Here is a 68,849-nt window from a genome sequence, read left to right as displayed (position 1 = left end):
TCTTGAAAGTTTTAATGTGCCGGTTCGTATTCAACCGTTCTCCGCAGGCGAGAGCGAAGCCACTCGGCAATTTTTTCCCCCGACTCGGTCTCTAAATAACATCGAGGGCGATATTTATTCCGAAAACCTGGAGCACGGTGTAACCTCGACGACATTTCTAGCAATATTCTCGACCCGGGAAATTTCACACATGTGAGCGAAACCATATTCAACCTCACGACCTGCCCTTTATTCCTTCAACCGGATTGCCGATCGTGGTGAAGTTCACTGAGGAGATGCGCGACGATACCCGTCCCCCCTCGAGAGGTTCTGTCACAGGCTCGTCGTTATGTATCTCGCATGCAACGAGTCGAAATCCGTTCCGTGCCATAGAGTGGAATATAAACACGAGAAATGTCCGAAGTCCATCCAGACCAATAAACATGTCAGCCGAGCTGGAGCTCCGGCCCCTATCTTGAGTCGAACAGTAGCTCGACTTACTCACTCTGCACTAGTGCATGCTATCTTATTTTCTGCACGGTTTGGCCCTTGCAGCCGTTAGTTGTCCGATATGCCTCTTCTAAGTGAGCGTACGCCCCAGTGCGCCAGAGATACTACTGCTGACTTGGAGCCACCAGATGCTCTCTACCGTGCAAATGACTCCGCTTCGGGGTGTCGAGATTTTTCAGGCGGTAGGTGGAGCCTGTTCGAGGTTTCGGGGCCTATTCCACAAAATGTTCCTTCAGTTCTTCGAGCCGAAAAGTAGCCCGCTCGTCGCAGTATTTCTTGCGTGGTTCTCGATTACCGGGGGGATTCCGAACTTTCCCGCATATTCCCACGAATGATTTGCGCTGGCGAACCAGTACAACAAGCGTGTATCGCTCTGTGGAACTCTCCCAGCGAACGATGGAGGCAGCAGCGGCAGCTCGGTCCCTCCGGATGGTTTTGATACGTTATGTGTTATTCTTATCGGAATGGTCGCCTCTCGACTGCCGGAAACGGCTCCGAAGCGGAATCTCCCTGCTCTGAGAGAAGCCTGATGGCCCAGCGCCAGGGAAACCGTGCCCGCGGGCGCTGAAGAATGCGTTTTATGGACTTCCGCCTCCACTGGCTTCGCTCGCCGCCACCACCACCACCGCCGCCGTCGCTTCGGTAGAAGAAACCACAACACGCACTTCAGACAAGCCCCTCGAAGCCTCCCGCGGAATCCCTCTCGAAGCCCCTCGAAGTCTGTCTGGCCACCTTTCGCCTTGACTTGAGCCGCTCGTCCAGCCAGTCAGCCCGAGCCCGCTGAGCGGCCAATCATCCGAGCGACCCAGTTGCCGAGCCCCACTTTCACACTTCCACGGCTGACAGTCGCCGCCGGCCTATCCAGGATTGCTCACTCAATCACTAACGCTCGTCGGGCTGCACCGTATGGAGAAAAAGCCCTCGGAAATTCCGAAACAAAATATGCCTGGCAAGGCTGGAGGGATCAGGGATTCAATACCAAACTACGACTGCGCAGATGGTTGAAAAATCACTTGACTTTGAGTATGAGGTAGGCGTCAGCACCCCCAGTAAGTCCAGGGCCCTAAGTCTATCTGGCGTCTAGAATTTGAAGCACTTCCTTGTTGGACTTCAGCATTCAAGTAATTTCCTCGATGCGACCCGACGGCGATGCGCAGGGAGCTGCTGAGAAACTGCGACCGAACAGCGTTCGAAGTCATTAATGCGGATGTCGACTCGCAGAGTATCCGCGATTGGGTCCGAGGTCCACTGTCGAGACTCGAAAGTCTGCCGTTTTCCTTTTGGGTAAATACAGGCTCAAGTACAACGAAGCGGAGTCGTTTCTGGAAACGTATTGCTCTCAATTCTGATTGTTGCGACGTGTGGCCTCGGCCGTCCAACGAGTCGAGAAGCCAATAGCCGTCAGGGAATCGGAAAACTTCAGCAGCGACCGCTGATCGATTTGGAATGTAGCTATCAAGCTCCGACCCCTGCCTGGTGTCGGTCACAAAGAGCCTCTCCCAAAATGATCCATAAGTCACCCACACCCGCATTATACACCTGCGACAGCAAGTAAACTACAAATTGCTTTCGGCTATCTCAAACTTCTTTAATGGGAGAATTCTCGGTCAGAGAATTTTAGTCGAGTGATTTCGCGGAAAGGCGACAAGAATGCTCGGCCTGCGATCGTTTCCGTCGCTCGACTCGCTCATCTGGGTGAGGACCCGGGGAGTTGCAACGCCCGGCCGAGGACACCGGAACGGGGGTCTTGCTTCGTTTCTTGTCCCGTTGCTAGAGCTGCAATCCCAGTAATCCTCCGAAACGAGTTGGTCGTCTCGGAAGCGTTGTTGTCTAGCCGTTCGTCTCGTAGTCCGGCTGAGCGAAGTCTTTACTTCCTCAAGAGTGGGATTCCGCTTCGATACTGATGGGCCCCAGATCCTCGTTCGTCTGCTCGAGCAATGACACAACTCGTTCCACTCAGCTTAGTATCAGCATTCCCAACATCATCACTTTCATCGTTCCGGCCCAACCAGCCTAGAAGCAAGGGAAGCTGACCCAGTACGCCTCCCAACGAGAGACTTTCGTTGTACTTCCGTCATTGACTGCCTAATCAATCGAATCCGGTAGCAATTCTAGAATTTTGTTCCAATTTATCATTTTGAATTTGTTGTTACCCTTCACAGAAGCGCTGGACTGGATTTATCCGTCATTCCGCGCTGCGATTCTTCGGGGTCCAGTGTCCGAGCCAGCTGACGCGAGGTTGAAACGAACGTCTCCAACTCATCTGAGGAAAGTGGCCCCCTCTCCTCCCATCCTTCAGGATGAGGGCTGAGGCGTCTGGGAGACGAGCGCTTTCCCAGGAACGCCAGGAGATGCCCGGGAAATTCCGGTTCAAACGAGCGAGCGGACAATGTCTGTTCGTTATTCAGCGCCGAGGAGCCCTTCACAAGTGAAGGCAGGCTGCTCGGTCGGCAGCTGGCACCGTGGTTGGCTGACGAGCGAGGTCATTCCATTAATGCGGTAGGCAAATGAGTGCTTATCGGTCGGTCAGACGCTTGGTCGGTCGCTCATGTCGGTCTCCTTTTGGTCTTCATACTTCTCGTGGCACTCTGTCGCGCAGCTCCCTCTCTCGTCGGCTTCGCTTACCGTGTTCTAAGGAAGCCATATAATACACTTATCCTTGGAAGCGACCTACCGATCGCGGGGGGAGTTCGTCCTCGTTCATTAGATCAGCGAGATAGGTCCGAATCGGGGACCAGAGGCGACCCAACAGTCGAGAACCACCATAGCTGGATCGATTTTAATCATCCAGATCACGGACGCAAGATGAAGTGCCGGCTCGGGGAATGAAAATCGGGATCGCGAATATTTACTGCGTTCGGGCCTTACGCGAGAACTCCGACTTTCAGAGTGAAGACGCTCCTCTGATGATGATCAGACGGGCCACATTATTTGAAGAACAAAGTTGCTTATGATATCCGCGAATTCAGCAATAACATCCACTCCAGTGATGCGAACACAGCAGAGGAGTATCGTGGCCGTTCTGCGGTCTACGCACATATTTTCGCTGCCATATCGGGATCGACTTTTTCGAACTTGAGCTCAGCTGCACGGTACTTACTCGGAGGGAAGTTGCCTATGAATTGAGCTCTCGGGAGATATGCATCGGCTTCACTCGGTATGGGGCGACTGCCTGTCTTCACGGAATTTTCCGGATCCTACGCGTGGGGATGCTTACGGAGCTCCGACGATTATGAGAATGATAACATTGTTGGCGGCAAAGGAATTCCCGGTCGGCGTCAAGTTGTTCGTAAACTCAGCTAATCTCCTTGCCCTACTCATTCAACTCATCAAATGTGTGAGAGCTGAAGAACCCGAGGGCAGCTTGCCTCCAATATAGATGCAAATTCGCTTAAAGACACCTGCACATTCCTCGCGAGGCCACATCGCGGAGTGACTTGGCTGGGCACCAGTGAGCCAGAGAGGTGGCTCCTCACTCCGTCGATCCAAGGGAGCTCGTATGGGAAATATCCTCTACGAGCTTCTCTAATGAGACTCGACAATTATTGTCTCGAATCGGGAGACCTCAAAGGAGACGGAACCTTAGACTCCCGACAAGCACTTCCGAGAAACATTTCATTAGTCTAGTTTGAGGATATATGCGACAGATTGCGCCGCTGTCAGAATGAGAACATACCCTCCAGGACTCTGAGAGTTCCGCGACATCATTTGGTCGAAACCGCTGTTTCTGTCACAGCATTGTCCAACCCATTCGAATCCCGGCATCCGGAGAGCTCCGGCATGAATCCGTATTTTCATTGCGTCGTAGATGCCAAGAACCGATGAGAGGAAAAATCTCGGAGCCGCGGAGAAAAAAAAGCCTCGGAGCATTCCGGGGCCGGACTATTTCGTGACGATATTCTATCATGGAAGATATATGCAAATTGGTCTCACTGCCGAGCAAGCTCGCGTAGAAGTCCCTTGTTGTTCGTGCTTGTACGCTACGAAAGTACGGGCACGCCCCGTCAAGTTCATATGTACATCGAGGCGGGACAGACATTTTACTGGTCCGTCGATTCTTAATAGTGGCTGAGCCGATCTCGGAAAAAAACAGAAAACACTCAGGCGGCGCTCCGGGAACCACTGAATCACACAGGCAGCATCGAAACTGGATGACCGGAAAGAGTGTCCGTCCGCTTACAGACTAGACATGTACCCGCGAATCGAAAGGAATTTCAGAACGGCTAGCCGTAGCCGGATAAACATCAGTTTCGAGGAATTCGATTCATCACCGTCGGCGCCGCTCGTGGATAAGTTTCTCGACTGAGCCAGAAATAGGATTCCGCAGCTGAACTTCCCTCACGGAGCTAGGTATTCTCCTTCCATTGAGCTGGTCCTCGGAGCTTGCGCATTTTCCAAGCACACGCCGCGGGAGATCAGTTGCGTAGCGGTCGTCTCTCGATTGTGATTCTAGCGGACGTCTCAAGAAGACATGGGTAAGTTCATGGGCCGCCTCGAATGTATAAATTCCACATTTTATGAACTTTTAAGCTGGAAAACTCGATCATGCGAGCAGCTCAACGAACCTCTATCCGATTCGCTCCGAGTTCTATTAGGCGGCTGTTTTACGCGAGTCCTCCCCGTGACGGGAGAGGAATACGATTCCCGCTCTTATTGATTTCCTCGAGGATCGAGAGCGATCTCTCCTCCCCGTCGCCCCCTCCCCGAGCCTTAGAGCGTAGCCTCGCGATGAAACGCACAAATCACCAAGGCCAGGGGATACTTAGTCTCTGATTGGAAACGCCCGAGCTCGCTAATACCGATGACGATAGGATTCCCTGCTAGAGGCGACAAAGAGCAGTTGACTGGAAACAAGAGAAAGATATTAAAATATTCATCTGAAGTCAAGAGTCGCGGTGACAGCTGGTCGAGCTTTTCGCTCAACCTCACCAGAATCGACTGGTCCTCGATCCCGGAACGCAGTCGGCGCTTTCAGTCAGTCAGATGAAGAGAAGGGAATAAGAATAAGCGAGGAAGTCCACGAGAAGAGTCGTTTCATCTCGATCTCGCAGCGAATCACATCGGGTCCTCTGCTAGCTGGCGCGTGAATCGACACGATTGTTTCCGAGATTAGTTCTTTGAAGAAATAGGGACATTCCAGTACCAGCGGCAGCACGAAAGGTACAACACACTTACAGCTAGTCTAATTAGACGATAAACTCTCATTTGGTTTCGGGAGAAAGTGGCTACAACGAGGCGGAGGAGGTGGACGAGGCTGAAGAAAAAGCACACACGAGAATAGCAGGAGAAGCGTGGAAACAGGAGATGGGACAATCAGAGGCGACGGCAGGGAAATGAGAGAGAGAGCAATTTAGGTAATTTAGGTAAGTGGTAAGGAAGGAAGCAACCAAGCCGTCGAGGAAGCCAGGCTCTGATGACACTGGACACTCACACATGGAGCCCTCGGTGGTCTCAGTGTTTCAACGCTTTCTCGGTGGCCGATCCATCGCTTAGTATCAAGTGAGACATTGCGCTGACCGCAAGAAGGGACTCGCCGACGTCTCCCTCCGCCCACGGAGTGGCTCAAATCCGTCAGGAGTCGCTCATCGACAGCTTCCGATCTTATTCCAGAGTTGCCAATTCCAGAAGCAAGCCTCTCGCAGTTCCACCGTGAGCGATTTGCTCGCATGGCCCCTTGACGCGGCTGCGGCTCCCCTCTCGCGAGTAGCTCGCTCCGAGTTTAGATCTCTTCGCGAGGGGGCTGTGGGCGAGAAATCAAGCTGGAGGGCGGGCACGAAGGCAGACAGGCAAGCAAGCAAGCAGTCACAATTAAAATGACCAGCTGTCACGGAGGAAAACGAAGGGCACTTTGGAATTGCGACGCCGCTCGAGCTCGCACAATAGGAAACGATGAGATTCGGCTGAGCTGTAGCTGGGGGGCAGCGGCAGGCGCCAGCTTGCGCCTCCAAACTTTCCACTGCCACTTGAACTGTCGGTAACTTTGCCTTCCTGTTCGCTCGCTCGAGTTCTCTGGTCGCTAGCCGTGATTCGAGGTTCTCGTCCAAAAGCGACATCGGGCAGACTACGCCGACGGAAATACGCCGAACTCGGCGAAGGAAGTTCGGAGCGAACCGCGGTCAGCTCATCAGGTGTTCCCTCGGCTGTGAGTTCAGTGCGTTATCCGGGGCGATTTCGACTACAGCTGTTCTGGACGATCCCCCCGGGATTCTGCTGTGGTCACAAGCAAATCTCGAGGGTGTGGGTTTGTTTGCAGGGTAGCTGGCTTGCGGGTCGATTGTTATGTAGCACGGTGGTCTTTGCATTTTCTCTCTTAGTGACTTCCATCCGAGTCTTTCCCCGAGCGGGAAGCTCATCGATCACGATTAAGCCTCACGACAGTGAGCGAACGATCGAATGAGTGAGCAGGCCGGCCAGTTGGCCAGCCAGCCCGCGAGCAAGCGAGTCTTGCCATAGAACGTACATTTCTGCCGGGGCTGTCAATGGTTGCCACAAGCGGAGGCCCCCACAGGGACAATTCGTTGATGAAGCTAACAAGCGGAGGAAGAGATGAATGCATTTTCTCCTCCTTTGGCTGGCTGGCCGACCGACCGACTGACGGCCTCGCCCCTCACTCGCAAGCCCGCTTGCTTGCCGAACCGTTTGGCTGCTCGGCTACCGTCTTCCTTCATCGGTTGACTATACGTGATGGGAATCCAATGCGAATAGATGACTGCGACCCCCTGCCCCGTTGGCGAGCAAAGCTGCACGAACGGCGCGGCATTTGCTGACTAAGGAACTTTCAATCGTTGTGCATCCGCCGACGTCTCCGTTCGGAAATAGCACGGCAATGGAGACGCGACTGCGGAGGATCAGCGAAGCCACTGATGGTCTCCTGATGAAAGTTGCAAGGCTCCAATCGGAAGGAAGGGGGGGGGGGGGAAGGCTCGCCTATTCTTGAGCCGGATCACTCCAGTTGGGAGTCTGAGTGAGGATCCCTCGGTCCGTATCAGCAGGCCCATACAGAGCGTGGTAGTGCGAGCTTCTGAGTAGATCGAGATAGGGAACATGAAGCTCGCGCGGTTGAAGAAGAACCCTGGCTCGAGTTGCACAATAGTTGCCCGGTTATTGCTGCGCAGCTAGTCTGGAAAGCGAGTGCGTTTGAGAACACTTCAAATCTAATTAAGTTCGCTCAATGCGGAGTTCAAACGTAGGTACTCTCGAGGCGCTCGTTCGTGGAGATGCTTGTTCCCTAACGAGGATTCCTCCGATACCAGACACCACCGACGCATGAGACTTGCGCAGTAAACAATAACGATGAGAAGCGACTTCGAAAGTTCGAGATCGACGACCAACTCTCAAGGAGGGTCCTCGTCAGATTTCCTTCTGAAAGTATCGGCTGCAGTCGGCTCATTCTGATCCAAAGGAGTAAATCCCGAACTCTCCGACTTTTCTCCAATAATGTCCCCGGACTGGACCACGACAACGACGGCGGCGTGGCGGCGACAGAGTTTTCAAGTTCACCTTTCCTCCGTCTGCGCTGTGTTCGATTGTTCGGCCCCCCACTCCAGCTCGTTCCATATTACACACAGCTGTTGTTTCTCCGAATCGCCGTCCCAGTCAGTCAAAGTTTCCTTTTTCCATGCGGCGAGGGGACATTAAAGTCGACTTTTCCGAGGCGGCGGCATATGGCGAACCACTTGAGCTGCCACCAAGCGAGCGCATTCCGCCGCTTCCGAGAGCGGGGGAGAGAAGGGAGCCAGGGTCGCGGCTCATTTGTACTTGGTTAGGCCACACATATGGGAGGTTTCTATCGACTACCCACGCGGAATTCCCCTGCTCCGGACTTATCGAGACAGATGAAGACGGAAAGATTGGAATGCAGCTCGTATTCTTCCGTCCGAAGTTTCTTGATTGGCATCGAGGGTTTCACTGAGGGGAATTTCCGCGACGTGCATCTGCTCCCGGCTCCTCGACTCCCCGAAAATTCGTGGGGAATCGGTGCCCTCTCGAGCCCGACATACGGGCAGCCATCGGAGTCGCGTTTGGAAAGTTTGCCGATCTGGATCTGCAGCGATCGCATGGATCAAAGTTGATTCCGAGTCCGGTTTTACTCGCTCGCTTGTTCCTGAAATTCCGCATGATTTGTTCGTGTCGCGAGTGGAACGAGTTTTTTACGCTCCGCTTTTGTCCTCGGCTCGAGTCAACTTCCCTACGGCCCGGCAAGTCGTGCGAGTCAAACGAAGAAGACATCTTCCGGGGTCTTAGAGGAGCCCGATTCACGCTTGATTCGCTCTGTCTGTATTTTTCAACTCGAGAGCTCGTGCTTTTTCAGCCGCTTCCTCCTCGAGTCCTCCTCTCTTGCTCCTTCGATCTCCAGATGCGACATCTGAATGATTCAATTGCCGGAAAAAGACAAAGCACTCTGCTCCGACTCCAGCGTCCAACGTGGCAGACTTTTGGGAGAATCAACGACATTTCGCCGTAGATTTATACGTGCGGAGAAGGGGAAGGGCCCGCTTTGTAGCATGTCAAGGCACCGTGTATTCTGTACAATAATTTGCTCTCCACTACGGGATCGGACTTCGATCGAGTTCGCCGAGATCCCAGAGTTTGTGCATCCGCTCGTCAAACTCCGCGGGGAGAGGTCGACGAGATGAATGACCAGGTCAGCTCCGTTCGTTAGCTTTGAGCGATGTCCTTCGTAGTTCTCCATCAAAATGTAAATTGGCCACTCGCTCCCATTGTCCCCTTGTGAGCTCCACGTCTTTCTCGTCCGCTCGTTCTTTCTTTCCACCTCTTCTTCATGACAACGGCCTGTCCAAGACATCCTACAAAGAGCGCTTGATTAAATTTAGTTTTCAAGCGACCCCCGCCCAGCTGCTGGAATTCCCTCCAGGCCGCCCCTGGTCGATTTAGTCGACCTTCCCTGTATTGGTTTGGCGAAATTCAACAACGAACTCGTCCACCGGCTTAGTCGTCACGCCGAGAAACTTGTGGCAGGACACGATGGGAGCCCGGAGCTTTTTAATCCCCGACACGGATTAGAATGAAATTCAATATGCACTGAAATTTCTTTGGCTCCGAACCTGGTGCCCGAATCGCGAGCTCGCCACCGCGCGCGCTCCGTGGCTCAGAGAAGTAGAGAACGGGTTTTATCGCAAGCTCCGGGACCGGAACCGTATGGGGGTCACTTCTGCTGACTCCGATCTGAAGCAAATCTTTTCTTCGCCTGAGTTGCGAAACACAACAACTGGAAGATTTTTTTACAGCCGGCGTGCCGAGAATGACCCAAGTTTCTTCGACAGTTATAAATCAGGTCTTTTTAGTATCTGAGCCCACTCTACAATGAATACCAATGGTGTGTCTCCGCAGCTCTCCCCACTTGGTCGCCGAATTCCGTGGCAGCACTCCGCGATATTTATTTTCCCCGCATCATTGCAATGTCAGATAAATCTTTCGAAACACACCAAACTTTTTCGTCGCGGCTCGTGGAGGAATCGCTTCTCTCTTGCATTTAGCCTCACTTTCGGAGAGCGGAAGCACTGCACTCGCCACTGTTGCCCTCACAATCAGGAGTCGGCTCTGGATTTCCCACGTTCGGAAAGCAAAGCTCTCACAATCGAATGAAAAACATCGCTTTGTCCGACGCTCGCGGCAGTTGTATTCTCAATAATGACACTCGACTCGTATATAACAAGCGTCCACTCACAATCCTATTGAAGAGCTTTGTTGGATTTTGCTCGTTACTTCGGATTACACCGGCTTCCACGCGTACATCATGTACGTGTGCGGGAGCTTGTCTTTGTTTGTGTTATCCGAACGACGAACCGGAATGAAATAGGAGTGGTCATGATCCCGGGCGTTCCCGTGGGCAGACCGTTGCCTCTCGGACGGTCGGGGCCTTTCAGCGAGTCGCTCTCCATCCTCCGGTCTCACAACAATCTCATGGAGCGAAGAGCCGAGCGAAGAGCCAAGCGAAGCGCTCGGAGAAAGGTCACGAATCGAGTTAATCGTTAGGGCATTGATGGCCCGCAAGCTTCCCGTCTGAGGCTGTGGAATTCCTGATTCGAGACTCATATCATTGTTCAGGGAATACTTTCGGACCGCCATCCCCCCAAGTTCCCGGCTCCGCGGCCGAGACAAAGTAGGAAAATTCTTCTATTATTGTGAAGCGATATCCCAGGTAGTGACAGAGTGAACATTCTCGGGAGCGAGTCCGCTGCGTCCAAGTCCCCGACGGCACGCCTCGGACACAATACTCGACCGATTCCGCTCCTCGTATGTGAAAGGCAGCGTCCAGTCGGAGAGTCAATACAATATGGGCACCTCTTCCCCCTCCACGGCTTTTCTTCCTACGCTGCGTTGCCCCGCTCCGAAGGGACTTCGTGGGAGGCAAGGATTGCAAAGTCCAGATTGCGGCGCCTATCGGCAACAGCACAAAATGCAAAGCGAGCCAATTGTCCTTCGGAACTATTCTCCTCCGGGATTAATCATCACGAACCTGTCGCCTACATTTCACCCTCGTAGAATTCCGCTAAACTTGGAAACAAAAGAACCGTCTCCTAACGAACGACCAGCCCAGCGGCTCAAATTAGACCCGAGTCGTGTCAAGAATACGCGGTGCTGTGGCAGCGGTGGCCGTCACTGGAAAGATATCTCGGCGAGGCAGCCGCCGCTTTCAATTGGCTGTCCAACAATTCTTGCGGACCAGGAATCATTCTTGATATCGTTCCACACGGAGCATTTCCGCGACCGAGGGGCCAACTGACCAAGCAAACACGTCCGCTATGCCTGGTACGCCTTGTTTTCCGTGCAGTTGGCTGCCAAATGGGTGACGTTTACTCCCGCGTAGCGAGGGCCGAGCGAATTGCGTCCATTGAGATGGGACATAGCTAAAGAATCGCCACCTCACTCGGGGCAGTGACTCAGGACGGGGGAAATAAAATCGAGTTAGGCGCACAGAACAACTTCATGAGCTCATGAGGCACCCCTCTCGTTGCAACTTGTGACACGGATGTATCCTTTCTCCGAGACGCGCGTTCCATTCCGGGTATTTCCCTCGGAGTTACAGTCCGGGACTCGTTCTTGTGATCGTTTCTGATCGTTCGAAAGGCGAGCCTCTGGTTCGACCCTCCGAAATTTCTCCGCAGTTGCGAACGCGGTGAGAGTATTGGGAACGGACTTCCGAAGAAGAGCCGAAGCGCGGATCAGGATGGCTGTTCGAGTTCGTCGTCCATCCTCTCTCACTCAGCCAGAGTTACTCTCTTGCTCGCATGCATGGTCGCTCTCTTATTCGCCCGCTCGTCCCCTGCTAATACCCTCCAAATTAAGGATTACGCTGTTTGCTCGCAGCCCTCAGCCAGCTACTCAGCGAGCTACGAGAGCCGGACTCTTCTATTTTGTTTATCATCGAAAACGGCAGCCCCCGTGAATCGGGTACAGAAGTGCAAGTGTTTCTCAAACTTCTGTCTGCTCCGGGGACAGGTTGACCCAGGGTTTGCGTACCTACTCTGGAGGCCAGCCACGAAATCGCGGCTTAACTTTTGTTCAATGTCTCGCACTCATCCATGAAGGACTCGATCAGATGTTGGTATCCGATGGTTGTAAGAGTCGGAGGAATTGCGTCGATGTTCCTGGAGCAAAGAACTTCCCGGGGAACTTCATTCGTGAAGGCACCGGCAACAGCGAACTCGAGTAGAGAAGCATCTCAAGTTCGAATCAGTGTTAGATGTGGGTCGCTGAATTTCTGCTCCCAGCGATGAAGTTTGTCCTCGAGTCATAATTCCGCGGAGGATTCAAGGAATTTCTCTCAATCTCTGTTCTTGTGTCTGTGTTCGTGCTCTCCAACAGTAGACCCTTCAAATATCTCAACAGTCCTCGACGCAAGGAGGCCGCCGACAGACGCACAGAGGACTGCGTGGGGGTCGGGCGAAGTCCGTGCTTGAGAGTAAAGCCCGACACTTGAATGTCGTCTTACGCGGAATTCCATGTCGGTGAGCTGTCTCCGATATGAAACACTCCCGGGATGAAATAGGGAGAGGAGCTTCATTTTTGAGAGTAGGATCCTGGTATGCTCCTGCAGCCCTCGAGCATCGGTCGCACCCGAGTCAGAGAGGAATTGATCTCTCGTAGTGGATCCTTGCTTCGATATCGATACTTTGTGGAGCTCCTCCGAGGAAGCTTTGTGGAAGTATCTACTGTAGTTTCGGAAGGATGCACGTTTGTATGAACGGTGACGATCGGATAGAGAAATATAAATCGTTTGAGATTCTGCTGTTATAATGGGAGTCAGTGCCGCGCAAACGCAACAAGCGGTGTACATGGATGCATGTCGATGGCTTGCCTCGGTTCGTGTAGACTCTGGAAACGACGGCTTGAATAATGGAACAAAGTCAAACGAGTTTTACGAAGCCTTGTGAGCAATCAAGATGCTAATGCCCTTAATTGCGTACACAGCCCTTGTCACCCGGCAGGCGAGGGGGCACGGGGACGTCGGAGAGCCTAGTGACAGGGAGTGCCTCCTCGGTTCGGCGGCATGTCGAACGGGGAACAAAACCGAACGTCACCGCCGAACCAACACATACTACGTGACGAAAGATTAACCCGCGTCCTCCACGTTCTGCTCCATTGCTTAGAATCAATTAAGGCAACATGAGAGGACCTTCTGTCAGGATTGTTGGCGGTGCAATAACCACGCGCTCCGACGGGGGAGCGCTGCTCTCGGCTCTCCTGGGCTCCCGGTGTCTGTCAAACTTGCAACCTTTCGGCTTCTACAATCCAGGATCATTACAACAGTATATACATAAGGGAGATCTATTAAACTCTAATATTTTCGGATAGAGTCGAAGCTCGGAATCCGTTCTCGGGCACCACGGAATGCTTCGCACCTGCTGATTTGGCGCCGGTGGAAACGCGACTGTCGGATGAGGGTGTCCAGATCGTCGTCTTTGATACTCGATCGTTGAAGTGATCCGCGTAGTAACAAGAATAATCCGCTGGGGAGACTGAACGTCGACAGCGATTTTTTCTTCGGCTTTCGGTGGCTTATTTGGGGAGAAGACACCCTGGGCGTTTCGAGTTCATGGGAGAGCCTCGCAGCGTCTTTCCGACTCTCGATTCCCCCTGGTGTATGAATGGCTCTGCCTCATGGTAACCCTCCTGCCTCCTCCGTCTTAGGAGCTTCTCGGACGCAAGGGAGGTCTCTCGGAAAGATTCGATGGAAACCAACGCTCGGGAACCAGTGCCTAAGTAGGCATTTCTCGAGAGCGGCGCTGCAAGAGTGCGAGGACAAGTGTGAAAAGTCACCGCATGCGTCTCTAGGGCGTCAGGGTGCTCGGATCGCACGTCGAGATCCTTTGAGGGCAACATCCGCATCGATTTGATGAACCGTGGGTTCGGATCTCCTCCCATTCATTTGCGCAGAACCCGGAAACTCGTCACGGATGAAGCGACGCGCTCTTAACGAAGCCCGTCAACTTTGAATCAATGATTGTCAGTTTATACGGACGACAATTGTTGAGCCGGGGCATGGATCTGAAAATTTTGCGGGGGCTCTTCATGAATATCCAGGATCGACCTCCTGTTGTCTTCCAGACTAGGTTATTCCCGAGCAAGCTTTTCGACGGAAGATTGTTCCGGGAAAACTTTTTTCTGCAATCGACTTCATTGCTGCTCAGTCACCTCGGGCAAGCTGTGGAGCTCTTCAAAAGTGCACCGGGGGTAATTCTTTCTCTGGACATTTCCGATTGACCCCCTATATGACAGAAAGTTTGCGAGTCGTGACTCGTCTCGGAAGTTTTCGAAGGTAAGTTGAACTCTGCACTCCTTGTGAGCGTCATGGCGTTACTCGAGGGAGGACACTCCTCTCGAAATTGGAGGGGTAGATGTGTTCGATTGGAAAAGTATAATATGGCCCTGTCATCGATAGCATCCGAGCGCACTCATTGTCATTGAGCGACATTGAGCTAGATACCCCATCGTAGTATCGATTCGGATCCTCGACTAAAGGCTTCGAAGATCGTTCCAGCGGATAGACATCACGTGATGGAGGGGCTGCAGGCAAAAAACTCATATTCCCCTGAACAGATATAAGCCGCTCGCGCACCAAGCGCTGCTCCAACCGTCATGCACTCCACAATGAACTACGAGTGTCACTAATGCATACGAATATTCCCCATCCACTTTCCCTCATGAACTCATGAAACATTGGGAGAAATCTATGGGGAGCACCAGAATTACACACGGTCGGAATGGGCGAGATTTCTGACACTGACTTTCTCCTTGTCGGTCCCTGAGGAGTCCAGTCATCTCTCAGTTGCGGCATCTCATGAAGTCTCCAGTAGCAGGAAGCTAGTTCGGAGTCTCGGTCAAGCTCGCATCGAGAGTCTCATCTCCCATCTCGGTTGATACTTGCACGGTCAACACGAACCCCTACAGCAGTCCCCGCAGAGCTCCCGACCTATTCCGGCTTTCAGAGTCGCGGCGTTGTTTGGGCTACGAGTGCCGTGGGGTCTTTCCAATGTCGAGATCCACGCTGGAAACCTTTGTGGTCAACCCCGGTGGATTTGTTTCTCAAGAATCGAGACAATACGACTCGATTTTCCGCTGCCACCCTGAGCAGTCTCCTTTCTGAGACGGACGGAGGGGGCAGGCGGAAAGACGCGAGCGAGTCCCGCGGGATCCAGCTTGAGTCTCGCTGCTCAGCCTTCCGAGCCCCTTGGCTCCCGAGTCTACGGTAGCGAACAAAAGAGCGTCGCACAGAACTCACAATAAGGCCCGGCCGCGTTTGGATTTTCAGCAGAGATCATCAGTGGCATTGTCTCCACTTTCCCATCAACAGAATCTGCTTCTGTGCAATTTCACCTCCCGGACGACTCGTCCGGGGTTTCCATAGGCCTGTCTAACAAATAATCGTGCGGCATTTCCATCGTACACGTAACCTCACCGGAGAGTACTGTCTGAAGCCTCGGAACCGCTCGCGTCAAACACACGCTTCAGTCGGTTAGTCGAAAGCGATAAATCGTCCGCGAGCAGCTGAGGGAGTGATTTGGAAGCACTGTGTGCAGTGTCGACTGGAGCCGCGCTCCTTTCTGTCGGTCGAGTTGGCATTCTACTGGAGAGAGGAACACCAGAATTCGCTTCCACATCCACCCGATAAGCTGGAGATCAGTGTTTGTCTTTGACGTTCGAATCCCTGAAGCAATCGTGCGGTGAGCGAGCACGGTTTCTATCCGCTGCGAACTGCCGCTATTGAGCTCACGACCATGGAGCCCGCACAAGAACTCAAGTGGAGTTCCTTTAGTCTCACTCACGTCCAGTATCCCTCTGGTAAGTTGCGCATAGCTTTCCTTCCCGAAGAAATCCGGGGAAAATCGCGGGGTGCGGTTTCTCTGTACGACGCCGACGTATTCAGCCGGCGGCACGACGCGTCGCCCCCCTCGTTAATCAGGGTGCTAATTGAGGCTTCTGTATGGGAATCAGCCGGATATAACGGCTCACGGAATATCCAACAGGCGCTGGGTGTCCGTAGATCGGGCTTGACAGTCCTTTCCTAAGTTCCGCATCTGAGGAGCGAAAATCAAAAATGGGCTTGCATAGCTTGTCTCGACCCTCTAACGTTGAATCTGGGAGGAATTCTGCGGGGGAAATGATGGAGTTCTACAGCCTCGCAGCTTCTCCAACCTCCTACGAATTCTCCTGGAGCTGTGGGAAATCGTCAGTGAATGATCGACCCATACATTTTCTAATGTCATCTCTTCTTTGTTCCATTCATGAGGAAACTCTTCCGAAAAGGTCACATTTGCCGGCTGCCCAAGCAGTCAATCGTTTATAAGAACTATTGACATTAACGAAATGGAGCCTGCGGTAGACTTTGAGCGAGGAGAAATAGCATCTCCGTAATCCTGAAAAGCATGCGGTGGAATCGAGAGATTTCTCAAATTGATTATCATATCTTTTCAGGCGATCTCCTTGGTAAACTCCTTGCGTTTATTTCTCTCACGCCATTGGCTATCGCAGTATGTTTGTTCACATTGATAGCTTTCCGGAGGGATATGCATACGGTGAGGCGAATGAAGGTCGAACTATGTCACTGATGTCTGATCGATGGAGTTTCGCGGTATCCAGGAACTAATGAGCGTTCCGTCTCTTCCCACAGATATTCTTCAGCATAGGCCTTATACTAAATGAAGCTGCGAACTACACGCTGAAGCACATTATACGCGAGCCGCGACCCCTGAAACGTAGCGAAGAGATGACGGTAGAGTTCGGGATGCCCTCAAGCCACTCGCAATTCATGTGGTTTGTGGCAACCTACCTCATGTTTTTCATCACGTTCAGGTAGATCGAGAGCGCTCGATAAAATTGATGAGGACATGGAATCGCGCTCCACTTTCGATACTGCAGTGCATACATACTTCGAGCCTCACTCAGATGTGAATCGATAATCACCATCAGCATCCCAGACATCTGCGAATATAGTTCGGGTTTCACCTTATGAATTCTACTTGACAGGCTTCATCACGGTTCGAACAACAACTCGATATTCGAGGGCGTGTGGCGCTACTTTCTCATCATTAACGGCTACTTGTGCGCCGCGGTCGTGTGTGTTTCTCGGGTTTATCTCGAGTATCACACGAGTTGGCAAGTGATCGTCGGAGGTTTATTGGGCTCCGTGTTCGCGTGTGGCTGGTTCGCCATGGTGCAACTAGTCTTCACGCCTTTGTTCCCTATAATCTGCTCTTGGTTAGTTCATCTCTCATTTGATCGCGCGCAGGATACTAATTGAGAGGAATCCTGGGACCTGCTCCGGGGAGGTTCCAATTCTGAGAATATCACTAACAATAACTTGATGATACATTTTCCAGGCCTATCTGTGAGCTGCTGATGCTTCGGGATACGACGTTGATCCCTAACGTTATGTGGTTCGAATATACCTGTTATCGATCAGAATCGAGGTACTTGAATGGGTCGAGGAAAAAAAAAGTCGAAAAGAAACGAGGGGCAGAAGTCGTTGCAATATGTGCGATGAAAAGTCTCCCAACCGGCGGGAAACCATCTTCGTTCCGAACTTCTTCCCCATTTATTCGTGGGTCGGAGCAGAAAACTCAATCCCATTCTTTCCGCAGAACACGCCAGAGGAAGCTGACATCAATGAAATCGCAATAGAATTCTCCCTTGGAAGCCGATCAATCAGGTTCAGCTCCACACTCTCACTTGGCGCGTCAAAGCGTCGAGTTTCAGCAATGCTCAAGAGCATGGACCTCGGACGATCCGGATATCCGTCCCTCGTGAGGAGCTCCGAACGGGGGTAACATTCCTGGCAGTGGTCGTCAGAGATACGCATCGACACGGAAACACTCTCCAGCCGATCAGAGATCATCATTTTCCACCTCTCACATAATAGGATTTTATCAATTCTTAGTCAATGAATGGAACTACTTAGGATTTAGGCACAATTTCTTCATTCTGTATGAGACCAGTATTCGTCAGAGATATCTCTCTCTGTCTATATGGTGATCCCCACTGACACTTATCGTCATTAAAAGGCAGCTCAGCTACTCGGCTTGGGACAACGGCTTTGTGTGTTTTGGCAAACGCGTTGTCAGGCGTCCATCCATGTCGTCCGCCTGAGTGCAATATTGGTATTTCCTCCTGAAGCGCCGCCTCTCGGAAGATACGATTGGTGCATTGATTGGTACTCCGGTGAAAATTCGTTGAAATCCTCCAGGAGACTAGTGACAGTTTCAACACGTCGAGTTTTTCTACTCAAATTAAATAAAAGAGTTTGACTGTTTATGATGTTCACCAGCGTTCCTCGATCTATTTTCAATGCGTCGAGACAGCTGACCGATGTTTTTCTGACGAGACTAGTGGGAGAAAGCTGTCACATTCGTTGAAAAATTCCGCTCGAAGAGAGATCTGATGTCTGATACTGTGTTGATGGCGGAATCACCCAATTATCGAAGGATCCTCGGGAGTTTGGGGCCGGAAGCGGGAATCTCCCTCAGTCAGGGTCGAAGCATTTTAGTTCGATTCTGTCTTCCGGCGGACGAAATTTCCTCGCCGTACTCCAATAAATTACGTTCAGCTTTATTTTCATGGCAACGGTGAAATACACATCCTGACAAGAAGCTCAATGAGTATTTACATAAATGTAACAAGATCTTCTCGACGATATAGGAGCATTCCACTTCAAGCGGGGCTAAGCGGTGCAACGCAGGCCGTCGATTTAACCGTGACGCAGCCTGCAATAACATTTATCCGTTACTCACAGGACCTTGACAGGGATCGATTCATCGAGCACATAATCCAAACTAAACTGAGTTAAGGAGTCTGGTTGGCGAGCAGATTCCGCGTGACCTCTTCGGCATCGCGCTCGGCGCGACTTATCATTCTGGTGAAATAATCAACTCACCGATGATATTATGAGCAGGGGAAAAGCTCGATGAGATCATGAAAAGTGAGGAGTTCTTCCAAGCGGATAGTATCCGGCTAACTTGATGGGAGAAATAGCTGCGACGAAAATAGGCAACAAAAAAATTAACGAGATCCATGCCGTAAATGAGCAGAAAACAAACCAAGGAACATTTCGTTCTGTGGGGGAACTCCCGAATTTGCGTCATCAACTCGGAAAATCTTCGTCTACGGCTGATAAACCCAGGCATTCCCGACATGCTAGACGGTCAATTTACTCACGCGTACAAGAGGCGCTCGGCTCTGTTGTAATATTTGGAATGGATGCCGTAGGCGAGCAAAATTATGAGTGCTTGACTGAAAGCCATGTAGCAGTCGAGATATTCTATCGCAATGAGGAGCGGCCGGTCCGAAGAATCTGAGATCCTCCAATAGGTGTGGATGAGACCCTGCAGGGAAATGACATGAGGTTTGATTCGGAGAGAGATGCAGATCAGCTAGTCCAGTGACTCCAGTTGCAGGAACTCACCACGAGCGCCGAGCCCGAGAGTCCAATGAGACACAGCAGGTGCTTCTGAAGATGACGGGATCTGCGGAACGAGGGGGATCGTAGTCAGGGACACTCTTTCTTGGATCCAAAAGGCTCTCACTCAGATCTTCACAGTGCGAAGAAGGAAATCGTGAGTCTGCTTACGGCTTGCTCGACTCGGTGTTGCCTCTGAGCGGGCTTGACAGCCCCGTCTCTCGGAAGAGCGCGTCCAGGAGCGCTCCAAATGAGGCGCACAGCGAGAAGGAGAGCACTATAGTGAAAATTATAGCCTGCAATGGTTTCCGGGAAGAACTCTTAGTCACGCAAGGGCTCGCAATCCGCGGTAAGACGAACTTCGGGGCTCCTCCATTTTATTGTTCGAAAACATGCGGAACTCACTTCGATCTGGCCATTGAGGAAGAGTGGAAGATTCGAGCTCGTCATCACATCGCGACCGCTAGTCCAATACATCAACAAGGTGGTGACCGCGGAAGCGCTGTGAATCGAAGTTTCGGTAACTCAGCTTGATGCCCATGAATAAACTCGCCGTTGAGATGAAGCGATGGACTTCAAAATCAGCGCTAGAATGCGGAGGTCGCTGCGTTTCCTTCGATCGATACTCACACAAATCCGAATAATGTGAGCCTTCGCTTATACTTTTCGAAGCGGTCGCCTTCGTTCAGCGAAGATAGGCTAATAGCGAAGAAAGCGAGGAAAAGTCGACAGCTCATTTGGGACGCCGTGATGAAACAGACGGCGTAAACGTTGAGTACCACTTGAGGGAAATGCCAGAAGATCATCCCCAACGATTGGAAAATTTGCGAGATGCAGATACACAGGACGAAATGGAAAGGAAGCCGTTCGAATCGGGACGAAATCAAAGTCAAGTAAATGATCACCAGAACGCAGCAGAGAAAATTCACGACCGCCAGAGCTATCACTCCAGGCGTCAAATCCCTCCCCAACTCCTGGTAATCAGACAGATCCGGCTGAAATAGAAGACGAGGAATTCGCGTCACATGTCTCAGAGGACAATTTAAATATTCCTGTGGAATACGTAAAGCAAATGTCGGCAACGGAGAATGGTTGTCGAATGATATTCTCGAATATTCGATGCATAAGGAAACTCGATAGTACCTGAACCATATTGAGAGCGGTGCTTTTCGAGGCGACAAACAACAGCGGCAGAGACATGATCGACGAAATGCATACCGCCGTCGAGATCTGTTGGGGGTTGACGTCGTATTGACTCGCGTATACCGTAACGAGCGGCGGTGTCGGTACGGCACCGTAGATGAAGGCGAAATTTGAAAGCGACACCGAATCGGATACCAACCGGACGCCGATCAGACAAAGTATCGGTAAAGCCAGGCTGCAAACGAGCATTCCAATTGAAGAACCGAATGCCTGAACTATCAACACCGTAAATCTGACCGTGAGGATCATTATGGGTGTCTCACGTTTTAACAACGCTGAGAGCGATCACGGACAGCTTGTAGGTTGGCTTAACACACTTAGGATTCAGTCGGAATCCGAGCAGGAACAATATCAGTGCCGCGAATGAGTTTCCGATAACCTGGAGAAAATTCAAATGACTCAAGTAATATAGCGGTAATCGTCGATGAACACATGCGCCTTATATTCATGAAGCTTCTATTTATAAGTATTCCATGCTGGGATTGTCAGGCGCATTGTGCATCCGCTCACTCACATCCAAACTGCTTCGAACAAACTCGGGAATGCTGTTCGTCCAGCCGCTCATGTTGAATGCGATTCCGAGGAGGCAAATAATGACGTGGGGATGGAAGAGCGTCCGTAGAACTACACCTAGCAGCAGTGTGCATCGACTTCCCGACTTCGCTCTTCCTTTGCCTGATGTGCTGGGTTCCAAGAGCAAGTTTTCTTCGCTTGTTGTCTGTGCATGAGTTTCCATCATGTAGAGACACACCGGATTCAGCAGGCATAGCGATAGCGGCGCGATCAAATATAATTCGTCGGCCAGCTTCGCACCATAGAGGGCTTGCACTTGGAAAAAATAGAACGAGGGGATCATCAGCTCAGTTGATACAATCCGGGTACCTATGATTTTCGACAAATGAAGTTCCGCTTGACAAACCCGTGGAACGCTCCCTGCCGTGAGATGTTGGGAGAAAATGATTTTTCGTAAGATGTACCTATGCAATCCGAACAAAGAAAGATCGCGTCCCCCAACATTCCGACACACGCGCCACGCAGCTCGAACGAGAAGACTTCGATTCGTTTTTAAAACTCACGGACTGGTAGAGCGATCCCGAAATCGTTGCACATTGTGGCAAAAATACCGTAGAGACCGATGATATTCCATGATTTATGTGAGAAACAATAGCCAATCAGGACCACTGAGCAGAGGACGACCAGTTTCGCCAAGAAGATTCCTGAGGGAAATTTCTCCAGTAAGCCACGACGATCCCTGAATTTCTGATGATCTTCCCATGCGTGAAACTCCCAAGCTCGAATCGTCGCCCTTGCAGACCGGTCGGGAGTGAATGGAATTGTTGAGTTGAACGAGAGTATTCCGTCACGGGATCCATGAGATTGAATACACTCCTAGACTGCTTTCGATTTCATTGACCAATCGAACACGATAGAGACAAGGTCGGACGAAGGCGAGACTCGGCGAATATTAGCAATTGTTGGCGTCAAGTGAATGACATATTGGAATCACTGAGCGGATGAACTCACCCAGTATCAGATCTCCGTGAGCGTTTCGAAGACTCAGTGAGGAGATTTTCTCGAACATCAATGCCGGCAAAGCGAGGTTAGATGTGAAAAGCTCGATCCCTCGGATATGATCCTCGGTGAATAGCCCGAAGCGACTGCTGACATACCTGTAAGAGAGGAAAAGTGCTTGATTTACGCACATAGATCGCACGGTCATGTCATTTCACCCCCCCCCCCCCGGCTGTTCCGAGCCCTCACTTTTGTTGTGCGATCTCGATTATACTATTTCCCCTCGGATATCGGAAAGACCAACATCATCATCGTTTGTCTTTCTGCATGAGTGAGTTGAGTTTGCGAGTACCTGCTAGACTACATCAGTTCCCGACCGGAAGGAGTGGCATCGAACCGAATCCGTCTCATGGAAAAACAAAAGCTATACCTTTACTTGACCCGGACGAAATCGTGATAAAATAAGAGCGCGTCCTTGAAAACGAAGAATCGACGCGTTCGAGAGCGCCGTCCACCGATGTGGGAGAAACGATGCCCTTTGATTGAGCTATACCGTAAAATGCGAAGCCGAAGGCTGAAGCGTATAATAATGATTCTGCGGCAACCATTTGGTGACTTTCCGTGCGTAAACAACCCGCATCGCGATCAGGTGCGCACACAGGCTCGTTTTCCTCCCGAGGGCAATGAGAGTTCTGCCGAGTACAGCCTCGTCATCGCTCCGGTTCACCGGTGCACTCAGATAAATCCGGATCCGAGCCAGAATCGCATAACGGACCCGTCTCTCCGGCGTGAAACGGTACTAAAAGTTTCGACATTCCACCGATGGCGAGCCCGCGATTATCTGTGGTCGATCTCGGTTTTCGGGAACATCTATAGAGGCTCTCAAGATCAGACCGATGGAAAAATCCCCGTTCCGCGTGAGGGAGTTCTCGGAGAGCAGGCGGAATCAGTTCCAAACGCTTGAGTATGTATTTTATTCGAAGAATGATTCCTCGGATTTGCGCACGCCTTCCCCTAGTTGTGGCAAATCCTCCAAAGACGCTCTCCTTCCTGGAAGAGTGTCGCTGCACGGGTCTATTCCCCTATCTCTCGGACTCGAACAATTCAGGCAGAGAAAGGATGACATCCAATTTTCCGAGAGCCTCCCAGGTACGAAAGATACCGAGAATATTCTCCTCGGTCGGTTTCGCCGAAACTCACTATGAGTGAGTCGAGAACGATCGGCAACGGCCAGGACAGGGTATTGACGGATATGAACCGAACAAGCTCCGTGGAGTTCGGGCCTTGGAAATGACAAATTGTTTTCTCTGGTGGGCGGTTGGGGGAGCGAATCGCTTAGCATTTTCTCAACGGGAGAACTCGGAACGGGTAGAAAACTGGAAGCCCTGGAATCGGAGACACTAGAGAAGTTCTGTGATTATTGAGTACAAGAAGTTGGAGCGAATTCAACGTGACGTTGCCCCGTAAAGCTCTTGAAAACAGCAATCGTCGCCTCATTCTGTTGTCCGTGCCAGATACCTTGTTCGATCGCGAAAAGTAGCATCAGAAAGAGAATCTGAGACGATGTAGCTCCACACCGATCCGTCTGGGGCCGTGATTTCAACAAGATGGTGCTTGCAGATGCGCCCCACCTCCGCGCTCACTTCCCGAATGATCCGCACCGACCGGAAGCTTCGTCGAATCTCGCCGGCGTGACGGGTCGAGGGAAGAGGCTTTCCGGAACCGGAGGGACGACATGCTCGACATGAATAGCTGATCGGGCAGCTGACAGATTTGACTTCGACCATGAAACTGGCGGAAACTCCCAGACTGATCTCGGGGATCGAACCGCTAAAGACGAAATTCCTCAAATCGGAGGCATCCTGTTTTTCTTCGTCTTTCTGCTCAGTCATCGAAATTACGACGACTCTCGATCTGAAGTTTCGAGTCGCTTTGATCTATGTTTTCATCGGAGCGTCCTCGGTACGCTGAACTTCGCAAGAACGCAATGTTACCGTAACCTCTTCGCAATGATCTCATTTCCTGTCAGTGGTGCACGCAGTAGCAACTGCTGATCGAAGCTGCGCAGAAAACTCTGGATTCAAGATCGACGGGTGAGCAAGAAGAATCGAGCAAAGATATATCCGCGAATCCGGAGCACCGCCCCGCGTGACTCGAGCCGGACTCCTCCACCGTCACTCCGGAGAGACTTCTCTATGATTTTGCAGAACGTGTCATCAAGGTAAGATTCGAGAACAGGCACTTAATCGATCCACAAAAGCGCTCGAATAACACGGTCCTCCAATTTGCACTCACCCTGCCACTGTGATGAGCACGCACTGCAGAAGCGTGACAGAGGTGTTGTGCACCACAGCCATCCTGTCGTCGCCTTCTTCCAAGTCTGTGTTCAGATCTGGAGCCCACATGATATCCGTTTTAACGGAGCGCGTCTCCGCTTGGGACGGTTTGCTCCACTGGAGAGGAGAAGTCGGCCTGTTCCTGGCTGGCTGTTTGGCTCGCTTGCGTGTTTGCTTGCTAGGTGACAGCTAGATGCTCACTGCTCGTAGAGCTAAAGCCAAGAGAGAGATCGATGCTTCGGTCGGTCAGTTAGTCAGTCAGTCACTCAGTGAGGTGTTCTATCTATTTGACCGTCTCTCAGTCAGTGGAATGGCTTGTTAGTTAGTCATTCATCCCATCGTTCACGGCTCCGCAAGCATCGTTAACAATTCATTCGTTTTCTGAAGGTGCGCGATTCATGCGGATTGTGCTATCGAGCTCGATATTGAAGGAGTGATGACACAAGGTACTCCGAGACTCTTCCTCGATCGGCCTCAAAGAAGAAGAGAGTAGATGTCTCTCCCGAATATTCATCGTGCATGGTGACTGGTATCTTCTCGCGGAGCCCGCAACATCAACAGATCTGAACTGGGGGCAACCGGGCAGAACTGCCACGGTCCTTGCGCGAAGCCGTATCGGCTCCATTCCCGAGATGATCATTTGAACCAATCGAGTAGAGCGGAGCCATCCATCTATACTCATGTTTTCAGGCTGTGTCTCACTTCCAGCCTCTCGGGGATGGATTGTCGTGCGCCGGTGTCGGAAGAATAAAGATTTAACAACTCACTGTCATGCAGCGGAAAACTTTCCTTTTTCAGCCAGTCTTCAAGGAGGCTTATCGGACCGTTCGGGAGTCGGCCAGTTCAGAAAAACTTTCACCAGAATACATATCTGACCAGGAGCGTCGAAAAGTTTAAATGTTCTTTCCTGACCTCTCACTATGATCGTGACATTGCGTAACGTGCAGCATTACCGCGAAGTTTGTTCAGCGGGAAAAGCGATTTTTTAAGTAGATCTTTCTGATCTGTTCAGCAGTGCACTTCGCTCCAATCGAACAAGAAAGTTCTCTTCCCCCTGGACTTTATGAACAGGCGCAAAAAATCTGAAATATTCTGGACATTCTCACCGCTGCTTGCTCTATTTGAAGGGAGTAGCGAGTAGCGACTACCTCGAGCGAGTCTGCCTTGACTTGACGTAATGATCGCAGTGTATGAGTTCGCATGGCCGTGATGTAATATTGGTGAGCGAAGTGATTCTGGAAAGATCCGGAATCCACGCGATCGGGAAAGCTATAATCTCAGACGAAGTGGCGCTACTAGGTACTCCGAGGCGATTCCCCGAGAGGGAACAGAGCTGCGGAGAATAATTCTGAATTATTCACCTCTATGGAAGTAATCTATGAACGGCTCGAAATGCTTTTGTAAGGCCACGGGGAGTCGTTCTGATCGCTTCCGCCCGCTTCACCCTAGTAATTGAGCCAGAGTTAAACGCCCATATAATCGGATGGATCGCCATGCCAAATGCTGGCGCTTCTCAAATCATATCGTCCGAGGTTCAAGCGTCTGACATCGCTGCCAAAACCTCTGGCCCAAAAGGTGAAAGAATGCTCATCCGCAAAAGATCAGCGGCTTCAACGGAGCGAGGAAGATTGTTCATCGCGGGCAAACAATCCGTGAGAGAAGAAAGAGGAGGGTTCTATTCCCAAACCACGGCTCAAGTGAGCGCTCGTTGTTTTCTGAAGAGTCGAACGTCAGAAAAGGCTCAAATCCAAAGTCTCGGGAACAGGCAGCATACGAGAACGGCCTCAGAATATCGCAGTCCGTGAGGATGAGCTCCCAATCTACATGCGACCTCAGGAGCCGGTGGCGAAATCCCTGTCAGAGCATGCGGTGGGAAAACTTGAGGGGTCGAACAACAAACGATATCAGGGGGATCACGATAGCTGCAAACGCTTAGAGTGAAGATACCAAATGAAATGCGCAAGGGGCGAGCAAGCAAAATGGCCTCTAGGATTCACCTGTTCTCCTTCCGGGTGGAAAAGCTAATGCAAGGGTTCTATTGGAAGGGAATAGGAGTCGACAGAGCCGAAGCACTTAGTGGTGGAAAGGGTTGCTCCCAACTCTCTCATATTAAAGCCGTCGGGTACGCCAAGGCTATCTCGGAGGCCCTTTATTGTATGATGGTGAGGTGATATTAGGAGGGAATTCAATGGAATAACAAAGAACCTTCCACGGACGCAACGCCTGGACCCCGCCACAATGGATATCTTGCATACAGACTAGCGATACGAAGCCAGCGAAATCTTCGTGGAAAAAGCCCGGAGGCTAACTCCGCGCTCCTCAAACTAGAGACTGGGAGCCATTCGGAATTGTTGCCAAGACTTTCCCTCGATAGCTTCTGAGCATGTGTATGAACGCCCAAAAGAGCCGCTTTCCCGCCGCGAGATCCTTGTGAGAAATCTTGGGAATCCTGTGAGGGTCCGAGGCTGTCTTCAACTTCAGTGCACAGCACGCCTCCAACATTCCTCAGTGATGACGTCACGATCGGCTCGGGTCCTCGAGAGCCGCGTCGAATGATGAGCTCTACTTGGCATTTGGGCCATTCGTACTCATTCAGAGGAGTCGTCTGGAATATGAGCCGAGCTGATCCAGACCACGATGATTCCCGTCTGAGTCCAGCTCCGAAAATTCACAGGAACTCTAGCGGGTATCCACCGCTATTTTCTTCCTCGGGAACCAGACTGTCCGTAATGATCTTGCTCGCGTCGACATACATACAAGCCGCTTAGTCGTCGAGGTTAGACAATGGCAAATAGATCATAAAGTTCATTAGGGGGATAAGGAGCCGGAGAATGTTGAGAGCTCCTTTGTGCTCATGCTTCGTGGGAGAATAATTCATCAGGTGACTCCGCCTGGTACGGCTCCAGGCGGATAGAATTAGCTGAATAAAATATCCGTTCAAGATCGAGTGATGCCGAACTTCGGAGACATCTCCCTGTCGGGAGAGAAACGTCATCAGTCATGACGCGAAAGGAATTGGCGCGGAGCTCTCTCTAAAGGAAAAGCTGCGAAGGTCCGATCAGCCTCGGAGCGGCGCATTCGAGCAAACATAGGAAGGCGGAAGAAAGTCCGGAAAGGGGCGAGCAAGTTTCGAGTCTCGAGCCTCTGTAGTATGGCCTTTCCAAGCCCCAGGAGGCAAGTTGTGGTACCCGGTGGTGCGGAATACGCTCATAGTCGGATGGAGGTGCTCCGCAGATGGTTCGCCTTATCGATGGATTAGCTGCGCGAACCGACGCAATCTCCGAGATGCTCAAGATCTCGCGAGCTTCGCAGGGAACGTAAAACTCCCCGACTGGGAGTCGGGCCATATCGATCAGTTTTATCTCGCATCCATTCGGTCAGCGCTCCGCCTTCATCGCGAAAAGAAAGGCACGCGCTCACGTTCATGGCAGAAAAGTTTGTACCTCCGGAAAAAGCGTCTCGGACTGTCTCTCTCGACCGGGTCCGGGTCTCCGGCGATACAATCTTGTCCCCTTGCCCTCGATTCCTTCTCATCTTCCGTCTCGGAGACCGAACTGTGAAGAAGCCGTCTAGCGGGGATCGTACTGGTCGCACTTCGACTGTCCGACTTCGGGTTCCGCTCCAAAGCTCAGAAGTCTCTTGAAGCTGGGCCCTGACCCTGCGGATCTTCTCGGCTTTGATGTAGAGTCTGATTCCTCCGCAGGAATCTTCCGATTGTTGTTTCACATTATTGGAGATCTACATAGTCAATCGTACTCGCTCTGAGCTCTTTCGAAAGTAGGATCACTTCGGGCGCACGCCTTTTCTGATCGTCGCGTCAAGGTGTACTTTCACGGCGCGGCGTCTCCAAGATTTCTACCCTCGAGGCAGCTCGAGCACCCAGAGGCCGAAACGATCACCGAACCTTCCCTCATTAATGCCGTTATATGAATAATGGTAATGTACTCCATGCGTAATGGCAGGCCCCTGATGTACGTGAGTCCCTCAGGAAGAGTTTCTGACGAAGCACGATGCCTTGATGAATTTCCGAGAATTCCCCACGTCCGGGTCCGTTAGGTCATTTCCGTTCGGCGAGCACCCTGCGGGAGAATCTGCGGAAGTACCATTGAGATTATAGGTCAACCTTTGTGGGCCCTACATCATGGTGTCCATTCCCTACAATCCAGATCAGAAACATGGTGCTCGGTGTCGTCGAGCAGATCCGCAATATTCTTGTGGCGCGGGTCTCACAAGGAGCACTTCCAGCTCATGAAAAAATATGGCTTCCGATCACGAGCAATTTCTGACCACAAGTCACGATCCCGCTCATTGGCTCGAAGTTTTCTCTACCGTTCCAAGTCTCTGATATCGCTAAGCATCCAGAGTCGCGTAGCCAAGTATCTTTGGATGAGTAAAGCAGTCTGTCTCCTCAGAATGAATTTCTCTGGAGCTCCTGATTGATTTTCGTGGGCTCAGACGACGAACAACTTGTTCCATCGCTAGAAAACTCCGGGAGGAACGCTGTAGGCATCCGGGGAATCTATCGATCGCTTCTTATGGAGCTCACGGATTGAGGGGTTTCAATCAATAGCTTTCGACGCCTTGCGTTAACCGCTCAGGAAGGCCCTCCTATAGCTGATTTCTCTGCGAGACGAACCATTCCGCCCAATATTCAAGCTCCACGAGCGAGGGCGGCCACATCACCTCGGCAGGAGCGCCCCTGAGCCCTTGACAAGCGCGGGTTCTCTCGCCCTTCCCGATCTACAAGGTCCAGCTTACGGGTCGGCTTGATTCCCTCGGACCTTTCCCCAGGAGACGGGACAAAGCGATTCACTTCATGAGCCAGAGGCCGAGTGACCGCAAGAAATGGTTATCTTCCATGCTGCGCCTAAGCTGCAGGTCTCACCCGACTCGATCCTCCGAGACCAATCTCGTCCAACACTCTATCGATCTCCTCCGAAGCCCCCAAGGAGCCTTCTGGAGGCAGGAGATCGGTACCGGGTGATTTGAGCGCGGATTGATCTGAGCGCATGATCGATTTGAGCGCAAAATCAATCTGAGCGCAGAATTGATCTGAGCTCATGATTGATCTAGGCGCAATTGATCTGAGCGCGATTGATTTGAGCGAAATTGATTTGAGCGCAAATGATTTGCGCGAAATTGATTCGAGCGAAATGGATTTGAGCGAAATGGATCTGAGCGAAATGGAATTGAGCGCATACTTGATTTGAGCGCATAGTTGATTTGAGCGCATAGTTGATTTGAGCGCATAGTCGATTTGAGCGCATAGTTGATTTCAGAGCATGAGAGATAATTCCTATTTGACATCCTTGTGTCATTGACTGTACATTCTGTCAATGGCTGCTCGTGGAAGTGACAGCTCATTAATAAGCGCATCGACACTCATTTGCTTGAATAAAAATGTTAATTCAGACTCCGACTGCGCGCTTTTGGGAATGCTCCTCCGATTCATATGAGGAGTCGGCTCCAGGTTTATCGAATATTCGCAACGAATGTCTTTTTAAGAATGGCCACATAGTGAGTCAGGTTAGGTTAGGTTCCCCAATGCAGAGCTCTGACATTGTGAGGCGGACTAAACCTTAGTTCGGGGCGGTGGGGAAGAACTTGAGGTTAGGCCACGCAGTGGCCTAACCTCAGGTTCGCCCCCACCGCCACGAACTCAGGTTTATAGCCGAGCCACACTCTCCAAGCAGCGCCTCGAGAGTCTGCGCTCAATTCGATAACGCGCTCAAATCAACTTTGCGCTGAAATCGACTATGCGCTCAAATCAACTATGCGCTCAAATCAACCATGCGCTCAAATCCATTCCGCTAAAATCCATTTCGCTCGAATCAATTCCGCGCAAATCAATTTCGCGCAAGTCACTTGCGCTCAAATCAATTCCGCTCAAATCAATCGCGCTCAGATCAATTGCGCCTAGATCAATCATGAGCTCAAATCGATTCTGCGCTCAGGTCAATTTTGCGCTCAAATCGATCATGCGCTCAGATCAATCCGCGCTTAAATAACCATGAACCCACCCGACTCGATCCTCCGAGACCAATCTCGTCCAACACTCTATCGATCTCCTCCGAAGCCCCCAAGGAGCCTTCTGGAGGCAGGAGATCATCTGAAACGACAGTCAATGAAGTACCGTCGTCCGACGACCGCCATTTACCGGAGCATACGCATCCTTCACCCTCATGATTGATCCATCGCACGGAAGTGTTAGCCCTCGATGAATTGTCCAAGCATGTTGTGTGAAAACGGGCAGACCATGGCAAGAGATGAGCTTTCAGCTTGCCGGAAAGAGAATATTCAATTTGGCTGTATCAAGTTGAGTACAGCCTGAATATTTTCGGTTTCTGGGCGTCATCTTCGCGACGGAGTCGATCGTTCTTAGGAAATCTATACAATATAATGCATCGATCGAAGGCGGCGGCTCTGCCGGCGGAAGCATGCTCCCATCAACCGCTGCCACGGGAAGCGGCCGCTACGTATGCTATGTGAGTAGCACGACGAAGAAGCTTTCCGTTGTGGATACTAGCCCCCTGTCGACACGGAGATCAACTCACACAATGCATTATAGGATATTGCCTGAGCATTGGCTATCGAAATCACTGAGTGAGGGAGCAGTTGGTCAGGTCCTCAAATCGTCCTCATTAGATCGATGCTCATATGGCTTCCTTCCACGGATTTGCGATGCTAGCTCACGCATGTTCTGCGGAGCGTCTCGCGAATCGCGCGAAATTTTTCTCCCGCATCCAGCCCGAGGGATCAACGCATCCAATGCTCCCACAGGAGCTGTTAGGGGAAGTGGTCCCGGAAATGAGTACTCGCGGGGAGACTGAGGATGGTGGGATTTTGTTTCCTGTCGCCGCAACGGCCAGAGCGAGCGTAAGGAGTGTTCCTCGACCTACCGACGTCACCACCTCAACTGGCTCAATCCTCCATGTGCTATTACCCTCTGTGGTTTCCGCACAATCGTTATGCGGAGGCAGAAAGCCAGTCGGAGCCGGCCATCCCGTTTGAGGTCCTGGGTGAAGAAGTTATCACTTTCGTAGACGTCGACGACCTTGCGCTAACTTTCTCCTATCTCAAGCAGTCGATTAGATATTGGACGCCCTCGAATCATGTATCGATCGTAATTGATTCGGCTGCTGAGGGGACTTCCGCCGACTGAGGCTCCCGACGTCTCATCAATGGTACAGCTGCATCAATGGCCTGCAATTCCCTATCGCTAACTCCCGGAGCCGATCAACACAGATTAGTGGTCTCTGAAGCAAAGTGTCAGGAGTCCGGAGTGGCTGTAAGCGGAGAAGCGCACGCCTCTCAAACGAACTTTGTTCTCGAAAACCCTTCCGTTCTGCAGTCCACTATTACCCGATCTCGAATTCGTTTCGTCGCACGTGACGATAATGTTGTAGAGCATAGTGTGCGATGGAGATTTCTGATTGTCATATTTCTATGCTATATCTTGTCCCTATCTACCCTTATGCTCGCAACAAATGAGAATGATTCACCGGAGCGGCCTAAATTAGACTCAGGAGCGCATCAGACCTCTGAGATGACGCCCGTGTGGATTCTCACTGGTTGCACCTAGTCTCGGTCGGGAAGAGTAGCCAGAAATCCAAAAATATCCACCAGAAGTATAATATCATCGACCACATTGTGATCTGAACCGAATTTCAGACGAAATTTACCAGTGCGGAGAGAAGGTTCCGATTTTTCATTCCATCGCGAGGGACCGTAAAATCTCGAACCAGACTGAAGGAAACTCATTATTTGGACCCATTCTCGCTTGCAAGCCATTTTGAGAGAACCGTCGACTTGGATGCCCTCTCTCTATGTGCTGAGGCGCGATTGGGCTCTGCCCCACTGCAGTCGAACCTGCTTATTAGAAAGAAAAGTTTTCGAATCGAACACAAAGGCTGAATTGCATGCTAGAGCCCCTGACTCGTCGATATAGTCATCGATCCGCTCACCGGGAACGTACAGCGCTGTGATGAGGCCCCCGTACGTCTACCCGCGCCGCGATGATTCGGAGACTGCGACCATCTGGAGACAGTGAATTAGCGTCTAACATGAGCCTAAAGGACCGGCAAACGCATTATATGCAAACATAGAGAAGTCCTCCGAAATCTGGAATTATGAGTTTCACGCACCACGGTACGACTCGGAGAGGCGTCGATTTCGTGCTCTCACACCTCGAAACCAATTCCATTCGCGTCCGTACCGCCCACGGGTCACTCGAGCGTAATCTCGGGGATAGCGGCCCACAAAGATGGAAAGCCTCTCATGAAATTATTTCTGCCTCAATATTCGTTCTCCGATGGAAGCTCCGGAATCCAGATGAGATCTTGGGTGTTTCAGGTATTAATTGTCTGAAGGTGACGCCTCGCCATCCTATGACGCTGTCGATCGTCACTGCGTGAGCTGCCTCTTTGAATAAATAGCAGTCATCGCTGACTCTTCTGAAATGTCTTCCGGCTCAAGCTGAGAAAAGCTCAGGATCGATTCGATGTGAGCAGACGTCGGGCCCGTTGGGATACATCTAAACAAATTCGTCCGAAGATTCATCGAAGCGGAATTCTGCCGCCTCTCCTCTCGCATCCCGTGGAATCAGAGAATACCGTGAATCCACAGATGAATAATTGGGAGTAAGAGCGCTACTCTCTCTTCGTCTGCATCACGCGATGCTTGATGGGGCGAAAACGAGGTGGTTCTCCGATTCGGAAGAGCCGGAATGGAATTTTCGTCTCTTCAGTCGTTCCTCCCTTTGAACAGCTGGAAATATTTTCCCCGCTCTGGCGCAGTTCACGGTGCAACTTGGAAGCCCCATTTGCGAAAAGCACCTGGATGACTACCTAATCCGGAAATGCTGTGTCTCCCTCCAACTCCTGCAGTTTCCGACCGCAAAAGCCTTATGGAACCTATCGACGAGCCCTGCCAACTCGCCGTCTGTCGCGAGTCGCGAATCGATACTGTTTTTCGAACTCTGTCAATCTGGTCGAGTCATTTCACGGATTTTGTTCTCAGTTCTAATGCTCAAAGGAGCCTCGGAGCTCATGAGCTCCCAGCAGCTCACATCGATCCTCCGCAACTCTGTCCCGAGCCCAGGCATCAGCTGCGCCGATTCTACGGAACACGATCAATCGACAAATCGTTACTTTGCCTTATTATCGGCAGGTCTCCCGGAGCAGATTGAGCGACCAAGATAGGAAACAGCGGTTGGTACTGTAGCAAGTTCGGCAAAGGAAAACTCCGTGGGCTCGACAGTGCGCTTTCTCAAGAAACAGGTGGATGGCCGCCACATATCGGGCTAAGTCAGCTCGACTAGGGAACGACAAATTTGAGCCTCAGGTAGTACGAAGGAACGGTCGGTCTGGGAGAGAAGTCGTCCATCCAAGCGGCGCTGGTTCTCGACTCAACGTCCTTATTGAAAACATTCCCGTTCTTCGCATGTCAAGCACTACTAGGGTCAAGGTTGAGGGAGAAGGCAGCTCGAGGGTGAGGACACTTTAGTGAGGAGGGAATATTTTGCTCTGTGTGTGTAGGGTTTGAGTGTGCGGAAGATCATTTCGAACGCGGAATTCGTTCAACGTCAATGCTCTCGCAGGTAAGATTCAAACCTGTGGCCCCTTGTTGATCAGCGGAGCGGCTCTCGATCAGCTCTTTTGGGGCTCGAGCGTGCCATCCGGAACGGCGTGAGGAATCGAGTTTCCCCTGACGGCTTCGGGATAGCTAAGCGAATGTTTCACGTGGAAGGCTGCATGCTCTCCGTTGATGAAATGTGGAGGGCGTCCGATTCCGATGGATCTCTGCCGAGAAGCTACGGAACAGTCAATCCTTCGGAGTGAGTGTGGACTTCGGTCTAGATATGTGTGACACTGCAACCGTGAGTGAGTGAGGGGACCGATCCTCTCTGGACTAGGACCGTGACGCGACCCTGAGAAATCTCACCGAAACAGCGGTTATCTCGTTCCTTCGAAGGTCGCAAGCGCTACTGTGTCTCTTCAGTTGCGCTGTGAGGTCTCAAGGGGTTATTCCGCCCAGCTCGATAATGCTGGTGTTCTGGTGTCGAATTATTGTAATCTACAAACACAGATTTTTACAACTGGTAAATATTGGTTTAGGAGTCAGCAGAGACCGAGCTTATCAGCGACTCCCAGAGAGAACATCCCATCTAGATACGCTGTGAAAGAGGACCTGGAGTATGAATCAGCTGAGGGCGAAAGTTCAACACTACCGTAGATGAGCAGATAGGTATTTCGCGTCCTTGGCAAATTTCCACTGGTTGCCAACATTCGATGACAGGGCGATTGAACGCAATCGGGGCTCGAATGGATACGTCTTCATGAGCGTGGCGAGATTGCCGCGTACTCTAGGCCGGTCAAGCGTCGAGATACAATGCTGGGAGGGCCGGTGGGCGCTCGATCGACTCTGATCGTCTGTCCCCTCTATAGAATAAAAGCGCGAGCGCTTCGTTATTGAGCCGTTTTTCGGCTCTTTCTCCTCACAAGTTCCGGCGCACATGCGATTCGGCGGTTGCGGAGTGTTCCCCCCGTGTCCGAGTTGATGTTTTGTTTTTTCATCTGCTACCCCTCCGCCTAGTGATTCTCGAAAAACCCTTCTCTTCACTCATTTGGTACTAAGCTACGCTGAACTTCGATTAAGGTTCGAAAGGCACGGAGTTAATTCTGTAGTTCGGATATCGTTCTCTGTGTTCGTGTCCGGTGATCGCGGCTTTTGGCCGCGCTCGGTCGTCTCTGATCGCCTTTAGTCCTATAGAATTCGGATCGATTTCATCGTATGTACCTATTCTATCTGCCGTATGTCGTAATCCCGACTGTATCGAAAAGTTTTCCGCAGCTACCTACAGAATCGCATGGGCCTCGCTGAGCGCGAGAATCCCCATACGCGCGCCTAAATTGAGGGAGCATACATCCGGGGAGACGCGATTCGCGAAAAAGGGAAATATCTCGAGCGCTGGCTCCGGCATCATGCATGGACGCTGCGTACGGCTTCCAATCAAACCACTTCGAGACAATCTACGACGACTACGGCGACTACGGGAGAGCTCCATGATATGCCTGCCCTAGGAACTAAATCGAGAATTGCGCTGAGCAAGAGCTGAATACTTAAGTATATGACGATTCGGGAACCAGCACGCTCTCTACACGGGTGGGAGCGGATCTCCCACAAACGGGAGCGTTCTTATCGGGGAATCAGGAGGCTGGCTGCTAGAAGCTCGGCGAGGAAGGAACTCGAGGACGTCATTCTTGATGAGAGGAAGCAGGGACGAGCGGGTTGTCAGTCCACAAGACGGATGATTGTTTCTGCGGTCGGCAAGTCTTTGGGTATGAATAAATCTTTCCCGATGAATCCCCCATCGATCGGATACTCGAAATCAAGTCATGATTCAGCGTCATTGAGTCAATTTCCAGCCATACAGCCGACGCCACTTGCCTCCTCCCCGAAAGTCCGCTTTCTCGAGTTAGTTGCCGATGCTTCATAAGTGACACCTCTATTCTCTCGCTGATGTGCTGAGCCAAATTCGGCATGGACCACAGAAGTCGCTCTCAGCTAGGGTGGGCGACCAATCAGCTCAAGCGGAGTACACGAGAGATGCTAAATCTGTCCGCACGATGTGAAGGGCGATAGAGAAGCTCAAGGGCTTCCGTCCTTATCTCGATAACGCTGGATTACAGTACAGTGTGACGGTCCGGCGCCCGGCCGACAATTTCGGGCGCATCTTGTCATCCCCCGTGAGCAATTCCACGGACTCGATCCGAGAGGGATTAGGCTGCGATAATCTTCGAGTACTAATTCGCGTCTTTGGACATATCGAATCATCTGCGAGTTTCTTTACCTTCCAAATATTTCCCATTCTCAAAATATGTTATGTGCTCCCTCCAGAATCGCACGCTCCCCTATTCGGCGAATGACCGGCGCATCAGGACCCTTCCTGAGAAGACTTGCGGACTAGACCCGCAGATCCCGCCGTCGAGATCGACTTGAACGGTCGGAGACTCGAGACAGCAAGATGTCGAAGCTCCAGGTGAAGACAGAACTTGCGAGGGAAGTTCTCTCGGAATTCACAGGAACGTTTCTCCTATGCGTGAGTGAATAATTTGACGCTATGCTATCGTCGAGCCTAAAGGTTTCCCTTCTGCATCGAGGGGTTGTCTCTACACCTGAATAGCTCATTCGGCTGTCCTCCGGAATGGAGTCCTGGAGATCTTCTCGAATAGGAGACTTAGGATCAAGTTATAATTATGACCTTATGACAGCTGAAGAATGCATAGCTTATCCTGGCGAATTCGTCGTCCGCAGCTCATCAATGTGGCGGCTCCGTTAAACTTGCTCCTATCAGGAGTGAATGACCCTTTCTTGTCGAACGCATGCAGCGCGTTTGGAGTCTTCCTGGGTATGGTTTCGGCCATGTCGAACTCAGCTGCACATCTTAACCCCGTTGTTTCAACATCGTTCGCCGCTCGGGGAACGTTCCCCTGGAAAAAAGTGCCATACTTCGTGATCGCGCAGTATCTAGGTAAGCCTTGAGACTTTGATCTGATTCACAAAATTGAGTGGAATCTCGTTCGCGTTGAACACAAGCCGTCCCCGTTCATTGGATGCTTGTAGCTCGCTGTGAGGATTCAGTAGCGATCAACAATATCGAAAGCGGCATCGCTCCATGTGGAAAATTCCAACGTTTAAGCGGAGAGCCCTCTTCCGTAGGTGCTTTCGTAGCAGCGGCAGTGACTTATTTGAATTTCCTGGAAGCTATAAACGAGTATGACGGAGGTGTCCGAGCCTTCGTCGGTGTCAATGGCACGGGGGGTGGATTCGCTGCCGTTCCAGCCGAAGGAATTTCCATTTCAACTTGCATAATGGACACGGTAAGCAGGCCCACCGAAGACCGTACCGATGAATCGGGACCGCATGCATTCCATTCCCTCGGGCTGGCTCACTTCATCGATAGAGTTTTCGATAGGACGCCGGTTCACCGCCACCTCAATTTATTCTTGCTCCTGTGTAGGTTCTGTGCAGCGCTCTCCTGATGTTCGCGATCTGCGCTATCACGGACAAGTTCAACACCGGAGTCCCTCTTCACCTGTTCGCTCCGTTCGTAGCGTTCTCAGTTTTCGGCATCGTTTCAACGTTCAGCCACAACTGCTCTGTGATGATGAACCCCGCCAGAGATCTCGGTCCGAGGTTTTTCACGCTGTTAGTGGGCTACGGCACACAGGGTTTCGAGTAAGTTGAAGTCTTCCGCATGTCGAATCTTCCGCTTCCAAGTGATCTCGCCCAGATCCTTCCGAACGCCGTCTTCGATGAATTCGGATTGGGAGTCGGAAGCCTAGGAAGGTTCTTGCAGACGCGCATGCTTAGAGATCTGCGTCGCTCCGGTCACGTGCCTCGAGATATCAACTGCCTCAAGCCTTTCTGGTCAAGGCAATCGTATCTGGCGAGATCTTAATATTTGTGTCGACGACCACCGTCGCATGGCTTATCCTATCTTCTGTAGTATCCCGCCTGTCGGCCCCTCCCAAGGCCGGGAGATTCGATGAAATGCAGCCGATCGAGAGCGAATATGATGGTATTCTTCTCAGAACGCGGAAGCCGGCGCTTCCGAGTATTGTCCTCAAGAGGAGTATCTATTCCCCCCAGATTCCATCACGGGCTGTTCTGGGTTGTCGCTGTGATAGTTCCACACTTCGGAGGTCTCCTGGGAACCCACCTCTACCATGTGACGATAGGCCTGCAGAAACCCGGCCAAGAAGAGCGCATGCAACAGGATCCGATTCTCATGAAGAACTTGTCCAGCTGATTCCGACCAATTCCACTCCTTTTATCATTCACATAGCAGCGGGTCATTCTTGGACGCGCGCTCTTAATGTTTACCGTAAGCTTTCTTTAAATCACTGGCCCATTGGCAAGGGCTACGACTGAGTCCCCAGAGACTCTCCAGAGATTCCATGTGATGACATATGTACATACATAGCTTCATACATTGCCATTGACGAGCACTGAGTTGCGAGAAAGAGACTGGATTGTTTTAGATTAAGAAAGATAATTCGTTTTTCTTCTCATCTTTCCCGTGGAGAGATTCACAGCGACGAGGTTTCTAAAATTAGAGTCCGCTGGAAGTCGGGAAATGGAAACCGGTCTTTCGAACTTGAGTCGACGAGGCACAGTCTCGTCTCTGCTTCGATATTCGAAAATGAAGGCCATCTACGAATAAGCTTCTGCGTCTCTCCGCGTTTGCCAGGAGCGGAAAGCGTGTCAGGTGGAGTCCTCCCAGAATCACGGGCTCTCTCGGACTACCGGAACGTCAAAGCTGATATCACGAGCATCCGACCGGCGACCATCACATCACCCCTCTCTTCTAATCACAGTTTCGTGCACGGCAGAAAACTTCGAAATAGTGTCATCAGGGCCAAGTTCATGATTGTTCTCACGCTTGCTCAATTATGGATCTCGGAGGGATTTCCTCTACCTCGGAAGTTATTCACCAAAAGCTTCCTCGTTCATCCTCTCCGGCGTGGACTTCAAGGATCGAGCGAGCGCGCGAAAAATAGTTCGAGGAGAGGTTCCTCGCCCTTCCCTGCGCTTCGGGGGGAACCGGGAGGATCAGAAGAGCTTCTGCGGGATATACAAACAGCTTAGTGGGTGTGATGGAGGAGGGGGGGTCTTCGGGATTCAGCGGCGACCATTCAGAAGGCTCCGAATCGATGATGAGAGGAGTCGCGCTCCTTTCGAGGTAGATGGCTCCCCGCCTGCGCTTCGGAGAGGAAGCTCGATTTCTAGGGTCGTCTCTTTCACGGCGGCTCTTGCAACCTTCCGAAGACTCGTTCCAACTTAGACTGCATGAGTCGAACGTGGACAGAATTGCGCCCGTCTAAATACGGCCTGCTCGAAACGCAGAATCTAGTCCGCGACGTCCCCCTCTGCTCACGACTCACGAGTAATCGCGTCGCCTGTTCTGAAATTCCCCAAAAGCCAATTCCCCGGCTCCAATTATTTTCGTCTCCTGTATGATGGCCGCAATTTTCCGCCTCCAATTGCTCTGGTCCATACACCGGACGCCGTTTTGAAACATCGTTCCCCTATCACCATATATATCCATGCGGGTATATGTTCCCCCTGACATATACCCCTAGCATGGATCGGAGCGATCCCCGTCAGTGCAGAACCCCCGCTTCTAGACACATAGCGGTGTGAGCGTGCCTCTCGCCATGACGTCATTCGATTTCGTCCGCCTTGAGCCGTCAACACAAACAGCACGTGTTGACGGAGCAGATGACGAGACGGCGGCTCGAATCGGCTGAGTGAGCTCGGGATGTTCCGCCGTCATTCGGCACTTCGACAGGCAACTCTACTTCGGAATGAACCCGATTGCGAGATTTCGTACCGCTGCGAGTAGTTCGGTCGCCGGAGGCTGTCAATGCGGTACCGTAGGCTGGATCCTGTAAGTCTGATTTTTCCGCTGGAGCGGATTCGAATATGACACTTGGCGCGCGCTGATTTTACCGTTTGAAAAGTGAATGCGTTTATGGTAGGAAGACCGTTACACTGAACTCATCGCGAGCTCGACGTCTTGGATCGCCCGCCGCGAAGGAATTCCCGATATACACGGCCCGACTGCAATAAGGTGAAAAAGCTCTCTTCTGCCGGTACTGAACAATGATCTGGGTGGATTCTCTCTGACATTGGGACGACGAAGTCACAAAAACCCTATGCACATCTGCATTTGCTCATCGCGGTAATAGGGATAGAAAGTTGTTGGCAAGCTATCACAGTGGATATCACGAATAATTCCAGATGTCGGCAGAAGAAGTCATCGAAGAGATCGAAAGCCTCGTCAACTCCTTGAAGCGCTCTCTGAGCTCAGGAAAGAAGATCCCCGACAAGATACTTGAGAAACTGAACGAGGCTCGAAACTCTCTGCAACATGCGCATCAGCTCAGCGAATTCCTCGATGTCGGATCACTCTTCGATTCCGATGTGAGTTTTGCGTACATTTCTCTATTATAATCTAATTAGGTAGTGACGTTCTTGGTCATGCGTCGCATCTTATCCTTAGGTTCCTTGGAAAGTTCTAAAATCGGGTCGAAGGTTGTTAAGGATTAGAGATTTTAGATACATAATGAATGGCTACTTCACAGGATGCAGACGAAACCGAAAAGGGAGAGGGCGAGACTGAAGAACCTTCACCGAAGAAACGAAGAGTGTCTTCCCTAACTGCCGAGGAATTCTTCGAGACCGAGAGCCCTCCCGATGGAGTGGATGGTACTGTTGCTCTCATGGACAGCGAGCCAATTTCGGAATCGGATTCATCGGAGTCCTTTTGCGACGAAGAAAATTATTCATACGACGAGTACTATCAGGTCAGCAGAGGACACCGGTGCATCTGATATTGTTAATTCCCCAACGATGTGATTCTTAGAAGTATACGGTATTATATACTAGTGGATGGATAGGTCCATGTTGACTTGGACAGGATTCTTGAGTAGGCGGCAACTTCTTAACAAATCGATTCTACAAGCACACACGATTCGGCCCCTCCGATACAGCTTTCTTACGAATCGTTGCTCTCCACCGAAGTTTGATCACGGTGTCCATTGGAATGATTATCAGGAAGATCTTTTCCTTTCAGTACGACGAAATCCCGCACGTGTTTGGGTACGGCGAAATCCCGCACGCGTTTGGGTACGACGAAATTCCGCATGCTTCGGGATCGGAATACGCCTTCGATGACGAAGCTCGTAAAGAAAATGAAATTCTTCACGTGAGCCCCCCATCCGCGAAGCACCTGGAAACCTTGAGAAATTTCTTCGGTCACGAAACTTTCAAAGAGTCCCAATGGAAAGTAAGAATAACGTCGTCGACGGGCTTGTTCCCACTGAAATCCATCGAGACGGTTCCAATCACGCAGAAGTTTCCAGGTCTCAGACGCGGAGCGTGTGCACCGTATGTTAATGTCTGAAAACTTGCAGGTGATCTCATCCGTGTTGACCGACCGGAAGGACAATATCGTCCTCATGGCGACAGGGAGCGGAAAATCCTTGTGCTATCAGTTCCCACCGGTCTATCTCGGCCAGCTCGCGATCGTGATCTCCCCTCTGATCTCGCTGATGCAAGACCAGGTCCGGAAGCTGGACGGATTCGGCGTTCCCGCTGCATTCCTCGGCTCGGCTCAGACGGATTCGTCAAGGATACGAGAAGAGCTCTTCAATCGGACCTACCGGGTGCTTTACCTCACTCCGGAATTCGCCGCAGAGAACTCGCTTTTCCTGACGAATCTGAACGAGTCCGTCGGCATTTGTCTGGTCGCGGTCGACGAGGCGCACTGCGTCTCGCAGTGGGGTCACGAGTTCCGAAAGACCTACCGGTCGCTCGGCGAGCTGAGGACGAGATTTCTGGAAATACCGTTCATGGCACTCACGGCGACAGCCAGCGCCAATGTTCAGAATGATATCGAGTCCTCGTTGAGACTGCTCCAGCCGTGGATCACAGTTACGCCTTTCGACAGGCCGAATCTGTACCTGACGGTGAAGCGGAAGACCAGCCCCGACCGAGACCTCCTCAGCGTCCTGGATCCGGGAGTTTCGACAATCATATACTGCCCAAAGAGGGTCACGACGGAAGAAGTGAGCATGCTGTTGCGCTCGAAAGGTATCCCGGCAAATGCCTACCATGCAGGAATGACACCCAGCGCCCGAAAAGAAACCCAAGACGCTTTCGTGAACGGGACAAACCCCATAATCGTGGCAACCATTGCTTTCGGCATGGGAATCGACAAGCCCGACGTGAGGAAAGTCGTCCACTACGGCGCCCCGCAGAGTCTCGAAGCTTACTACCAAGAAATAGGTAGAGCCGGGCGAGATGGCGAGCCCTCACTCTGCGCTACATTCTGGGACTCGAGCGATTTTGACACCTACTTACTGTTCGTGAGCAAAATCAGGGACATGGACGTGGTCCGACACAAAACTCGGATGCTGAAGAGAACTCGAGCTTACCTAGAAACCACTGGATGCAGAAGGAAATTCATGATCACCCACTTCAGTCCCGACGAGGCCGAGCGTATCCCGATGCGATCGAAGTGCTGCGACAATTGCGACTCAGAGCTCAGCAAGAGAGCATTCACGAATCTACCAGCGATTGAAGACAGCGGTCGGGTGGACGTCACCGAGGACTCGCGGCTCTTCCTCAACGCTGTCAAGGACCTGAATAATGGTTTCGGCATGAACATGATCGTTCTGTATCTGAAAGGGAGCACCAGCGTGAAAGTCAGAGAATACATGAAGTCGAGAGCGCTTTTCGGCTGCGGAAGACATCACTCTCAGGACTACTGGAAGGCACTCGGTGCCCTTTTAGTCGACGAGGGATTCTTGGTAGAAGTCACCAAGAGGGGCGAGGCCAGCGGTAGCTTCCGTGGTCGCAGCTCGGCCTATTTAGGCAGCTCAGCCTACAGGTTAATTTCGGTCACAGCTAAAGCCGAGGATTGGCTACGCCATGGCAAGATATTTATGCTCCAACCGTCGGAACCATTTCTCCTAGCTCAAGAGAAAAAACCGGAAAAGTCACCAGCGAATCCCTCGCGTCCACACCACTGATCTCTTCTGGCAGTGGAGTCGAAGATACGATCTCTATAAATGATCCGAGGCGAAAACTTCTGTTCGATCAGCTGGTCGAGGCAAGGAACTCGATCGCTAATCAAAACGAGCTTCCTGCGACCAGTGTTTTCGATAACAAGATGTTGTCTGTAATTGCGGACAAATGCCCGCGGAGTGTCGAGGAGCTCAAGGAACTCCCGGCGGTCTCGATGCGCAAAGCAGATGCTTACGGGATGCTTCTCGTCGAGAAAATTCGTGAATTCTGCGAACAGAACGATGTTACCGATTTCGAGAGCGCCAGAAGAACTTACAGTCGCGCGGATGTTCCCAGCGCGGTCCCCGAGGAAGCGATCGAATGCTATATCCTGTTCATGCGGGAACGGCGGGATCTGAGCGAAATCTCGGTTCAGTTGGGTTTGCAGGAAAGCATAATTTTGAGGAATCTTTTTCTTGCTTGAGTAGAGGAGTTGTTCTAGATTTTGAGCGACTCGGTTTCGACCGCGAAAAATGCGTGCAAATCAAAGGTATCCTGGAGAAGCTTGGCGCGAAAGTCACGTGCAGCAAGATAAAACAGAGCCTCGCGATAGATATCGATTGGGCGGAAATTTCCCTATATAGGGCCTACATCGAGGGTGGATTCCCAGTCTGAAGTCTCCCCTCGCCCGATATTGTGATACATTACGCTTGTCCAATCTGTCCAAATAACTTATTTGTAATATATCTACGGAGCCGATGAATCTTCGGATTTAACTGTTTGAGGGTGATCTTTCGAATTGTTCTGAAAGTTCGATGGATGGATGAATGAATAAAAATAAGTTCTGTTATTCCGATTCAGATCCCTAGGAATTGTTGACCTCGGTCAATCAGGGACTTTCTGTACCGGCGAAACTCTGATTGTCCGTCTCATTGAAAGGTTTTCCAAGAATCGAAGCTCCCAGGTGCCGATGGGCATCGGCCGGGCCTGGGTCTTGATTAACCCGCAGTCATACATGGCCGAAGCAGGGTATCCATTCGGAGCGTCCCCTATTGCCGAAAGGGTATCCAGCTGTCGTACCTGCTCATGCTGCGATGGAGCTGCTTCTGTGTCCTGAGTCGAAAAAGTGAAGCCGATATTCCTTGATGCGACTCAGGATCGGAGACTCGGGGAGGAAGCGAAACCTCTCCCTGCTCCCTCGGGTACGAACGATTCTAAGGTCGATCCGACCTACGGTCCAAACTCGATTATATCACCTAATTCGTCTTCAAAAATGGTGATATAAGCGAGAGTGTGATATAATCGAGTTTCCATAGACTTCCGTGGGAAATCGATTATATCACATCTCCGACTCGATTAGTATATCACTATTTTTTTACACTAACTAGGTGATATAATCGAGTTTCAAAATTTTTAGCGTCATGTAATCGAGTGTGATATAATCGAGTTTGTTTTGTATTTCATTAACTTAGCTCGGCCTCCGGACAACTCCGAAAGTTTCGATTGGGAGCTATCATTCTAAGGGCTCCGGGCTAGGATAAGAACAATGAGTCGATCCTTCATACCGACAAAAATGCGGAAACGTCAGTCAGTTGAACGAGCTGCGCGTCGCTCTATGGTGGTCATCACGGAGTTTGGTTTCGATCTGCAGGCGAATGGTGCTCGAACAGTTTGAAGATGATCTCCTTCGGTTTGCAGTCCAATGCGCTTCTACTTCATCTTGATGGAGTTCTAAGAGTTCGTAATTTCAAATGCGGTCAGAAAACGCCTCTCGTTACCGCTGCGTCGGCTCGATTTGCAAGGCATCAAAATCACTCACAATAAAATCACTCACTTGGTTTGTCAGACCCAGCGATTCGGAGCTCCCGATTGCCGTATTCCCCGCAATTGCTCCAGATTGCTCAGGAATGGACAGTGATCCATTCCTCAGGATTAGGTACTACCAATTCGATCGTCTGCCTCTGCGTCGGAGAATTAAGAATTCGTTTTCTGGGATTCCCCGGGTCACTGAAGGAAGAGGAACCTTCTTCCGATTCTCCCTGATCGATGACAGGTGTCTCCCAGAGTCCAGAGTAGAATCGTTTCAGGGGGCTGGATTTGATTGCCGAGGTTTGCTTGTAACAGAATCCCAGGTACTGTTTTTCACAATGCTGCCACCGGTTTTCCCCGGCGGAGACTGGAAACAATAGCTCTCCTCGATCCTATCTGGTGAAGCAAAATCAACAGAGAGTCGGCTAGTTACAAGAGCGGTCCAATCAGCTCAGATTTTAATATCACCTATTTCTGTCTGATCTATGGAACCTATATTTTCAGACTTGGCCGCGTTTCGAGCGGGATATTATTCATCTGAGCACTTCGTGTTGATCTAGGATCGACGATCGAGTGATTCGACGAGGGAAGAGCTGTAGTACAGAGCGAAATGTGTCGTTTTTTCGCTCGCTTGTGACGATTCTAAATTGAATTTGTTTAGACTTTCCATCGGATCATGAGTTGTATCTTCCATCACTTCAATACGTCCTCACAAGTGTGTCTTTTTGGCCGAACTACAGGAAAGACCCATTTTGCAGCTACTCAGAGAACCTTACCTCAACTTGAGTCGTTCCTCCACTCGAGTCGCTCCGTGTGGCACCGATTGCTGACTCCAGTTGAGGTCGCACTGTATTCCACTGCACTCCGGGACTAGATTACTGATTTATTGATTCACACCGCGGTGTAGATGAAGCATCCCCGGGGTAACCAGTCCGGTGAGATGTGATCTCGAAGCATGAATTCGTGTTCCATTCATAGCTCGACCATTGAACATGCATAGTTTCGAAGTGTCTGTCCACCTATAATGAAACAAGAATCGACCGCACAAAATCTTTGACGCTGCGCCTAAGGAGAATTTATGTTCCCATCTCGTAGATTGAGAGGAACGTCATTTGGACTTCGATTCTCCTCGCTTGTTCCCACATCAGGGGACCGGGCAAAGAGCACAAGGCGGCGAACAAGCTAGAAGGCAACGATCCCAATCCGAGCCACCGGAGAAGCAAGTGGATTTTTTCTTTTCTAACAAAGCAAGCCTGGACGGAACTGGTTCCGGAAACCACGCAGAGCAGGAAAAAAGTCGTCCAGTTTTTACAGTAACGAGCTTCTAGTACAGGTATTGCAAGCTCGAGATCATTCAGAAATTTGCCCGGGACGTAGAGCAGCGGAATCCCGAATGGGAACTACCAATAATGCTCCACGATTTTTCGATGGAGTCGGGTGGGAAACTGGAAGACTTCGGAGCGTCGCTGGCTGCGGTTTCTAGTCTGAGGGCGCTGTCGACATGTAGCTTCACTCACCCCGAGTTCCACCATCGAATCCTCTGCTGCAGGCCATGAATGATGATGGTATACGTATTTTCCAAGTGATTTTCTGTCTCCGAGAACCACGGCATCATGAATATCTGTATTCGTGTGTCGCCTCCGGGGTGGTTCATAGGCTCGACAGATGCCCTCCCTCCGAAAGGAGATCCGGGAGTACGAAGCTCCCGAGGGATTCCGAGATCTCCTCAATGGGAGTCACTGTGCGGAAAACGATTTCCCCTCAGGTGCAACTCCCTTCGTCGCAGCTCCTGATTGCTGACGGCCTTCAGTCATCATCCTTGCATGTGAGAGCGTCGGATGAGCTGGTCCGGCACGTCAATCTACGAGCCCATGCGTTTTCCAACGATTCGATTGTTGTTGCACATGGGAGCGGTCAGCTGGCAAACATCGGATTCGCTCTGCCGACGTCGATTCGCTCAGATACCGTCCGCGATTGTTCTCCCGAAACAGCTATTATAACAAGATGGTGGGGAGATGTTCAACTTTTTGGCCCCCTGCTCTCGGCTCGCCCGATCTCCAGCATACTGTATGGATGCGAGCCAAACTTATTCACTAATGTCGCTTCTCTTCCTGTTCCCGTATCGGCACCACCGCATTCTTGTGGTCGGAACTGATTGATGTTCCTCGAGGACAATCAGGCTTCTGGTTGGGCTTATCACAGCCTCAATCCGGAAATTCTTCGTGGAGCCGGTGAACATGCTCTCAATTTTTATTTCCCCCGAGGTTTTCCGACTTAGAGAGAGACTATGAGAGTTTGGTCGTATCGAGAGACATGGCAGATCAGTGGAGGATGGATCTTTACTCTTTCGGACAATCGATTCTGTTCCACTGGGAGCTCCTTTTGATCCATAAGCAGATCTGCAGTCGAGTTGATTCTTCTCGGAAGGATCTCCCTGAGACGATTCCGCCGTCCGAGCCAGTCACGCCTTTCTTGCTGGTTCCACAACAGCCCTGCATCGTCGAGTTTTGTTCCATAAGTGTTTTAAATTCTGAGTACCGGAGCAACAAGCCGATGATCTAGCTTCGAACGCAGTCACGGAGTCCTTGTATAAAAAGAAGTATAAGCAAATATCTCGCCTTCTAATATTCTGCTAGCTTCTGGACGGAAGTTAGTCGGAGCATGACAAAACCGTTCATTTCGGGTTAGAAAATTCCTCAGAGTCGACTCCGGAAACGACTGTACTTTGATCCGGGGGATTCTGTCGAAACGCTTCACGAATTCTCGCCTAAAATGATTGCAGCGGGCAATCGGTCCAGGCCCCCGTGGAGTACGTGGATAGCGAGGTATTTTAGATTTTCACCATCTTCCGGCAGCGTGAACTACGACAATCAGAAGTCGCCGGTGGAGAAGTGCACTATAATTTTGTTTTATTTTGACAGCGAAAGCTTCCAAACGACGTCTTAGTCATCGAGTATATTCAGATGACGATCGGTCGGCACCTACTCCGAGGAAACTAACCACCAAAGGCTCCGAGCCAAAAGCGAGCGCTCTGGAAAGCGTCGCTTTCGTTTATCAGAAGAAATAATTCTGGCCAAAATCGCAAAGTCAGTACGTTTCACGCTTGAGTCAGAGGAAATTACAAACTATCAGTAGTCGGTCTGTTGGTCGGTCGGTCCGCTCATCAGACATGAGAGAGACCACCGGTAACCCCCAAGGCCGTTCACAGTTTTGCTATATAACCGTTTCTTGGCATCTCAGCAGCAAGTATTCCACCATCTGATTCTTCTCGAGAACATGAAAACTGTACGTGCATCAACATCTAGTGAATTTTCCGATTTCGTTCAGAGGACAGTCCTCTGGTTGTCCACCGGGAGATCGCCGATCTTCTGCGAGTACGACTTGGAGTCCAGACAGCTGGGGAGCTCGAAGGACTAAGAACAGTTCCCGTCGACTCGTGTTCGGTGAACCGTTTTTCCGCATTAATCCGGACATTTCATCTCCATTTCAGATCATCGCTCTCTGCGCTCTTGTCGCTGCCGCCTCGGCCGGCTACCTCGGCGGATACGGAGGTTACGGAGGTTACGGCCTGGGAGGGTACGGCCTCAGTGGTTACGGCTTGGGCGGATACGGTCTAGGCTACGGAGTCGGCAGCTACGGTCTTGGTTACAAGTCCCTCGGCTACGGATTGGGCGGTTACGGTGGCTACGGACTCGGATACGGAGTCGGATATAAGGGTCTCGGGTACGGACTCGGAGGCTACGGGCTCGGATACGGTCTTGGCCATGGCTACGGACTCGGATACGGCTACGGCGGATACGGCTATGGTCTTCCCGTCGTCAAGTCCCTAGCGGTGGCACCGATCGCTAAGGTCGCTGTTCCCGTGGCTCCCGTGCTCAAATCTTCAGCTCTTATTACTGGCTACGGACTCGGAGCTTCTATGTACGGTTACGGTTACGCGCCGTTGGCATACGGGCACGGATACGGACTCCTCCACAAGAAGGCCAAGTAGATCCGTCAATTCATGTAAACTCATGTGAATCTTGCAAGCCGTGGATAAGAATAAACGATACTGTAAATTCGATCTGCTTCGTACGAAGTAGCGGGTCGTGTAAATCCCTCAATTTATTCAATTCATTCTCCTCCTATTGTGACTCGTTATCCGCGACGGGCTCCCGCCCTTACGAAGTATCGGCTGATCGGGAAAACCTTGAAACAGAAGACCCACGAAAAAACACGTGAGGTCCAGACCAGAAAATCCAGCCACAGGAAAGATCGAGTTCCGCTCAAAGAACTGTTACAACGGGAAGTATCACCGTTGAAGATCGCCAGAGAAACCACAGAAAATTCCGCTCGGAGAGTGCTGCTCGCGAGAAAGAGGGAGACCTCTGCTTCTCACCCGAGGTCCGTTCAACTCTTCTATTGGGCTGTCTTCTCGGCTGCGCAATCATCTGTCCCGGAAAGGGGAAGAACCATTCTGTTGTTTAATCGTGGCGATCGAGACGCACCGTCTTTCTGAGATGCTTCCAATTCAGGAATTCCATTTCTCGCTCAGACTCGACTGTGATTTCCGGTAATCAGTTAGGGCTCTCGTCACGGATGGGAAGATATTCTCATATTGACACACTTGGCGGACGCTCGGATCGACTCACGTCCGAACAGTCCGCAGTTCTGGTATTTACGCGAAATATCGGTATTAGTCAGAGCATCACATTAGAATTATACGTTACCGACATACGTTGAGGATAACACTGGAAGAAAGTGCGGACAGAAAAATGCCCCGAATCGCCGCTGATCCTCCGCCCTGATTTGAAGGAAGTGAAACAAATTGGGAAGCGCTGGAGCGGTCAGTCAGACCGAAATCAACAATTTGCCATCGAAAAATACTCGCACGCGATGCAAGTCAGTTTCCGAAAGGTACCTCCCTCGGATCGATGGGACGAATGATTAGAACATTCGCCCCGAACTCAAAACCAAGATTCAATCCAAGATGAAAATATGGAATCAATCAATGCCCATTCGAGCGGATTCTCTCCCGACGACATCTGTCTCAAGTCTCGAGCTCCCGCACACTCAATTAGGTGATCAATGCAGTCCATCCTGGGTCATGTTGGATCCATAGCGTTTGCCGACGTTTCCCGGGAGGCCTGGAGGTCTTACTCTCATCCGAGAGGGGTCTTGTCGGTCTCTACCCCGCGGAGACCTGACCCAGAGTCCCACCTCCGTTTCTGAATCCCAATCGTGAAAGCGTGGAGCTCACGACGTTCTTTAATTTTGGCCTCCATTCCTCCCCAAGAAATGATGAGTTGATCGGTGGGTGATTCTTGAATTACAGAGCTCCGGTGATCCACGGACGCAACTCATTGTCGCATCGGTCGATTTCCTGACACATATATGCCTGGGACGATGAGGCTCCATCGAGGACAGAAGCCTGAGGCTCCGGACTCGACTATATCGTCGTTTATGTATTTCGATTCTAAGTCTTCATTCGCGATTATGGCAAATATCATAGGACTCGAGGGCCGGTATCCCAGATCACTCGTCTTCCGACTCATCCTTCCGCGCTCCGTGACCGCTAGCACGGAATTTCCGTTCTTCGATTGAATCAGCAGCAATCAAGATCGCTTCCTTCACTCTCCCGTCCAGTACAACAGGGGGGAGCACGGCAGGAGCTGTCTTGGGCCGCCTGCTTCCTTTCTCGTCTACAGCCCAGAATCTCGATCCGGGTTTATCGTCAAGCACCGAGAGTAGCAACTTTTCCCTTAATTCATTTCTGGGGCTCCCTTCATGAGTGGTTGACTCTTATTGAGGAAATGTCTATGCGATTGATGAAAAGATGATGATTACGATCTTAACCATCAAGTATCGACGCTTGGAACAATGCATCGGGTTCCTCGGAAACGCGCTCGCTCGCCCCATAGTCGAGTGTCGCGCATACGCGACGGCACCTACATCGATTCGAGCATCAAAAATACCAGATGGCTCTGTGAGACATCAAAAACTTTAGAGCCGGAGCCGGAACTCCAGATGCTCGCATATCTTCTGCACAACAGATGACTTTCGAGGCTATACTATTAGAGCCGGATCAAGTGAAAATCTCGTTATTCCAAGCTTCGATGGATACCGAACAAGATTCTCCCTTGTCTGGCATTTTCTGTTTTCCCCATGACTGATGGTGTTTCGTCTCAGTCAGGGCTTCATTGACCCGCTTACTGGAGCAGGAGCTCAAGTTGAAAGTCGATCTTGTCGATCATGAGAAATGACTTCAGATTATTCCCTTGAGAGACTGCGTTGACTTCCCAGTGAAGCTGTGCCGCAGAAAAGAAGACGAGGAAACGGTTCCATTCCGGCAGTCAGTCGAAAGGTGACAGGTAAGGCTTCCTCGCTCTTCTGATTCTCAGCATGGAACACGTGCCGAGCAACAGACGCCGAGACCCTGTGAGAAGCGTGAACGACCTTGCCGAAAGTTAGCCCTTCCGTCTGAATCCAGCGTTTCCGATTCCCCTCCATCCATTCCAGAGGCACGGGGTGAATTCTCATTGCTTTTCAGTCTCCGGTGATTCGTTAAATCACGTAATAATTGTCCATCTCTGCCGAACTTGATGATCCAGGAAAATTGAGCGATTCTTGCAGCTTTCGAGCTTCTTTGTTCCGGTGTGTCGCGTGCGTAAGCTGAGACTGTTCGGGGACATGCTGGAGAAGCGATTACGAAGCGGGGTCTTCAGTGAAAGCGTCGGTTGCTCTCAATTTGGGGACAGACAAGAACCAAGTTTTTGTCGGCCAGACCGCGTTATCGCTTACATGGCTCAAATCGCAGTGCTATCTTCTTGTGTTCATATCTGCCGCGTTTCAGATGGGGTGGTTCGGCTAGCCCGGTTGACAGGCGTATTACCTTGTTTTCATGAGCTGTATGATGAAGATTTTTTCTCGACGCGTAACCAACAATTATGTCGCAACATCGTGACCGCCGCTGCTACTGCTCTCGTTCTACCGCTCATTGTTACGTGTCGTCGTCGTAGCAGCAGCAGCGGCACAGCTGTGAATTTGTCGCCTTCAGTCAACCGTGCATTGTTCATTTGTTCCCTTCAGACGTCCAGTGAGCAGCGGACTTCTCCAGATCATCCCTGTGATGTCTACGGGAAGTAAAAGTGGTCGTCGTTTGACCGCGCGTTTCTTCATTCATTCACACAGCGTTCACCGAGAGTTGCCGTTCGCCCGACAAGGCCTTTTTCCGGCCTGAACAAAACAATGACTCACCGTCCTTTCATCCGATGTCCGATTTTCATCGATACTTGCAACGAATCATTTCCCTATTGCAATCGCCGCCTCTGAGTCAGCGATGTGGCTCTCATCGCCAATGAGCGGGTAAACGCAAAATCTGATGCCTCCCTCGATTTCCGCTTGGGGTTTTCGCCCGTTTGCTTCAGAAACACATCAAATCGCGAGTGGCTGAAGCAAAGCGAGGCGTGATCGCCGCTTAAGGATCAACGAATATCAATCGGATCTCGATTGAAAAAAGTTCCGTGACATCAGAGTCGGAACGCACGCGGGACTCTTCCGTTTAGTATCCCCTTATCGTCGTCGGCCGAAAGAGACGGCAATCCGATGGTTAGGAGGCGCTGTTGCTCGAATATCTGGAATCGAGTTTGTCATTTCAATTGCCTAAACTTCGAAGAGACAACAAAGAAGAATACATACTTGTCATCTAGTCACCGAACGTGTTTGTCCGCTCCGGGGACTTCGCTGCTTCTAGTGCCCCTTGACGGATGGGGAGAAGTAATCTGGATCAGCACAACGAACACTATTGTTAGCTGCTCAAGTTTTTCCATTTTTCCTCGCTTCGACCAAGGGTTCCCCTCGCATCCGCGCGTTCTTTGTGACGCTTGTATGCCATTATATCTTCGAACATGGACAAAACAAAGAATAATTTTTGAAGAGGGAAAAAACGCATATCTTAGGTTCCTCAGCTCCGACATCTGAAAGAACTTCACCAGAGGAAGTTTTTTTTGTCGATGGGTGCTTTTCTGCGCGGGTTGAAAGTTGCTGTGGTGCACAATAATCCGCGGACCATTACAGAATTCTATGGATGATACCGGGATGGAAAAGGCCGGGGCTCTTATTGTTGGATTCCGAAGACGCTGTCGGATTGGTCCCTGTTTTTGCGGTGTGTCCTTCCTCCTCGATACCCCCCCTGCCGACCGTATCGTTGGAGGAAACGTCTCGTTCCCCGGGGGCTCCGGTCGTTGCTAGATATCAAACGATCGCTCTGAAGGCTCTCGGTGCGGAAGGATGCCGAGTTTACCGATTGATGATATAGAAATAATTCGATCACTGCTCCTCCCAAACCGGGTGCGTCGTCTCTCGTCGGTGAAGCTCTCGACCACTACCCCGAGAGCTAAGACATGGAAGGGAGATATTGAGGGCCAGCGAGATCCCCGCTCTGCTGTGCGCTAATCATGCGAAGCCCAATCGTCCGTCCGTCCGTCCCTCCCTCAATAGGAGCCGCCGGAGTAATGAAAATCCTCAGAGAAGGCGCTATCTGATCGTCGATGAGCCTGTCCGAAGCGTATCCCCGAATGGGTGTTGTCCGGTAGAGATAATTACGCTCCTTTTGTCGTGTCAAGCAAGACGGAGGCATCAGCTCAGTATCCGACTGGTTCGGAATCCCGCTCGGACATCGGCTGGGAGCTGAAAGAATCGTTCCGTTCGTCAACGCGGTATCGGCGATCGCGACTATGCCGTAACAAAGCGTCCGAGGAGCAAATGACACACTGTCAAAAAATGGCGAAACGGAAAGAAAATCGAGCTGTACGCAGCGGTCGGTCGGTCGGTCGATCAGCTCATTTACCTCCATTTGGGAAAACGAAGGGGAGGGATGGGAATCGTACTTCGGAGCGGAGAACGCCGGGCTCAACATTCCGCCGAAAAAGTCCTTTGTCTACACGAGGTACTCCGTGGTGCTAATGTTGTTGTCGTTGCTGCCGCCACTATAGCCGCAGGTGATGTCGAGCAGAGGAGCATTTCCGTGGAGAAGGGGCAAATGTTCCAAATGTTACCCAAGCGTGGCCTGGGAACTCTTGAAAAATGTCGTCGTTCGCTTTGCACACCGCGATATTTCGCTGGAAAACAACAGCGATAATTTCTCGTCTGACGACCGGGCTTTCCGCTGCTCGTCTTCTCATCATCCGCTAACTAAGGTAAGCGCTCACTAATACGATGATGCGGGGCCATGACGACCGGAGCATCTTCGGAATGCGTGGCGAACTCACCATGGAAAAACAATACTCAAAGTCTTGGCGTGTCATTCTTCACTTTGCGGTCTTGCGCCGGAACCGCACCGCGCGCTCGTTTGAATGCGAATAATTCCGAATTCAAATCTGAAGCGAGGAAATTGTTTTCTTATCTATGAGCGACCACGACTGCCTGGCTGTCCGTCCGTCGACCAACATTCACGCGAACGAGTTTGTGCGTTGAGGGTCTGCATTTTCAGTGTCTGGATAGCGTCACGGGATTCTTGACGGCGCCTTGCGTGTATGTCTATCGACTCCGTCTTGATATGGGCTCCGAGCGGGAAATCGATCATGGTTCCAGTCGGCGTTCGACCATTGATAACAGCCGGCATGAGAGTTTGATAGAATAGCCGCTAAGCTTTGCAAGTCCTGCGAGCCTTGGTTCCGACTCGACAGGTGACGTACTGGATAGAAGTCATAAGTCTTTCCAAGTCCGTCCGGTCGAAAGCCCTCAGTAGAAAAAATCAGAAATTACCCGAGTCGGAGCAGGGTTCGGTCGTCCACCCCATTCCCAGCTAGAGACTTTTTCGAAGTCAGCTTTGCACTTGGACGAAATGTTGTCTCGGCCCCCGTACTCGAGTCTGTCGAGCTTCATGGTTGCGCGATGGAGCTGCTTAATTGATTCATCGAGAGAGTCAATGTCTTCATCGGACAATGGATGCTCGATTGGTAAGAGACCCACCCGAGGAAATTGCTCTCTCTCGAGGGAAGTCGCGGAGCTGCACCGGAGCCCTTCTGACGGGGTCCCCGGAACAGGGAAGCGTGCGGACCACGGTATCAAGGGCGATGCGTGTTCGCGGACGAGCAGAGATGCACATATAGGAAATATCTTCTTCTATTACGATCGTTGTCAAGTTATTATAACCGTCGCCGGAATTCTGCGGAGTCCCAGTGGATGATGGAATTAATGACAAGTTTAGTCGCTGCGTAGTTGTGAATGATGATCCTTTCTTCTCGTCGAAGCCGCTTAAATAAGCTGTCGATAAGAGCGGAAGTGGAACAGAGTCGGGCATTGTGTTCGACGCTGGTTTCGTTTTGTTTTACAAGGTGCACTTGTGACAACAGGCTTGAACTCGATTGTCGTTTAGATTTTTGGGGCGTAAGGGCGTCGCTTCTCGGACTGCTCCCGTACTGCGTCAGTGGCGACTTCGTCATCGCATCGTGACCGAGGCGTCGTGGATACGGCGCGGTACGGAGCAGATCGTCTCCGGATGGTCAGGTTCCGACTTTTGAACCAGATATATCAAGCCGTATTTTCCGTCTTGCCGACGGAGACCTTATGATCACCAGGAAACGGGAGAAATAAACACAAATATTAGGTGACATTGTTCTTCTCGCAATGCGGTGACGAATCCCGTTACTCCGGTATATAGCATCCGATTCCCAGCTTCGCTTTTGAATAACACTGCCGAGGCTCGGCTGAGCTTAGCAGGTTCAAGCTTACCAGGAAAACGTTCCACTTGACCCTTGGGAAAATGTAACGCCAGCTCCGTGCTGTGGAATGCGCGATGCTTGGACGTGAGTCTTCAATCGCGCGCAGAATCCTCCGCTTGCAGCTTTCTCAGCCAAGAGTGATTGTCTTCGATTCTTTCCGAGCGACGATATTCCTTCCGTTGACGCCCATTCTGTTTCAAGCCTTTCTCTGTTCATTTCTATATTATCGATACCCCTGTCACATTGGCTCAGATGTTCCGAATCTACGGTTGGTTCCTCCGGGGGCCCGCCGACAGTCGGGGAACACTCGTTCCGCGATAGATCTTTGTTTCGGCGACCGATTGATTCGGAGGTTCCCACACGGAAAGCTTCCACCGAAGAAGGTCTCCCACAAAAAAGCTCCTACTTTCTTTCCCAGAAGTCTTGTAGCGACGCACTGTCTTGGGTGTTGAACTAGCAGCAATCAAGTCATTAGATGATTGATTGATTGATTGATTGATTCATCCAACATGGCGGAGTACCAGTGGAATAATTTTTTTCATCTTTGTCGCTTTGTGTTTTCCCTCACGACACTCTTCGATAGAGGTTCCTCCATCCCGTCGAGCTCTCCACAATAATTGTACTCACTCAGCGCACCCCGATCCCGAGTCACGAGGCGGAGTCGATGACTTATTCTGGATACTCACGATAAGGTCACGAGAAAACTCCATGATCTTTCCGGTTTTTCATTGGGGAGCTTTTTCTTCACTAGAGAGACACAGCTTGCTTTTTTCCGCTAGAGCCTGGAATACTCTGGATCGATTCGAGTCTATCGTAGTCGAATGTTCTCTCAGAGAGCACTTTTCCAATATCTGAACGTCACGAAATCAGGGAAATGGGAGATAGCGCGGAGCGGGGATGAGAAAGCTGGAATCATCGTGCCCCGGGGATGTAGAATGCTCGAGGAAAAGTCTAGATTCCTACAAACCATATCGACGATGTTCGAATAACAAAATCGCTTGTTTATGTAGTGGTGATGGAAAATTGATATGTTCTCTCGATCCATACCCCTAGTCGAGAAGCCTCGCAGCCGATAATAACGCGCGTGTCATCATGCCTCTCATCTTTCCCTCGCCATTGTGACGGAGCCACTGGAACGAAGAAGACCAACAAAACTGAAAGCTGATTCGGAACCGCTTGCAGAGCCAGCTAAGAGTGACGGACGGGCTGACTGAAGAGTCACGGGAACTTGTGAAGCGGTGGCATGTTCTGAACCAAGGATTAAGCACGTGTGCAGTTTCTGGAGCTGATTTCGGGACGCATTCCGCGAAGGGTAGAGAGGTCAGTATGAAGGAACGTGCACGACGGGGACTCGAGCGAGAGGTGGAATCACCGCAGGTTTCCGCGGACTTCATGCAAATCGTACCTCGGAAGGGGGCTCGACTGTAGGGATCCGGAAGTCGGCGGCTACCCTTCGGGGAGCCCACGGAGAGCGGCGGAGCTTTGGTTTCGGTGGGAAACTCCATGGTTTTCGTACAATTCAGGAAAATGTCTGGTCAGGTCCCTCGGACAAGATCCGGCGAGACCTGAGCTCTGAACCCTGGAACTCGAGGCCAAGGGCCCTGGTCAGGGAGGTCGTTGAGGGGGGGGGGCGAAGGACGGCGACCTACAGGACGGATGAGTATGACTCTACGCGCTTACGCATCGTGGGCTTTTCGTTCTGATTGTTCTCCGGTGGGACAAGATGAGAGATGAAGTAGCCAAAAAACATTGTAGAGAACAACTCAGCCCTCCTGCGGAGCCCAGAGTCTGACCTGGGATTCCCTGGTCGCGATTCGTCTATCACGACCGAGCTTATCATCATATTATGAGTAGATTCGCGTGAATTTCCAGGAGTCGGCCGCGGACCGTGAGACTCCATCAACAGTCGGGTGAATTTTCGTTTTATGACTCGGCATGGCACGTGCGACGGGACGCAGCGCAAATAAAGTATTGCGGATCAAGAGCAGATCGAGGCGAGGGGGAGAAAGTGTCACGCTTCGAACAAAGCACGCGAAAACTGTTGAAACACGGAACCGCGTTTCATGAGCTCTTCCGAAATGAAATCCCGTGGTTGTTCGATCAGATAACTTCATCGGCTCTCATACTTTCATTGTTGGGCATTGTGCGACGGACATAAAATGCTCTAGAACCATCCGGCTCTGCACGCCGTAATACGTAACGGAAACACCGTCATTCGTCGCGGAATGGCCATTCGTCCTCGGATATCTTGGTGAACCCTCAAATAGGAGCTCGGCTGGGGTGCTTCACTTCAGCTGTTTTTTTCTGTCGCGTCAGGCCACCCGAATTCATCGCGATCCGTACCCGAAGGGTATTCCTGTTGGAAACGCTGAGGTTTTTGCCTCAACCCGTTCTTGTCGGAAGATGTCGGCTCTTGGGTTTCGGGAATACTGAATTCCGCTGATGAATGATGAAGCAGGAAGTCCTAATTAGAGATGAGAAGGCGGTCTGATATTCGACAACGGATCGAAATAATTCTATTTTTTGGTACATATTCCTTAATGCCTCGATTACATAGTTACTCACGAACACATTTAGCTGAGATGTAGCAGATTTTCTGTTTTTGTGTAGGTGCTGTGAATCAGCCGGGCGTTGCAACGGCATAGGAATCGCAACTTTCGCCTCAGCTTAGTCCGCTGCACAATTGGGTCTCTGGGCTTTCTAATTTCTCACATATGAAACATCCTTCTGCTAAAAACCATGGCGTCAATTTGAATAAGTCATTCCGGCGGAAAACAATTATGTTTGAGAAACATAATTCGAACCGGAAGTCTATGAATTGAGAGGAGACCGGGAGACTCCGAGACAGCAGGTTTTCCTTGAGAGTGATCCGATACAGGCTTCGTTGTAAGTCTGGTGCGTGTCGTCCTCACTCCGTACGGGAGATTATTCGTTCCATCTGACTCATGACCCGTGATCGGCCGGTGAATCCGCCCCCAGAAGTTTCGGTTACTGCCCGAGAATTTCTGCCACGACGGACTGGTCGGGGAACAAATTTGTGTGTCTGATTGCTACCCCGGCACGGATTAGATGCCGCGGAGTGCCCGTCTGTGCCGCGAGTCGCCGTAGGGCGTCTAGATTACTATACATATGCGCTTGAAGAAGGATCAACAAACGAAAGTATTGCTTTCTGCAAGCAAGGATGAGTGAGCTGTCGATTGGTCGTGCTGCCGTTCCGCAGCTCGATCTCGAAGCGTTCAGTATGAGCAATCACTCGAAAATGTGTGTGTTTAGCATCTGAAGACACCGAATGACCAAGGGTGTGGTAGCTGAGTTTAGGCTGCACGCGACCGTTAGCATCCGTTTCGAACGAACAGGAACTCCCGGCAAAAGATCGTTGGTCAGTCCGATAATAATCTAAGGCAGACTACTAAACGAAGGTTTGGGCAGACTTGTCCGTAGGAAACCTCAGATCGATGGACGCGATTCCGCGATACATCCAAGGAAAAGCTCGTCAACCGAGATTCACCCCGCGAGCAAATCTCGTTAGCGGGGTCCGATCTTACGCAAGATTTTCTTTCGGTTCCGTCGTGGAGCCATCCAAACTATTCCGAGGCGGCGTTCCTCCATCTATCATGATCTTCTTACCCCTTGAATCATTTATTATTATGATTTTTTTTCATCGTGGCATGACCGCTCCATTCGCTAGTTCGGTCGTTTCCTTTTCCCGGGGTCTGCGATCCCTCAAAACCGTACGTTTCGATTTTGTCAGGAGAAGATGTTCTAGGGACTTTGCGAAGTCCTGGAAGCATTTTGTGCCTCCCCGGTAGAATATGCGCGCTTCTCTTATGACTGCACACCGAAGCATTGTTCCTGAAGCAGTTCAGTGTGAAGCATGTCGCGCTCACAAAGAGCCGGCGGACATTCTGAATCCTCCCGCCGGTCTTCCAGTCGTTGGGCAGCGAAACGCGTTTTGGGCTTCTTTTATAAGGAAACACTTGAGCGAGACATATGGGTGCAGAAATTGCCAAGGAAGTTTCTACGAGAAATTCCGTTCGCTCTGTAATAAAGCGAACCCTTTAAAAGATTCTGACGGAAGTTCTAATGCACAGAAGCACCGGGGAGGAGTGAGAGCCACATTTTCAGCAGCACCGGTATTTTTTTATCACGGGCATTGCGCTCCGATGCAGACCGGAGCCACTTTGTTTGACTCCGTTGAACATCTGACCGATCGGGCAGGGTTGTCATTCCGATAAATTTCTCTGGTTCGGTGATCGATACTTCCTTATCGCTTAGCCAGTGGATACACCTCAATGAAGCTTCTCGCTCGATCGGGAACGTGTACCAGTGCTGGATACCGTAGTATGTCAACGAAATCTTCCTCCTCGATGAGCGAGGAAGATGTTTTCGACTTAATCCTCAAAGGAACCACGACAGCTAGTAGTGCGGGGATCTTGGCCCAGGGTCGACTACACAACGGAGTTGGCTCCTCTGTCAAGGTGCGGGTGCCTTTCGCTGACCCACCTCGGAGAGCTGCAGCTCGAATTCCACCTCGATATCGCGAAGAGCCTCGGTGCATATAGATCTGGCGTTTCCGGTCGAAAGTTTCCAAGTTGACCGGGAGTCTCGGGAAACGGTATCCATGATGATATGAAGCTGCGGGGGCGTGGTTCTGGGCAGAGATCCAAACGGTAATCTCTCCGTCAAGAGGATATGATCAGATTCCCTTGTTGGTCCGTCACGAGTACGACATTAGGGGGGGACATTTCCCCCGGAACCACCAGATGTGCTCCTATAACTCGCTCTCAGAGCGGAGAGGCTAGCTAGCGCAACTTCCAAATGCCTCGGTTCTTCTTATTTCTGATCCAAAGTCGCTCAAGCGGTAGTTTTTCACGCCGAAGTGACGTCGACAGCGATTCCGAGCAACAAGACCGACAGCGGTGCGCCATTGGTGGCACCAATCATTCTGAATAAGCTCTTGGCTCGTCTAATGCTCGGGCTCTACAAGCATCGCTAAGGAGCCAGAAACGAATCTCAGAAGAAGACAGTCACATTGGGTCCCAGCGGCGCTCCAGTCACAAGTTCTCGGAATCTGTTGTGAGTTCTGATCGACTTACTGAGGTGATGCATCTCGTGGAATCCTAAGATAATATGACCGATAAGAGGTGGTAAGAGAGGTGTTCCAACGCCCCCGCATCAGGCCCTCTTGAGTCGGTGCGACTCTGATCATTGAGCCTTGTAGAAATCGAAAGAGTGTGGTCCCAGAGGAAGCTGTTGAGATCTTCGATCCGGATAGACTGAATCGAGGACGACGAATCGGGTACCTCCTTGAAGATCATCCCTACGTTACCCATGGAACCCCTCGTACTCGGGTCTATCCGCCGTGGATTTCCGCTCGATTCGATCTGAGAGGCCTCGATAATGATGGCCGGCACAGCATAAATACAAAGGAAATCCCGAGAGTCGATTACTCCCAGCGTTGCTTCCGACACTTCTCCTTCGGCTAACGTAGACTCAATTTTTCCTCTGTTCTTCCAAATCAAACCGGAGCTCCAGAGCTTGCGACGATATCGTGTCATCGGAGCTCCTTATTGATCTCTCCCGCTAATGCTTGCCGGTGATCCAATCTCGCACGAATGACTTCCGGGTGTCGAAGAATTCTGACAACGCGCTCGTTGGAGACATTCGTTCGCTGTAGGTGAAGGATCGATTGTTTCAGACGGTCCGCCGCTCACCCTGTCGGAAGCTCGAATTTTGCGGACTATTCCGCATTAGGTCGGATAGTGTTTACAAGTCCATCAAAGGAGCAAGCCTCGAACGAGCTCCGACAAGGGGAATATCACCGGAGCTCCATCCGGGACCCAGAGTGTCATTCCAGCGATGATTCCGCAACGGGGCGATGGATCCCCTTGGCTGGAGATGGCGCACAGAATTCCTTTCGATCGAGTAGCGGACGACGAACAGTTCGCAGGTTGTTCGCTGGAAGTTACCATGATTCAGACCGAAACGGCCGCACCGAGCGCCGAAGAAGGGTCATCAGCAGCGTGCGATATTTTAAAGACTTTCATTCTTCTTTCCGATGATCCTGATGACGGAAACAGCGACGCCGATGACAGCGACTGCGGTGACGATGTTGCGCTGACTCGTGACGCGAGAGCGGCGAAAATTCCAGAAGGATGCCGTGCAGAGAAATATTCGATGAAATCAAAACAGGAACGGACAACAAGCGACGAGTGGTACCGAAGGAAGCAGTCGTCAGGAAAAGCTCGCAAGCAAACATTGGCAAACGATTGAACGCTGTCGTCGCGGTCGCGGTTGTCGTCGACATCGATATTCAAAATCTTCAGAACTTTTGACGTTTCCCGTCTCCGCGTGACCTGCTCAGATGGAAGTCCCCTGATAATTCCGCAGATGCTTGAGGAAAATGGGAACGCTTTTTTTCGTGCACGAATTTCTATCGCGAGTCACCTCACATTACTTTTCAACAGGAGACAACCGTGTGACAGTGCTCATTTGGTAGTCGCCCGCGAACTTCCGCAGCCGGCACTCTGAGCTTCGTATCTGCTTGACTTTCGATCTCATCCGGGTTTCTGTAGTGACTCGAATCGGTCCGAACACCCTAGTGACCGGGGACGGCACGAGCGGAAGATCAAGTGCCTGAGATGCCGTTTGCGAATCGATCACTCGATCACTCTACGCTTTCCTGAACCATAAGGCACATTCACATAAATCTATTTCAGAGCCCCTATAATTGTGTCCGGTGTGTTCCGGGGCAATTTTCGAGCCTAGCTAAGGTATGATCCACCAGAGGTGTCCACCGACGCGAGAAAAGAAATAAACAAAAGCTAAAATTATGAACGCAGAGAAAGCATCGCCACAAAGTCAGGGGTCGATTCTTTCGTGGGTGCTCATCTTCACCAGGACTTCATTCGGGTTGCTGAGGCGTACGGACGCGTGAAAGAATTAGAAAAACTAAATAGATGTTGCTTCCCCAAGCCATTACGCTTCGGTCTCTTGAAAGCCCCTCAACCCTCTCGGTAATGGGGTGATTCGTTGCATGAGTATACAATGAGCGAACGGACAGAGGTGCTCGTTGGGAACAAGCGCGGAGAGAGCATTTATTGGCAGTGCGGATGGTTGTGCAGCAGACTCCCGTCATCGAAGGGATCGATGTCTCTATCTGCTATTCGATGCACGATCGCAGCGACGCTGACTTTGGTGAAGGTAACATGCAGCTGATGGCTCGGAATCGAATCCCGCCAAGAGAATGGGAAGAGGGGGTTTGCATTTTGCCGCGGATGCAAGTCACTCACTGCTCTCGGGATTGCCGAACTTGAGGGCCGGAAATTCTCTATCAGTGCCGAGCTTCAGTTCGCGAATTCGAAGCGAACGATTGGCTGGAGGGGTCGTTCGGGGAGTGTGCAGAGCCGTACTCGAACTTCAGGTGACGCGCCGTGCGGGAAAATATTTTAATCCGATTGGCTTCTTCTTCCAGGGTATCAATCAGGATGAAATTCAGCACGGCACTGCTGAGCAGTATCGCGATTCTACACTTACGGATGCCATCAATAAACAGCGCGGTGCTCTTCGACTCAAAGAATGTTACCGAATACACGATACGGATACCCACCCTGAAAACACCTAATATTTTCAAGAGGCTAACGGGGTGAGTGCATGTTGTCTGATATTGTCTTGGTCCAATCAGGTATGCTATTAGGTAGATCATCGAGCTTGTTCGAGTGATCCGTCGGAGCGAAAAACTTCCCTGGTCGCACATCGTCCGAGGTGTACTTTCCCGCTCGGATGGCTCGATCTCGCTTCCGTTCCCAAGCCCTTGTGCCTAGTTTTGTTGGGAGAGGATCTCGGAGATCGGGGAGAATTCACGATGAGTTTCTCCCGAACAGATCGAAACGGAAGCCTCCCGAAAACGCTGTCGGGAACACGATGTCCTCGTCGAGTTTGGCGCCTGCTTTTGGTCTGCCGGGAAATTTTGATGGATCGACCACTCTGAAATTCACCAAAAACAGTGGTTTCCCGTCAAATATGCCTTATTCTTTCTCCCCAATGTCTTTCGCTCCTGTTAAGGGCAGGGGCTCGATGCCAGTTTTCAAGGTAAGGAAGATCCTAGCTCCAAGAAAGCGCTAAGGCAAAGCGAAGCGATTAGGCTGAAGCCCTATGGGATCGCTCCGAAGTATCGTGCAGCTGTTCAACCGAGAATCATAAGTGTCTGGATGAGCCGAACGGAAAAATTATAGAACGAGACAAGTTTGCTTATCCGAGATCCGCATGGTTCTGCTGGTCTTCACCTGAATCCGAATTCTCAATGCAGTACACCGGACCCACGATCTGGGCGTCTGACCCTCGGATAATTGCCAAAGGAAACTATCCTGACGGAAACAAAAACATCCAGTTCTCCTCGGGTACGTACAGCCAAGTCTTCCTGCCCAGTCCGAGCTCAATGATGGAGCCGGGGACACTTGAGGCATACGAAGAAATGAACGTCGGGAGAAGTCGCATTGAGCCAAGTAACAAGGGAGTGAATTAGAAGAAGAGAAGAAAAGCGGCTCGTGATCTGCGGCTGCGTATTAGGTCCGTTCCCCTTTTCTAATGGAACGAATACGCTTTTTTCTCCTAAGGCAAGAACGGCTGGTTCAGTCCAGCGAACAATAAACATCCTGAAGAGTCTCAGAACAATATGAGAGTTGTGGTACTCCGCGCTCCGTTCGATGGGATTCATGGAGACGATGATCCATCTTTCGGAGAGAGTCGTAACTTCCGGAAGCTCCACAAGAACAAGATGGAACCAGAAGTGAGTATCACCCTCGGAAGATTTCACGGGATGAGAGGCCTCCCAGCTTGACTGTAGTGACACCAGACTCCCGATAGAACCCGTTCCACTCAATCGCGAGTCAGATGGCTCATGCTATTTTGGTTCGAAACAAAAAAATTCTGAAAGAACTTATCACGAAACTTTGATGCTGAGTTTTCTCGACAGATCCAGATTATCAACATCCCGTCTCGTCGAAATCCCGACAAAAGAAGATTTTTTGGTTCGCAACGACCCATGGCTGGGGGCGGGCCAACGATAATCCGACTTCCTATGTCGCACGGGAACCGTGGATTCGTACCTCAGTTTGCGCCTGCTCCGGTAAGGCCATACGACATAGATCCAACGACTTCTGAAAGCAGTCCCGGTCCGGATAACTCACTCATAGCAATGACGGAAAGATAGTAATATGCGTATTTTCAAGCCCTTGTCATTCTAACAGTAATCATCATTCATTCCTTCATTGATCAATTCATCTTACTTCATCTGTTTTCAATATTTATTTCTGCATCAAAAGGACAGAATTTGGAGAAAATTCGTTCAATGCGGTATTACATTTTGAGTTCGCTCGAGACACTCTACCACTCAGCCGGTTTTTCGACTTTGAATGCATTGGCCTGCCCGGCAGGCTTCTCAGCCGCGGCAAGGACAACCTGACAAAAAATGAGGGAGAAGGTCACATTATGAGCATATCATACATGCATTCACAGCCGATGCATCTCGATGTTCCCAAGCAATTCTTTTCCGAAGAGAAGGCCTTCGGCAACGGTCGAAACACCTACATCATCTCAGAGGTCGACCCGAATAAAGTCTCCTCTCTGAACTCACTGAGCAACATGGACTTCGGGAAAAACGAGAACGTGAGCGAAAGTTCCCAAAGACAGTTCCTGATCGTACCAACCCTCATTCTCAGCAGAGTCAGTCCCACACCCCCGCTAGGATTCCAAGATTATGCGTCTCTAACGCTTCGCAAATTAACCGCAGTTCAACCCGGAGCCCACAGACGACTGGAACCTAGCGATCCCGATGAAGAAAAGCTCTCAGAATGTCGGTCCGAATTTCGGTTCTGACTACGGAAGCCTATTGGAGCTCCAGAACGCGAAACAGCGTCGCGAGCAGCCCGGCTCGAAAAATCCGATGGTGATCGCCTTGAGCGCAAAGGACCAGAAGGCGGCTCCCGCTAATCAGGGTCGGCCGAATATCCAAGTTCTGCGGACGGACTCCGACTCCAAGGTCCTAGTTCCACCGGGGATGATCGCCATTTTAGTTCCTCAGAATTTCGGTTTAGGTTCCCCGGTCCACTCGATGATGCAAGGTTCGGATTTCGACGAAGACGCGGCGCAATCATTCTTCGAATCGAGCTCAACAAACAAAAAGACGGTTGTCCCACTACGCTCTTCGAAAATCGAGCCGTCGAAATCGCCTGGACCTCCATACAAGGTGGACTTCACACAAGGGCTCCCGGCAAACTCGATAGCCAAGCCAGACTTCTACCCTAACTTCCAGAACCGCATGGGAGACGAATCAGGCAGCAACGAAATCGGATCGAAGAGTTCCGTTGTTCCAGTCAGCTCCGTGAGTGGTACGCCGCGTCACCGACTGGCTCCTAATTCGCGAAGTGCACAAGAACAGCTTCAGTCTTCATTGAGTCAAGATCATTTGGGACCCGATCCCAATGTTCTGCATAAGCGGTCTCCGATCCACCATTCGACTCCTCAGGACCAGAGCGACTCCCAGTATCGATCCAATCACAAGATCAGCCGTACGATATCAACAGCGGCGCCAAAGCCGATCCCCACGCAGTACCGAGGCCCGCCCAGGTCAACTTCTGAGGCCCACAAGAATCACCAAACTGCTCCGACACCCGCTCCCTATCCTCCAGCAGCTTTCGACACCGAGACCGCAGGTATCTATTTGCCTCGAGCGGCTGCGCTCACGTCAGCGAGTAAAGCTCCGAATCAAGAGAACGCTCAAATCTCGTCGTTCAACGGACCCTATCCACAAATGGAGCGGAGAGTTGGCAGGAGAGTGACCACGTAGCGAAAAATCGCAGTACGCTTGCTAGGTTGTTGTGTAAATAAATCCGCGAAGGACATCCGATTCAAGCAAGGAAGAATGACGACGAATGCGACGTATGACAATACTCGACGGAGTTGACCTCCATTCGTGTCCGAGACTATTTAAGCGTGACGACCGAAAAGAAGACAGACTCGTAGTCGAGCCAGAGGACCGTGCTGGCCGCGTTCCCTGCCCATTTCTATCGAGTGTTACATCGATAGAAGACTCAATATTTATGCGCCATTCATTTAGTTTAAGCCAACATTGAATTCCCAATAAATTTGCGTCATCATTAGCACGTCCAATACAAGAGACTCCGTTCTAAGTCGGAGACCGAATTCGAATGGGGAGAGCTTCCTAAGGGGAATCCTTCCCGTCAAGCCGAATCTGCCGGAGCTCCAAAAAAACTGATTGCAGCGTTCGATGCGGGGATTACTCTCCAAGGGAAGCCTAAAACCCAGGAACCATGCTGACAGTTATGTCTGATTGACTGAGATAAGGTTCGGACGATGGCACGTAGGCGCTGAGGGAACATAATAGGGCGAGAGTTGAAAACACGTCATAGGGAGACCACGACCGACGAGATTCTCGAGCCATAGGCACTTATGAATCCCATAGCTCACCAATGTTTCGGGAGCTGATATGCACTCCAGCGACACATCTGCTTCACACCGACTACCTCATTCGAATCGGTGCCAATTGATTACCGTTCCCTAGAGTTAGGGCGGGACTTGCTTCATCGCCTCAGCACTGAGTCGAGAGTCATGACCTCGCAAAGTAGATCTCCAGGGCAGACGAGCCTCGCGGCAAACACTCAGTCAGATCAGGCTCATCAGACCCGTGATTTCAGGAGTCATACCCTTGTGTCACTGTGGCAGAGCTTCCCGAAACGATGACGCCCGATCTCCTCCCGCAAACCGTCCGCATCATACTCGAATGTTGCTCACAAATAATGATCATATACCGCTAGCCGAGGTTCCGGAATTGGTACTCCCAGTCTTCCGGAAAATCTTCACCGGATGAGTGAGCGCTGTCCTTCCGCGATATGATCTGTGTGTACACCTCCGAATCCCATCGGCTACAGCTGGTAGCTCTGAGACTAGTCTCCGGAGGAAGAGCGGAACTTTGTTTTTGGTTGGTTACACTTGAGGGAAGAACCGCTAGCACGACTTCGTCGAGGATAATCAGAGCAGCATAATGATGCATCAGAAGCCGCTCAAATGTGTCATTAGTAAACTACCACATAGTGGAATTCTACATACACACCCGCAGGCGCTCATCCGTGCCATCGATTGCCGAGCTTCGCGCAGTCGATCGTGGGGAGTTCTTCTTGATAGGAAGTCAGAGATAGCTCGTCATCGAGTTTAAGTCGTAGGGGGGAGACTCATCATTCCTACACTCCCTTGCGCGGAGGGAGTCCTTGATACGCCACGGCTCCGATCGCATTAAGAGCAATCATTTCGGCGAATCGAAAGTGTGTGACCCTTGCGTTAGTGAGAGACATGACTAGAAGTTTGCATCCCCGCTGGTTGGCTTCTTCCGATCCGTCATTTTAGCGCTAAAACCTCTCAGAAAGGTCGCTTCCTGCCTGAGAAGTTCTCGGGGAAGAGCCAAGGCAAAATATTCCATTGGTCTCATTTTGTCGGAGACTCATGGGAGCGAAATGTAGTCGAACTGAACCTCGGGAATCTGTCGCTGCTCGGGTTAGATGCTGATGAATGCTCGCCTCTGCACCGAATTGGCACGGGCCCCTCCAGAACGTGGTTGAAGGGGAAAAAGAGAGTGGAAGTTTTGCTCCCTGCTGCCCGCAAGCACGGAGCTGTCGATTGGTCCGGTCGTTCTTCCGCGTACCTACCGATCCCCGAACTCCCATGATGACCAATCACCAAGCAAATAAGTGTACACACACACCGAGCGTCCGAGGAAGTGGTAGCCCACTTTCGGCTATGTGAGCCGCCTCTCAGGAAGAAAATATAATACATTTCGAACGAGCGAGAACTAGCTGCGAGGGATCGTCGGCAACTCCTATGATCGGTGGGAGATCAGCCGCTGACGGGATGGATATGCGCACATATTCATGGACACCACAAATAGACGGTAGCGATAGATGCGACGAGGAAATCATGATGTGTCAGGCTCCAATCTCAAAGTCCCTCTCATACCTGCTGAGGAGTTCCACCATACGCTATCTCATGGCAGCGATGCGCCATTTACCATTATTTTTTTTGCTCAAAAGAGAAGTTTTCATTCGAAGGGAAGAGTGATGAGTGGGTTCAAGAGGGACCTAGCCGACCCCCACAAGAACAGGCTCAGATCGTAGAGAACCGCTGACGGCTGCCCCGTTCCCCCGTCGGACGTCGATAGAGATCCTCTGCAGCAAGAATTCTGTTGATCTCCTGTCCCCCGAAATATTTTCTATTCTCTTCCCTAATTCACGGAGG

The 68,849-nt window shown here is 51.1% G+C and overlaps 6 protein-coding genes across 6 annotated transcripts; 5 read left to right on the top strand and 1 right to left on the bottom strand.

Annotated features, from left to right (window-relative positions):
• The first annotated feature begins 15,341 nt into the window (after positions 1 to 15,341).
• On the top strand, positions 15,342 to 18,268 carry LOC100907179 (dolichyldiphosphatase 1). The gene is made up of 6 exons (XM_003744978.2): positions 15,342 to 15,795; positions 16,429 to 16,529; positions 16,625 to 16,806; positions 16,981 to 17,211; positions 17,334 to 17,423; positions 17,595 to 18,268. The coding sequence occupies exons 1-6, from the start codon at positions 15,732 to 15,734 to the stop codon at positions 17,632 to 17,634; spliced, it is 708 nt and encodes a 235-aa protein (XP_003745026.1). The 5' UTR covers positions 15,342 to 15,731; the 3' UTR covers positions 17,635 to 18,268.
• Positions 18,269 to 18,660: 392 nt separating this feature from the next.
• Positions 18,661 to 24,808, bottom strand: LOC100900841 (integral membrane protein GPR155). Its single transcript, XM_003745018.2, has 13 exons — positions 24,416 to 24,808; positions 22,133 to 22,278; positions 21,685 to 21,825; positions 21,123 to 21,436; positions 20,872 to 20,987; positions 20,549 to 20,783; positions 20,036 to 20,400; positions 19,811 to 19,907; positions 19,577 to 19,701; positions 19,412 to 19,472; positions 19,165 to 19,331; positions 18,884 to 18,981; positions 18,661 to 18,713 (listed from the first exon to the last, which is right to left on the bottom strand). Exons 1-13 carry the CDS (start codon positions 24,523 to 24,525, stop codon positions 18,661 to 18,663), a joined length of 2,028 nt encoding a protein of 675 aa, XP_003745066.1. The 5' UTR covers positions 24,526 to 24,808.
• A 9,210-nt stretch (positions 24,809 to 34,018) lies between these two features.
• On the top strand, positions 34,019 to 38,486 carry LOC100907034 (aquaporin-3). The gene is made up of 6 exons (XM_003744977.2): positions 34,019 to 34,054; positions 36,355 to 36,556; positions 36,772 to 36,988; positions 37,177 to 37,337; positions 37,478 to 37,695; positions 38,110 to 38,486. The coding sequence occupies exons 2-6, from the start codon at positions 36,482 to 36,484 to the stop codon at positions 38,267 to 38,269; spliced, it is 831 nt and encodes a 276-aa protein (XP_003745025.1). The 5' UTR covers positions 34,019 to 34,054; positions 36,355 to 36,481; the 3' UTR covers positions 38,270 to 38,486.
• A 1,777-nt stretch (positions 38,487 to 40,263) lies between these two features.
• On the top strand, positions 40,264 to 43,707 carry LOC100900697 (ATP-dependent DNA helicase RecQ-like). The gene is given in 6 exon segments (XM_029111930.1): positions 40,264 to 40,446; positions 40,608 to 40,829; positions 41,099 to 41,311; positions 41,439 to 42,982; positions 43,072 to 43,502; positions 43,505 to 43,707. Coding segments are annotated over 6 exon segments (2,796 nt in total).
• A 4,384-nt stretch (positions 43,708 to 48,091) lies between these two features.
• LOC100906888 (keratin-associated protein 6-2) lies at positions 48,092 to 48,934 on the top strand. Its single transcript, XM_003744976.2, has 2 exons — positions 48,092 to 48,126; positions 48,332 to 48,934. Exons 1-2 carry the CDS (start codon positions 48,118 to 48,120, stop codon positions 48,830 to 48,832), a joined length of 510 nt encoding a protein of 169 aa, XP_003745024.1. The 5' UTR covers positions 48,092 to 48,117; the 3' UTR covers positions 48,833 to 48,934.
• A 7,799-nt stretch (positions 48,935 to 56,733) lies between these two features.
• Positions 56,734 to 66,390, top strand: LOC100900556 (uncharacterized). Its single transcript, XM_029111929.1, has 8 exons — positions 56,734 to 56,864; positions 63,019 to 63,189; positions 63,428 to 63,635; positions 63,853 to 63,943; positions 64,160 to 64,332; positions 64,519 to 64,671; positions 65,061 to 65,210; positions 65,335 to 66,390. Exons 2-8 carry the CDS (start codon positions 63,032 to 63,034, stop codon positions 66,388 to 66,390), a joined length of 1,989 nt encoding a protein of 662 aa, XP_028967762.1. The 5' UTR covers positions 56,734 to 56,864; positions 63,019 to 63,031.
• Positions 66,391 to 68,849: the final 2,459 nt, after the last annotated feature.

The sequence above is a fragment of the Galendromus occidentalis genome, unplaced genomic scaffold, assembly GCF_000255335.2.
Source record: "Galendromus occidentalis unplaced genomic scaffold, Mocc_1.1 scf7180000077476, whole genome shotgun sequence".
Taxonomy (NCBI): domain Eukaryota; kingdom Metazoa; phylum Arthropoda; class Arachnida; order Mesostigmata; family Phytoseiidae; genus Galendromus; species Galendromus occidentalis.
Note: the sequence above shows the minus strand (reverse complement) of the source record. Positions and strands in the feature narration are given on the sequence as shown.

Bases quoted from the DNA above. Each gene is read 5' to 3' on its own strand.
- LOC100907179 (XM_003744978.2), top strand. From the start codon at position 15,732: ATGGAGCCCGCACAAGAACTCAAGTGGAGTTCCTTTAGTCTCACTCAC. The intron at 17,212-17,333 runs GTTAGTTCATCT...TACATTTTCCAG, and splicing joins TTCCCTATAATCTGCTCTTG to GCCTATCTGTGAGCTGCTGA. The intron at 17,424-17,594 runs GTACTTGAATGG...TTCTTTCCGCAG, and splicing joins TGTTATCGATCAGAATCGAG to AACACGCCAGAGGAAGCTGA.
- LOC100900841 (XM_003745018.2), bottom strand. From the start codon at position 24,525: ATGTGGGCTCCAGATCTGAACACAGACTTGGAAGAAGGCGACGACAGG. The intron at 22,279-24,415 runs GTGAGTGCAAAT...CCTCTCTTACAG, and splicing joins GTGCTCATCACAGTGGCAGG to GTATGTCAGCAGTCGCTTCG. The intron at 19,702-19,810 runs GTGAGTTCCGCA...AAACCATTGCAG, and splicing joins TCCTCAATGGCCAGATCGAA to GCTATAATTTTCACTATAGT.
- LOC100907034 (XM_003744977.2), top strand. From the start codon at position 36,482: ATGTCGAAGCTCCAGGTGAAGACAGAACTTGCGAGGGAAGTTCTCTCG. The intron at 37,338-37,477 runs GTAAGCAGGCCC...GCTCCTGTGTAG, and splicing joins CAACTTGCATAATGGACACG to GTTCTGTGCAGCGCTCTCCT. The intron at 37,696-38,109 runs GTAAGTTGAAGT...TATTCCCCCCAG, and splicing joins TACGGCACACAGGGTTTCGA to ATTCCATCACGGGCTGTTCT.
- LOC100900556 (XM_029111929.1), top strand. From the start codon at position 63,032: ATGAAATTCAGCACGGCACTGCTGAGCAGTATCGCGATTCTACACTTA. The intron at 64,333-64,518 runs GTGAGTATCACC...TTTTCTCGACAG, and splicing joins AGAACAAGATGGAACCAGAA to ATCCAGATTATCAACATCCC. The intron at 64,672-65,060 runs GTAAGGCCATAC...ATGCATTCACAG, and splicing joins CTCAGTTTGCGCCTGCTCCG to CCGATGCATCTCGATGTTCC.